The 71,916-nt window shown below is 43.6% G+C and overlaps 3 protein-coding genes across 7 annotated transcripts; 2 read left to right on the forward strand and 1 right to left on the reverse strand.

Annotated features, from left to right (window-relative positions):
- Positions 1–7,495: 7,495 nt before the first annotated feature.
- ak6 (adenylate kinase 6) lies at positions 7,496–12,261 on the reverse strand. Its single transcript, XM_034541738.1, has 6 exons — positions 12,128–12,261; positions 11,975–12,047; positions 10,726–10,818; positions 10,531–10,589; positions 10,003–10,148; positions 7,496–7,986 (listed from the first exon to the last, which is right to left on the reverse strand). Exons 2-6 carry the CDS (start codon positions 12,009–12,011, stop codon positions 7,797–7,799), a joined length of 525 nt encoding a protein of 174 aa, XP_034397629.1. The 5' UTR covers positions 12,012–12,047; positions 12,128–12,261; the 3' UTR covers positions 7,496–7,796.
- On the forward strand, positions 12,213–23,666 carry rad17 (RAD17 checkpoint clamp loader component). 2 transcript variants are annotated; one of them, XM_034541737.1, is made up of 17 exons: positions 12,213–12,322; positions 12,726–12,847; positions 13,449–13,679; positions 14,378–14,452; positions 14,569–14,707; positions 14,915–15,051; positions 15,555–15,607; positions 16,114–16,239; positions 16,602–16,671; positions 16,767–16,878; positions 16,998–17,195; positions 19,449–19,552; positions 19,653–19,799; positions 19,909–20,037; positions 20,541–20,661; positions 22,385–22,442; positions 22,834–23,666. In XM_034541737.1, exons 2-17 carry the CDS (start codon positions 12,806–12,808, stop codon positions 23,012–23,014), a joined length of 1,923 nt encoding a protein of 640 aa, XP_034397628.1. In that variant the 5' UTR covers positions 12,213–12,322; positions 12,726–12,805; the 3' UTR covers positions 23,015–23,666. The 2 variants fall into 2 exon arrangements, with proteins under 2 accessions (XP_034397628.1, XP_034397627.1); XM_034541736.1 differs by having other exon boundaries at positions 12,282–12,445.
- Positions 23,667–24,023: 357 nt separating this feature from the next.
- On the forward strand, positions 24,024–42,219 carry ccdc125 (coiled-coil domain containing 125). Of its 4 annotated transcripts, none has more exons than XM_034541969.1 (13): positions 24,024–24,207; positions 24,350–24,370; positions 24,510–25,912; positions 30,192–30,250; positions 30,334–30,420; positions 31,004–31,081; positions 34,671–34,756; positions 34,837–34,919; positions 35,143–35,255; positions 35,934–36,083; positions 36,208–36,358; positions 39,642–39,748; positions 40,931–42,219. In XM_034541969.1, the coding sequence occupies exons 3-13, from the start codon at positions 25,648–25,650 to the stop codon at positions 41,276–41,278; spliced, it is 1,527 nt and encodes a 508-aa protein (XP_034397860.1). In that variant the 5' UTR covers positions 24,024–24,207; positions 24,350–24,370; positions 24,510–25,647; the 3' UTR covers positions 41,279–42,219. The 4 variants fall into 4 exon arrangements, with proteins under 4 accessions (XP_034397860.1, XP_034397862.1, XP_034397863.1 ...); XM_034541971.1 differs by having other exon boundaries at positions 24,353–24,370; XM_034541972.1 differs by having other exon boundaries at positions 24,350–25,912; positions 35,979–36,083.
- The last annotated feature ends 29,697 nt before the right edge of the window (positions 42,220–71,916 follow it).

Below are 71,916 nucleotides of genomic sequence, written 5' to 3' on the forward strand. Positions count from 1 at the left end.
ACACCCCGCAGTGCTGTACATCTGTACTGATAACACCACCAACCCGTGTAATGGTTTATATGCTAAACATATGCTCCGGTTGAATTATCTCTTTCAAATACGAATGCGTTTCATAACATAACCCCCCCGCCCCCTTTGGTACTCCCATTATAATAAAGCACACACGTTACATTGGCTCTATATGATGCCATTGACCGACACATCAATTAAATGAAGTGTTTGCGTGTTGATTTTTAACGTTCTAAAAAAACAAGAAACAATTTGAGTGAATACTGTACATTAAATTAATTTTAGAACTTTTATTTCGAAACAAGAAACCCCGGAACGGAAGCCGTTTTTCGGTCCACGTAGGGCACGTCGTCCTCTTTGTACAGAAATGTGGAAGTTCGTAAGTAAAACTAGTAAAACAAGTGACTCTCTGCCAAGTAACGTGAATGTGTCTGTCTGTAGTTAACGAGTGTTACCTGTTTACATTCAGGTTTACCTGTAAGTCCAGGTAGTTACAGAATGTGTCTGTCTGTAGTTAACGAGTGTTACCTGATTACATTCAGGTTTACCTGTAAGTCCAGGTAGTTACAGAATGTGTCTGTCTGTAGTTAACGAGTGTTACCTGCTTACATTCAGGTTTACCTGTAAGTCCAGGTAGTTACAGAATGTGTCTGTCTGTAGTTAACGAGTGTTACCTGTTTACATTCAGGTTTACCTGTAAGTCCAGGTAGTTACAGAATGTGTCTGTCTGTAGTTAACGAGTGTTACCTGTTTACATTCAGGTTTACCTGTAAGTCCAGGTAGTTACAGAATGTGTCTGTCTGTAGTTAACGAGTGTTACCTGTTTACATTCAGGTTTACCTGTAAGTCCAGGTAGTTACAGAATGTGTCTGTCTGTAGTTGTTAACGAGTGTTACCTGTTTACATTCAGGTTTACCTGTAAGTCCAGGTAGTTACAGAATGTGTCTGTCGGTAGTTAACGAGTGTTACCTGTTTACATTCAGGTTTACCTGTAAGTCCAGGTAGTTACAGAATGTGTCTGTCTGTAGTTGTTAACGAGTGTTACCTGTTTACATTCAGGTTTACCTGTAAGTCCAGGTAGTTACAGAATGTGTCTGTCTGTAGTTAACGAGTGTTACCTGTTTACATTCAGGTTTACCTGTAAGTCCAGGTAGTTACAGAATGTGTCTGTTGGTAGTTAACGAGTGTTACCTGCTTACATTCAGGTTTACCTGTAAGTCCAGGTAGTTACAGAATGTGTCTGTCGGTAGTTAACGAGTGTTACCTGTTTACATTCAGGTTTACCTGTAAGTCCAGGTAGTTACAGAATGTGTCTGTCGGTAGTTAACGAGTGTTACCTGTTTACATTCAGGTTTACCTGTAAGTCCAGGTAGTTACAGAATGTGTCTGTCTGTAGATGTTAACAAGTGTTACCTGTTTACATTCAGGTTTACCTGTAAGTCCAGGTAGTTACAGAATGTGTCTGTCTGTAGTTAACGAGTGTTACCTGTTTACATTCAGGTTTACCTGTAAGTCCAGGTAGTTACAGAATGTGTCTGTCTGTAGTTGTTAACGAGTGTTACCTGTTTACATTCAGGTTTACCTGTAAGTCCAGGTAGTTACAGAATGTGTCTGTCTGTAGTTGTTGACAAGTGTTACCTGTTTACATTCAGGTTTACCTGTAAGTCCAGGTAGTTACAGAATGTGTCTGTCTGTAGTTAACGAGTGTTACCTGTTTACATTCAGGTTTACCTGTAAGTCCAGGTAGTTACAGAATGTGTCTGTCTGTAGTTGTTAACGAGTGTTACCTGTTTACATTCAGGTTTACCTGTAAGTCCAGGTAGTTACAGAATGTGTCTGTCTGTAGTTAACAAGTGTTACCTGCTTACATTCAGGTTTACCTGTAAGTCCAGGTAGTTACAGAATGTGTCTGTCTGTAGATGTTAACAAGTGTTACCTGTTTACATTCAGGTTTACCTGTAAGTCCAGGTAGTTACAGAATGTGTCTGTCGGTAGTTGTTAACAAGTGTTACCTGGTTACATTCAGGTTTACCTGTAAGTCCAGGTAGTTACAGAATGTGTCTGTCTGTAGATGTTAACAAGTGTTACCTGTTTACATTCAGGTTTACCTGTAAGTCCAGGTAGTTACAGAATGTGTGTGTCTGTAGTTAACGAGTGTTACCTGCTTACATTCAGGTTTACCTGTATGTCCAGGTAGTTACAGAATGTGTCTGTCGGTAGTTGTTAACAAGTGTTACCTGTTTACATTCAGGTTTACCTGTAAGTCCAGGTAGTTACATAATGTGTCTGTCTGTAGTTAACGAGTGTTACCTGTTTACATTCAGGTTCACCTGTAAGTCCAGGTAGTTACAGAATGTGTCTGTCTGTAGTTAACGAGTGTTACCTGTTTACATTCAGGTTTACCTGTAAGTCCAGGTAGTTACAGAATGTGTCTGTCTGTAGTTGTTGACGAGTGTTACCTGTTTACATTCAGGTTTACCTGTAAGTCCAGGTAGTTACAGAATGTGTCCGTCTGTAGTTGTTAACGAGTGTTACCTGTTTACATTCAGGTTTACCTGTAAGTCCAGGTAGTTACAGAATGTGTCTGTCTGTAGTTGTTAACGAGTGTTACCTGTTTACATTCAGGTTTACCTGTAAGTCCAGGTAGTTACAGAATGTGTCTGTCTGTAGTTGTTAACGAGTGTTACCTGTTTACATTCAGGTTTACCTGTAAGTCCAGGTAGTTACAGAATGTGTCTGTCTGTAGTTGTTAACGAGTGTTACCTGTTTACATTCAGGTTTACCTGTAAGTCCAGGTAGTTACATAATGTGTCTGTCTGTAGTTGTTGACGAGTGTTACCTGCTTACATTCAGGTTTACCTGTAAGTCCAGGTAGTTACATAATGTGTCTGTCTGTAGTTGTTGACGAGTGTTACCTGTTTACATTCAGGTTTACCTGTAAGTCCAGGTAGTTACAGAATGTGTGTGTCTGTAGTTAACGAGTGTTACCTGGTTACATTCAGGTTTACCTGTAAGTCCAGGTAGTTACAGAATGTGTCTGTCTGTAGTTGTTAACGAGTGTTACCTGTTTACATTCAGGTTTACCTGTAAGTCCAGGTAGTTACAGAATGTGTCTGTCTGTTGTTGTTAACGAGTGTTACCTGTTTACATTCAGGTTTACCTGTAAGTCCAGGTAGTTACAGAATGTGTCTGTCTGTAGTTAACAAGTGTTACCTGTTTACATTCAGGTTTACCTGTAAGTCCAGGTAGTTACAGAATGTGTCTGTCTGTAGTAGTTAACGAGTGTTACCTGTTTACATTCAGGTTTACCTGTAAGTCCAGGTAGTTACAGAATGTGTCTGTCTGTAGTTGTTAACAAGTGTTACCTGTTTACATTCAGGTTTACCTGTAAGTCCAGGTAGTTACAGAATGTGTCTGTCTGTATTTGTTAACAAGTGTTACCTGTTTACATTCAGGTTTACCTGTAAGTCCAGGTAGTTACAGAATGTGTCTGTCTGTAGTTGTTAACGAGTGTTACCTGTTTACATTCAGGTTTACCTGTAAGTCCAGGTAGTTACAGAATGTGTCTGTCTGTAGTTGTTGACAAGTGTTACCTGCTTACATTCAGGTTTACCTGTAAGTCCAGGTAGTTACAGAATGTGTCTGTCTGTAGTTGTTGACGAGTGTTACCTGTTTACATTCAGGTTTACCTGTAAGTCCAGGTAGTTACAGAATGTGTCTGTCTGTAGTTAACGAGTGTTACCTGGTTACATTCAGGTTTACCTGTAAGTCCAGGTAGTTACAGAATGTGTCTGTCTGTAGTTGTTGACGAGTGTTACCTGTTTACATTCAGGTTTACCTGTAAGTCCAGGTAGTTACAGAATGTGTCTGTCTGTAGTTAACGAGTGTTACCTGTTTACATTCAGGTTTACCTGTAAGTCCAGGTAGTTACAGAATGTGTATGTCTGTAGTTGTTAACGAGTGTTACCTGTTTACATTCAGGTTTACCTGTAAGTCCAGGTAGTTACAGAATGTGTCTGTCTGTAGTTGTTGACGAGTGTTACCTGTTTACATTCAGGTTTACCTGTAAGTCCAGGTAGTTACAGAATGTGTCTGTCTGTAGTTAACGAGTGTTACCTGTTTACATTCAGGTTTACCTGTAAGTCCAGGTAGTTACAGAATGTGTCTGTCTGTAGTTGTTAACGAGTGTTACCTGTTTACATTCAGGTTTACCTGTAAGTCCAGGTAGTTACAGAATGTGTCTGTCTGTAGTTAACGAGTGTTACCTGCTTACATTCAGGTTTACCTGTAAGTCCAGGTAGTTACAGAATGTGTCTGTCTGTAGTTGTTAACAAGTGTTACCTGTTTACATTCAGGTTTACCTGTAAGTCCAGGTAGTTACAGAATGTGTCTGTCTGTAGTTAACGAGTGTTACCTGTTTACATTCAGGTTTACCTGTAAGTCCAGGTAGTTACAGAATGTGTCTGTAGTAGTTAACGAGTGTTACCTGTTTACATTCAGGTTTACCTGTAAGTCCAGGTAGTTACAGAATGTGTCTGTCGGTAGTTAACGAGTGTTACCTGTTTACATTCAGGTTTACCTGTAAGTCCAGGTAGTTACAGAATGTGTCTGTCTGTAGTTAACGAGTGTTACCTGCTTACATTCAGGTTTACCTGTAAGTCCAGGTAGTTACAGAATGTGTCTGTCTGTAGTTAACGAGTGTTACCTGCTTACATTCAGGTTTACCTGTAAGTCCAGGTAGTTACAGAATGTGTCTGTCTGTAGTTAACGAGTGTTACCTGCTTACATTCAGGTTTACCTGTAAGTCCAGGTAGTTACAGAATGTGTCTGTCTGTAGTTAACGAGTGTTACCTGCTTACATTCAGGTTTACCTTTAACTCCAGGTAGTTACAGAATGTGTCTGTCTGTAGTAGTTAACGAGTGTTACCTGGTTACATTCAGGTTTACCTGTAAGTCCAGGTAGTTACAGAATGTGTCTGTCTGTAGTTAACGAGTGTTACCTGTTTACATTCAGGTTTACCTGTAAGTCCAGGTAGTTACAGAATGTGTCTGTCTGTAGTTGTTAACGAGTGTTACCTGTTTACATTCAGGTTTACTTGAGGCAAAGTAAAGGTAAGTTTTAAACTGTCTCCATTGAGCACTCGCTCAATGGAGACAGTTTAAAACTTACCTGAACAAGCGAATTCAAAATTCAAGAAATAACTATCGACATCTCTCTATTCTTTGCATTAATATAGATTATTATTATATTGTTCCATTGAATGGTATATTTGACACTGAACTAGTTCATCTTCATCTCAGTGATAGTGTCCAAATGAGCATAAAATAAGACCCTTACATTCTGTCTCTTGTGTTATCATATACTGAATGAAGCATAACCACATCAAACCCACCGCCCTGCACCGCCCCGGACCAACAACACTTCCACTGTAACGGCTTCTTTACTTTTTAGTTATTGGCTTTCACTTGTAATTCATCTTGGTTCACACAAACACTCCATCCATCTGATACCGGCCCGGCTGTCAAATTGTAAAAGTCATTGTGGCCCGGAGCCAAGAGGTTTGCCCACCTCTGTCCTAGATGTTCAGCTAACGCAGCGTGCTTATTCGTGGGTGCAATGATAATTATGTAAATCTTTTATTCTTATTGTTGGTGTACATGGTTTCTCCAACAGTTAACTAGCTAACGGTGCAGTGACATGGGAGCCAAGAAGGGACCTCGTCGGGGACGAGTCAAAATTAGAAACGAGTTTTTCCCTTTACTAATTTAAAAGTAACGTACATCTCTCTTCTCTTAACAGATACTGTTATTAAAGAATGTCCACAGACGAGGGCCTCGGACGTGTCATCAGGCCAAAGTGTAACAACGAGCAGCTCACCCACAAAAAAAAACGCATTTGCGGATCTATCCACCAGGGGAGTCTCATAAATCCACACACACGTGAAGAATCCACAAACAAATGCAGTGCGATTGACAAATAAATAAACACAGACACGTCGTTCTGGGTGCATTTGAGAGTCTAATTTATTTGTAAATCCTTCTGTGTGCATTTGTAAATTAAACATATTTGTAAATTGTTCTGTGTGCATTTGCAATTATTGAGACTGATCTGACTCCATACTAAAAGAGTGAATATCGGACAAATGAATGAAAATGTCTCCTAAACACTCAGGCTGGAGTGACCCAATGTTGTTATCAGTGCCTTCAGAAACCCACAGAGAACAACAAGAGATACCTCTACCTCGAAACCTGTTGAATCTTCAACCAACTCGTACCCGTCTGAACTTGTGATATACACACATTGATGTCCAACATTCGGCAGAGAAAACCCAACAGAACCCAAAACATCCCAGTGACGACATCGGCCTCCATTGTCAAGCAGGTACGTTCTACTGCAGTTCTTAATTAATAAGCATATTGATCGACTGCTGGAATAATACATGCAGACATCAAGTTAGAAAACATTATGTTGGCGAGCCATGCACGGGAGCCTTACAGAGTTAAAGTCATCGACTTCGGCCTGGCCCGTGAGGTGTCCGCTGCATCCCGGGCGCCTACAGTCAGACCCGTCCGTACAGGTGAGTGACTGACACCATGTTGGATCAGTCGTATGAGAGGTCCCATGCTTCAAGGTGTAAATAATACAGGTGATCATAAGAGAAAGAGGGTTAGAAAAAGATCTGCAGCTCCACCCACCGTATCGGAGCAGCGTCCCCTCTGAGCATCACCTCCACCGTGCACACTTCAAACAGCACTAAGACTGAGAGCCGGTCACATGCAGGACTCAGGTCTGTGATAGAGGAGGATAGGAGGGGAAGAAGCATGGAGTCTAATCCAGGCCAGTCGTTTTGTTCTTTTGAAAAAAGTCAACAATGTATTCAAAAGAAAAATAAGTGTATGAAAGGTTTTGTTGGGTTAAATATAATCTTGATTCAGTTCTTTTTTTTACATTTTTATAAAATATATTTTTTCATTTTTCAGTAGCAGATCTTTTAATCTTTATTTTTTACAGTTTTGAATCTTATTTTTTACACTTCCAGATCATTTTTTTCAGGTTCAGACTTTTGGCCGGGACGTCTGGCGTGGTATCAACTACAGGGACGTGGTGTCATGAGCGACAGCGTAACAGAGAAGGCTGATGACCTGCCTCAACTACGTTGCCTTCAGGAACCATGAGAATTATGACTCAATACTTTGTATACGCCAGATTCACGGGATTGGCACTAAACAAACTTGACGCTAGTGACAAAGTTATGTTTAGTGAGCTCGTTTAGACTTTACTGCTATGAATCACAGTATAATGCCACGTTCACACGACCGGGTGAGTTTACTCGCCCGTCTATTTGTGCTTCATTCATGCCGCTCCATTTGCGCCTCAAACCGTCAATCCACAAACCAACGGAGACCATCGAGGACTACGTCGCCTCCTTATATACAGTGTGTGCTTTAAACCCCAACGGCTGGAGTTATCACAAGAACACGACAATGCTGTTTCCAAGTGGTTATTTATTTAAAAAAGTGATGAATGACACTAGTTTGCAATGGTTCATGATCATGTGGGGGTGAGCAGACAACTGGCTGTCAGAAAGCGTTGCTGGTGGACTCCCTGCTGAACTAGAGACCGGCGGGAGGGGCCACTGAAAAGAGAGATAACGTCACCACGACGGCAACAATATATGAAAATAAATGCAGATTGGAAAATAACTTCAATTAAATGTTCTTTTCTCATCCAAATATTTTTAGTGGACAGTCCTGCAAGCGGGGCCGAGCCTGGCGAGGGTTTCATTCTAGTTGTTGTCCTTCATCCACTGCTCGGTCCACTGAACCAGCTGCTCCAGGTTGCGCTCCAGGTCCTCGGGGGTGTCGCTGGGCAGCTGGTGGACAATCTCCTCGCTGTAGGCCTCCATGGCCTCCTCGTAAATAGTCTGGAAGATCTCACACTGCACGTTGTCCTGCAGCTTCTTCCCCATGTAGCCCCTGCCGGATCACACAAGAGGGGACAGAGTCCACATCAGACAGGGAGGGGGGTGGGGGGAGACATGGTAAAGAGAATCAATCACAAACCAAAGCTAGTCGGTGGGTTAGACGAGTGGTGCTTAGGCAGGATGTAGCAAGCAGGGTTCCTTCAGTAGGATATTTACAATCAATTTGAATTATTGCTTTAGAAAACCTGAACACAGCTAAATTTGATAAGACTCGATTGCAGAAAAGGTTTACACTTGTTTCAGTTTCTTTTCAATTCTGACTTTAAACTTGTAATCACGTGACTGATCAGCTGCTGTCGGCATCTATCTGTCGCCGTGCAGCACCAGCTGACATGACAGCACTAAGAAAACGGATTCCTGAGGACCTCTCCAGTTGTTCTCCTTGACGGGTCTCCAACCTCTACTTCTGTTCACTGGCAGCCTGTAGCCAACTTCTGAACACACTAAGCTGGAGCCAAGTTCATGTGCTCCAAACCAATCGATGGAAACCTTGTGGCACATCCAGCAGAACGATGGACGTGACCACTGAGAATAATAACTCTAAGATATTACATACCAGCATATAGCATATCATCAACGCATGGCAGTGGTCATTTTAGGTGGAGAAAAAGGTTTAAAAGTGTCACACAGCAATGGCACGAGTCAGAAAGACAGTACAGTCGGACAAAAGTCTCTTAAATCCCTCCAGTTGATCCAGAATGCTGCAGCTTGTGTACTCACAAAAACTAAGAAAAGAGATCACATGACTCCTGTATTAGCTGCTCTGCACTGGCTCCCTGTAAAATCAAGAATCACATTTAGAATTCTTCTCCTCACCTACAAAGCCTTAATTGGTGATGCACCATCATATCTTAAGGAGCTTGTAGTACCATATTGCCCCATAAATGCAGGGCTACTCGTGGTTCCTAGAGTCCTAAAAAGTAGGATGGGAGCAAGAGCCTTCAGTTATCAAGCTCCTCTTTTATGGAACCAGCTTCCACTTTCAGTCCTGGAGGCAGACACAGTCACCTCATTCAAGAATAGACTTAAGACTTTCCTCTTTAATAGTGCTTATAGTTAGGGCTGAATCAGGTTTGCCCTGGTCCAGCCCCTTGATATGCTGCTATAGGCTTATAGGCTGCTGGGGGATGTTTTAGGATACACTGAGCACCTATCTCCTCTTCTCTCTCTCCTTATGGATGAATTTACATCTCTCCATTGCACCTTATTAACTCTGCTTCCTCCCCGGAGTCGTTGTGACTTCACGTCTCATAGGGTCCATTGGACCTGGAGGTGTCTGATGCCTGGTGAGCTGGCCTCCCATTGGCCCTGCTGATGCCCCGCCCCCCCTCCTCTCTACCTCCTTCTGTTTCATGGATTGGAGTTCCATTCATACATTGTCATATTCATGTAATGTGTTTATGTAACTCTGTAACTCTGTTCATCTGGTCACATGACATCTATTCATCTGTCCATCCGGGGAGAGGGATCCTCCTCTGTTGCTCTCCTGAAGGGTTCTTCCCTTTTTTCCCTGTCAAAGGTTATTTTTGGGGAGTTTTTCCTGATCCGATGTGAGGTCAAAGGTCAGGGATGTCGTATGTGTACAGATTGTAAAGCCCTCTGAGGATAATTTGTAATTTGTGATATTGGGCTATACAAAATAAACTGAATTGAACAGCAGTAGTTGTAGTAAACAATGAAACCGTGGGTACTTGTTTTGTGCATCTGTAACTTATTCAAATTCTCAAACCACCGTTGGCAATTGTTGGAACAATGGAAAGACAAAACGAGTTTGAATGACACGTGTTTTACAGCGAGGTCAAATTCCTGTTTGTCAATAGGTGGATTTGGGGAGAGCATTTTTTTTACACTACAAAATTCAAATAAGTGTCAAAATTCTCTCTTTTTAGCCATCGTATAACCACATCAACATGCGTCACATGCGCGCCCACCCCCCGACTATGAAGCTGCTACCCTCCGGTGGTCCAGTCATGCGTTCATTGCGGTGGCTGCGTGAAGCGGGAGGTACCTGCTCTCCAGCCGCGTGTAGAGCTGGGTGTTGTCTGTGCGGAGCACGAAGACGATGTGGAACCAGCGTTCAGGGAACAGGTCGCAGCCGTGATAGTCCACGATCACCCCGCCTTCTATCATCTTTTCATCCAGCTCGTCCACCACCTGCAGGACCACAGTGGGTCACAATGTATTCACGTGTCACATCCACCCAGCACCAGAGAGAGCTAGTTAACGTTAGCAGCCAGTTGGCGGTGCAGTCCTGTCTGGCAAATATAACGGAGCCAACAGCGCAACTAACTTAATGTAAATGTTGAAACTAATACATCTGAAAGGATAGTGGCTTAAAAAGCTAAGCCCTGTTAGCTACATGATGTCATCATGGGCCATGAAGGTTGCTGGTGGACCCGACCAGTTTGTGGGATTTTAACCAAGACGTAGGGCGGTGCAGTGGTTACCAAATCCCATCCAAGGGAACGATTAGTTGTTCTGTGCAGTGCATAGCGCATCATCAAGGTTGAAAGCTTGCATGTGGAATTTAACTCACCCCGTCCTCATCCAGAATCGGGCACTGGTACTCTTCGTCATAGCCATCATAAAGTTGACCTGGGGGGAGAAATCGGGAGCATTCATTAGCACGGCCTCAGGACGTCTGCCATGCATCTGATTTATAGTCTCAAAGCAAGGAGGAATGAAGGAGGCTCCATGCAGTCCATTTCTGAAAGTGAGGTCAGGTGTTTACCTTCCTTGGCCAGGTCTCCTATGTTGACATAGGTCAGCCCCGTCCGCTGGGCCAGCTCCTTCCCTAAAGTGGTCTTTCCAACACCAGGCGTTCCTGGATCAGAAGCAGATTCATTACCAACTAGATTTTCACAATCAAAACATGAATTTGCTCTGGCATAAACATAGTAAGAGCCATTCTGATTGTGTAAATAAAAGGACGTTTTTAAAATATGAAAAGGCAGCTATTGTTAAAAGGAAAGCAAATACATCACTAATAAAGAAGACAAAAACAGAAAATATGAATAATTATAGATGAAAAACACCTGTCATATGTAACCGTGGTAACTCCTCCATGTTAAACACCTGGCATATGTAACCGTGGTAACTCCTCCATGTTAAACACCTGGCATATGTAACCGTGGTAACTCCTCCATGTTAGACACCTGGCATATGTAACCGTGGTAACTCCTCCATGTTAGACACCTGGCATATGTAACCGTGGTAACTCCTCCATGTTAGACACCTGGCATATGTAACCGTGGTAACTCCTCCATGTTAGACACCTGGCATATGTAACCGTGGTAACTCCTCCATGTTAGACACCTGGCATATGTAACCGTGGTAACTCCTCCATGTTAAACACCTGGCATATGTAACCGTGGTAACTCCTCCATGTTAGACACCTGGCATATGTAACCGTGGTAACTCCTCCATGTTAAACACCTGGCATATGTAACCGTGGTAACTCCTCCATGTTAAACACCTGGCATATGTAACCGTGGTAACTCCTCCATGTTAGACACCTGGCATATGTAACCGTGGTAACTCCTCCATGTTAGACACCTGGCATATGTAACCGTGGTAACTCCTCCATGTTAGACACCTGGCATATGTAACCGTGGTAACTCCTCCATGTTAGACACCTGGCATATGTAACCGTGGTAACTCCTCCATGTTAGACACCTGGCATATGTAACCGTGGTAACTCCTCCATGTTAGACACCTGGCATATGTAACCGTGGTAACTCCTCCATGTTAGACACCTGGCATATGTAACCGTGGTAACTCCTCCATGTTAGACACCTGGCATATGTAACCGTGGTAACTCCTCCATGTTAGACACCTGGCATATGTAACCGTGGTAACTCCTCCATGTTAGACACCTGGCATATGTAACCGTGGTAACTCCTCCATGTTAGACACCTGGGTGAGTGAACACACCGCGGGTGTCTCACGTTAGCTGGGAGACGTGCAGCATGAGTCTTCACCTGTTAGCAGGATGTTTGGTCGCTTCCTCATCTTCATCGCTGAGCAGCCGACACGTGTCTCGACGACGTCCGCCTGAAAGACAGAACAGTCCCATATTATCTCTTCGTGGTGTGATAACCTCGAGTCTCTCCGCTAAATGTCAAAGAACAAACCTGAACGAGGGTGCTGTGACAAAACGGAGGGCTCGTGCAGCTAGCTCGCGCTGAACGGTATGCTATTAGCTCTCACGCCAGCCGAGGAGGCAGACTTTTCACAAAACAACTGCCGCGAGTGAACTGCTTTCACGTCGGCTTTACGTCAACGAGCGGCCGGTTTACGGCACACCGACTCCACGGAGTTTAAATATGGTAAGCTTCACTTTTGCCTCACAGCTCCTGGAAGGTCGCATGGCCATTAACGGAACTTCCTAATTAACTAGTAGCTACAGCCGAGAAGTAGTTAGAAGTGACGGAAACACCGGGTGTGCTGAGGTAAGTTAAGAAATATATGGCGTATTAGCTTAATATTGACTCACAAGTTAGTAAATGTTAGCTAACCCCTCCCCTCATTCTGCAGTCGACATGTCAATGTATCCGCATATTAACTAAAAAGCAGGTTTAATAGGTGTTTGCCCCTTAACGGCTACCGTAGTGTGTTCCCATGCATGTTGCAGCACAATAACAAGGGACACAGCTAAGCTAAATGTAAAGCGAGAGGAAGCCCCGTTCTTAATGCCTTGTGCCATGCCCTGTCTGTGCTGCCCTGTGTTAGCTCGATCTCAAAGCAGCAGCATCAACAACAACAACAACAACAGCCGAACTGCTCCCGTCAATGTGAGGCACCACTGAAGGATGGACAAGCCTTCTGTGGGAGAGAAAGCTGCTTTAAGCAGAGTAAGTTCTTTAAACGCTCCATGACGTTTACATGAAGTATTTGTGTACATCATTATATATATATATATATATATATATATATATATATGTCATGTTACGTTTGGTTACGTTTTATATGTATAGTTTTATACATAGGTATGTAGTTTTTATATATATATATATATATATATATATATATATATATGTATGTGTGTGTGTGTGTGTGTGTATATATATGTATATAGCTTTTTTTATGTATAGTTATATGTATATAGCTTTTTTATATATAGTTATGTGTAGTTTTTTAAAAGATTTTTTTATAGTAGTATATGGTTTAACACCTTACCATATATATATATATATATATATATAATTTTATAGTCTAATCTTCATACATTTATTTATATATAAAATATGTCAGCTTAATAATTCAAATGCATACATGCCATTTGCAGTATCATTTGTCCATCATCTTCCCCATTGAAAACAAGGACCCCCCCTCTTCCTGTAAATTATATTTGACATCAGGTTCTGACTAATAATCGTCTCTATTTGTAAACTTTGACCTATTGTAGAGACCCTCCTTCCTCATACATCTCCAATGAATTCTGTTTCACGATAGCCGAACCGCTGGGTGGATCCGTCCTTCGCCGACTTGCCGGGGGAAAGCTTCGCTCTGTCCAGACGGAGAAAAGGCAGCCAGGCTTCGTGCTCCAAGGCGGAGCCCAAGAGGCCCAGGAGGAGTGCGGGGGAGTCCGGCAGCTCAGACCCTCGCACGTCCTACCTGCCGAAAGACTCAGCCCCAGGGGACCAGGATGAGCCGTGGGTGGACAGATACTCGCCGCGTTCGCAGGTCAGCGCCTTCACTTTCGGACGTTTCCTTGCTCTGGTACCCATGGAGACATCTGGATGCAACGGCCGATGTGTCTGCAGTGCTTGTTATCACATTCAAAGCAGCGGGAGGGAGGGGGGGGGGAGAAATCAATTACGACTTCTCATTAGATGTGATTTTAAACTATTATATTAATAAATGTCTTGAAAACCAATTCATGGATACAATAGACAGCGACATGTTTCTGTTGGATTTTGGATTATCGCAGAAAATGAGCTCTAGCAAACAAACGCTGATGATACTTACACGTTTTTATTCAGCAAGATGATCTTCACAAACCGCGGTCACGTGACTTCACGTCACCGCCACAGAGCTAAAGGAGGACGACTAAACGTCGTCACTGGAACGACGTTTAGTCGTCTCATTTAAAGTAAAGGGTTTTTACTGATGTGTTTTATGTCGTAGAGCAACACTTTAAAAGCTCTTTCAGGCATCTAATCAAACACCCGTTAAATACAAAACCCATTGACGAAATTGCTGACTCATTTCTGTGTTTTAGGACCGCATCACTTTTATCATTTGCACCATTGCATGCAATGGCTTTTGATTTAATTTGGATTACTTACTCTTTCAAAGTACAATTGTTTTTTCCTGTAGCCAGCTCAAGGTGTTTGTTTAGACCTGGAGCTTGTAATGGTTACTTTGTGTGTTTTGTGCAGGCCGAGCTTGCTGTCCACAAGAAGAAGATCGAGGAAGTGGAGAACTGGTTGAGAGTGCACTCGAGCGCATCGAAGGTAAAAGAAGTTTCACCATTTCAGTGACTGATGTTTGTGAGGCCAGTTCTAAACACACAAAAAATGAATTCCAGTGAGGATAAAAGGTTTAGGTTGTCGGCCGTTGTCGTCCACAGGGTGGCGTCCTGCTGCTGACGGGACCGTCGGGCTGCGGGAAGACCGCCACGGTGCAGGTTTTGTCTCTGGAGCTGGGCCTCAGGGTTCAGGAGTGGACCAACCCCTCCAACCTGGAGCCGTACAGCAGCGGTCAGCAAGGTGAGGAGGCGCCCTCTCCGCCCTACTATATATATATATATATATATATATACTCTCAAAATCTACCAACCAGTGACAACAATAATAAAGTGTACAATGTTAAAATAGGACTCCATATTTGCAGCATGCTCATATACATCAGCAGAGTGCATTAAATCGATCAGCCCCGTGTCCGCATGTCGTCTCTGACGCTCCGTCTTTTGCCAGACTGGAGGACGAACGGCTTCCCCTGCACCTCCCAGTTAGCCCAGTTCCAGGACTTCCTCCTTCGAGCAAACAAGTACAACTGCCTGAAGATGGTGGGTGACGGAGCGGCCACGGACGGGAAGCTCATACTGGTGGAGGTACGCGGCGCGCCTTCGCGAAAGGGGTGGTATTGTATCCATGCATGGACGGAGGCATCTGCCTTTTAATTTTGTAAACCATTAACGTTGCAAACACACATGTGCTTTTCCAGTCCACTACATGGTACTGAATGTTTTCTGGTGCGGTCATGAACCCACTGGGATAAACTGATGAAAATGTTCTCTTATTAGATAAAACAGGTTGATGAACAGTAAATTTGCACTTGTAATATATGTTAAAACGATGTAAAGAATGGTTGGTTAATTCATGAAATAACAGTCCCTTTTTAAACTGCCGATGGGCCAGGACGTTGGACATGATGTGGTCTTTTGTTCTTCAAAGTATAATCTTGCTCTGCTTCAAACTGAGACGATGGGAACAGTTGAGCTCCCACCCTCTGCTGAGAGCAGATTGTCTGACCGTCTGGTCCCGATCACATCGGTCTGAAGCCGCCATGTTTAGCTTCGTAGTCAACACTCGCTCACCACTTGTCCCTCCTCAGGATTTCCCGAACCAGTTCTACAGGCAGCCCAGCAGCCTGCACGACATCCTGAGGTGAGATCAGAGCCTTTTTCATTTTATTCACACTTTACACAGAAAAAAACCCAGATGATGCTGATGCAATAGATGTATACAGAGTTGCATTTGTGCATTAAAAAAATAATTTAGCTCAAAGGAAAAGGAAAAAAGAACAATACACGTGTGCAGATCCATGTACATGTACTGCAACATTCAAGTAAAAATAGTGAGAATAACCCCAATCACCTGGGACGAGTATTACCAAGGGGCTGTAATATATATATATATATATATATATATATATATATATATTTAATGTCATCAATATTATTATAATATCTATAATACCCACAAGGACCTCTGGCTCCGGTGCAAATGGCTCTTGATGCTGTGCAGTGAGACCAGCCCCCCGCCCCAAAAGGCCTTTTAATCTAAGGCCGTCCTACAGGACGTAGCATAAAGTACTGAGAACATGAATCTGGTGCCACCCTGTGTTATTCCCCTGCTCCGTGTGACATCGTGCCCCGCCGCGTGTCTCTCAGGCGCTTTGTGAAGACCAGCCGATGTCCCCTGGTGTTCATCGTGTCGGACAGTCTGAGTGGAGACAGCAGCTCGCGCTTCCTGTTTCCCAGAGAGGTCCAGGAGGAGCTGGACATCAGCGGCATCAGGTAGGTTTGACGGGGGCGGGGTTTGGCCTTTTTACGCAAAATAACTACCGGAGACCTCACAAAACCCGTGTTTGGTCATTCCTCAAGAAGCCATAATATTTTGGACAGACGTGGACCGCAAAATAAACACGTCCAGCATGAATTCTGAATAATGTTTTCGCAGCACTAATTTCATTGGTGTCCTCCCATAGTCCAAAGACAGGTGGAGATAAGCCATAATATGTGACACTTTGCACTTCCTGCACAGACTTTTCACATTAAAAGCCGTTCAGTGGCTCAAAGGGGTCTAAGCTCTCACATGTCTAAAAGGGACTTTTGATGCAAAACATCTGTCCACTGAACATGGTCTTGTGTGCTTTCAGCTTTAACCCGGTGGCTCCGACCACAATGATGAAGGTCCTGACTCGAATTTCAGCGGCGCAGGCCGGAAAGGTGAAAGGAACCCGTGCAGTTCGTCACACATGTCGGTGCGGTTTGTTTTGACGTGATTTCTGCAGCGTATTACTTTTCCCCGTCATTCTGAGCAGAGCTGTGGGAGGATGTGCGTCACAGACCAGGCGGTGTTGGAGACGCTGTGTTCAGGGAGCTCGGGAGACGTTCGCAGCGCCATCAACAGCCTCCAGTTCTCCTCCCTCCCAGGTTAGGCCACAGAGGGGAAGTCAAACGCATTAATAGCCTTTTGATTTGAGTGACCATGAATGGTCTCATCGACTGACGTCTAAGAAAATTAACCGTCTATCATCACTGTAACTTTCCAGACACGTCGCTGGAGAAGGGTCTGTGGGGGATGAAGAAGGACGGACGTGCGACGTCGCTGGGCAAAGCCGGTTCCAGAAGGAACCCGAGGGGGAAGAAGTCCAAACTGACAAAGGAGCTTGAGGGGGAGCAGGCCATTGGAGGGAAAGATGCGTCCCTGTTCCTGTTCAGAGCTCTGGGGAAGATCCTGCACTGCAAACGTGAGTCCTACGTCTTCGGTTTCCATACAAGGACCTACCTACAAGTGTTGTGTGTGAATCAATGCCTGATGGATCTACTTCCTGTTTGTCATAGAGTTCCATTGTTGTCCAAAAACTATTAAAAACACATCAGTGAGCCACTCCTTTTGAACGGGGCGACATGTTTCTTCGTCACCGGGACAACACACTGTAGTTTGTTTTTCACATAGACCTCCCGGCTGCCACAAATACTCAACGGAGCACCACATTTGTGTTAATCCGCTACTGAAAATAGTCCCCAATAAATGCACCATTTCCCCCTATCTTCTAATAAGGGATTTGGAAAAAATTGACTGAATAAGATGTGGACGTGGTCGTCGTGACGTCACCCGTTGGTTACTGGACTACCGTTTGTGAGCCTTGAGTTTGGCATTTTGTTCATCGTCATCATGTTTTTGGAACCAGAAGTGACCCTATTAGGACTACGGGGTGGACTGAGGCCCGTCAGGTTCCAAGTAAATCTAGCACTATAACCTAATTGGAATGCTAATTTTGGCTTGTGAAAAACAGGCTTAATATAACATGTGTCCCAGTGTCTTTTAGTACAACTGAATGCTAAACAACGCTGTGGTAACAACATGTCAATCACCTTGTAGCCCCGCCCTAAAGCATCCCCTGCTTTATGGTCTGTTTGACTCTAAATGACCATAATTTACTAAATGAACATCACGCTGTATTGAAGAAGACTTGAAACTAGAGATTGAGACCAAAAACTAATGTTTACAATGTTTACTGAGGGAATAAATCAAGAGAAGTAGAGTCATTTATATAGACTTCTATACAACCAGAGGAGTCGCCCCCTGGTGGTCAGGAGAGAGAATGCAGCTTTAACACATGAAGCATAGACTTCTATACAACCAGAGGAGTCGCCCCCTGGTGGTCAGGAGAGAGAATGCAGCTTTAACACATGAAGCATAGACTTCTATACAACCAGAGGAGTCGCCCCCTGGTGGTCAGGAGAGAGAATGCAGCTTTAACACATGAAGCATAGACTTCTATACAACCAGAGGAGTCGCCCCCTGGTGGTCAGGTGAGAGAATGCAGCTTTAACACATGAAGCATAGACTTCTATACAACCAGAGGAGTCCCCCCTGGTGGTCAGGAGAGAGAATGCAGCTTTAACACATGAAGCATAGACTTCTATACAACCAGAGGAGTCGCCCCCTGGTGGTCAGGAGAGAGAATGCAGCTTTAACACATGAAGCATAGACTTCTATACAACCAGAGGAGTCGCCCCCTGGTGGTCAGGAGAGAGAATGCAGCTTTAACACATGAAGCATAGACTTCTATACAACCAGAGGAGTCGCCCCCTGGTTGTCAGGAGAGAGAATGCAGCTTTAACACATGAAGCATAGACTTCTATACAACCAGAGGAGTCGCCCCCTGGTGGTCAGGAGAGAGAATGCAGCTTTAACACATGAAGCATAGACTTCTATACAACCAGAGGAGTCGCCCCCTGGTGGTCAGGAGAGAGAATGCAGCTTTAACACATGAAGCATAGACTTCTATACAACTAGAGGAATCGCCCCCTGGTGGTCAGGAGAGAGAATGCAGCTTTAACACATCAAGCATAGACTTCTATACAACCAGAGGAGTCACCCCCTGGTGGTCAGGAGAGAGAATGCAGCTTTAACACATGAAGCATAGACTTCTATACAACCAGAGGAGTCACCCCCTGGTGGTCAATAGAGATCATGCAGCTTTAACACATGAAGCATAGACTTCTATACAACCAGAGGAGTCGCCCCCTGGTGGTCAGGAGAGAGAATGCTTTTTTTTAACACATGAAGCATAGACTTCTATACAACCAGAGGAGTCACCCCCTGGTGGTCAGGAGAGAGAATGCAGCTTTAACACATGAAGCATAGACTTCTATACAGCCAGAGGAGTCGCCCCCTGGTGGTCAGTAGAGAGAATGCAGCTTTAACACATGAAGCATAGACTTCTATACAGCCAGAGGAGTCGCCCCCTGGTGGTCAGTAGAGAGAATGCAGCTTTAACACATGAAGCATAGACTTCTATACAGCCAGAGGAGTCGCCCCCTGGTGGTCAGTAGAGAGAATGCAGCTTTAACACATGAAGCATAGACTTCTATACAGCCAGAGGAGTCGCCCCCTGGTGGTCAGTAGAGAGAATGAAAGTTTGACGACTTCAGCAATGGAAAGGGACACCGAGGCAAATCATTTGGATCTTTGGTCTTTTTGTCACCAACAGGAGGGAAGCATGAAGATGCCGAAGCAGCTGAATGTGCCCCTGGACTTAGTCTACCATCTCACCTGTCTCATCATCACAGAGAACCATTGCTTGTAGAACCTGAGGTGTCTTTCTTTCTAGTATTATTAACAGGTAACAAACCTTATATGTCAGTTTAGTCTTTGAGAACACGGCGAACTCTGCTCTCCATGCCTCTTTGTTCAGCTGGCCGTTGAGCGCTCGCACATGTCGGGAGACTTCTTCAACCTGTACCTGCACCAGAACTACCTGGACTTCTTCTCCGAGGTGGAAGACGTGGAGCGCGCTAGCGAGTATCTGTCCGACGCCGACCTCCTCGCCTCTGATTGGACGGTCAGTCTCTCCATCGGCATCAAAACTGGAACACAAAAGGCTTTTTTTCTCTTCCAGAGGTCTGCAAGAGTTAATATTCAGAATACCACCCGTTCTTTGCTGTTTTCAGAGTCGCAGCACCATGGGGCAGTACGGGTCTTCAGTGGCCACCAGGGGGCTCCTTCACTCCAACTCCCAACAAGTGTCGGTTGGCTTCCGACCGCTTCACAAACCCAACTGGCTGCTGGTCAACAAGAAGGTGAGACGCATTGGACTCACACAGTTAGTCGGTGCTTTCTGGTGGACAAACTCTGTAACTAAAGAACTACACAACGTCAATTCAAACACATTTTTGACATTTCAAGTATTGTTTATTGTTATACAATACAGGATTTCAACATTAACAATGCAGTCGAAGCCCCCTCCACGCTACGCTCAAAGAAAATATCTTAGATATTGAAATAAGAATAGAATATAAACAATAAAATAAAACAAGCTCTATAAAAGTTGCACTCGAAGAAGACATTAAAGGGAAAACTGAATAATATTTAAGAGTAATATATACAGTTATACAATTATATGTTGCATCAGTGTTTTAATGGAGAAAGTGGAATTGAGGAGTTTGGGGGGGCTCAGCACACAGCCCTGTGGGGCTCTGGTGTTCAACAGTTGAGTGGAGGAGGAAGTGTCAGCTGTTCTGTGAGCAGGCCCACTGACCTGTGACGTGTACGACCGTAATGAGACCAATGTTGTTCCCCTCAGCACAGAGAGAACTGCCTGGCGGCCCAGTCCCTGTTCAGGGGCTTCTGTCTGACACCAGTCAGCCTGCAGACGGAGCTGCTGCCCTACCTGGCCAAACTCAGCAACCCTATGAGGAACCCAGGTAGGAAGCACATGCAGGCACACACACAGGCAGGCAGGCAGGCACACACACACACACGCAGGCAGGCACACACACACGCAGGCAGGCAGGCACACACGCAGGCAGGCACACACACACACACAGGCAGGCACACACACAGGCAGGCAGGCAGGCAGGCACACACACAGGCAGGCAGGCAGGCATACACACACAGGCAGGCAGGCACACACACACACACACAGGCAGGCACACACACGCAGGCAGGCAGGCAGGCACACACACACACACAGGCAGGCACACACACACACAGGCAGGCAGGCACACACGCAGGCAGGCACACACACACACACACAGGCAGGCACACACACACACACACAGGCAGGCACACACACGCAGGCAGGCTCACACACACACACAGGCAGGCACACACACACACACACAGGCAGGCACACACACGCAGGCAGGCAGGCAGGCAGGCACACACACACACAGGCAGGCACACACACAGGCAGGCACACACACACAGGCAGGCACACACACACACGCAGGCAGGCACACACACACACAGGCAGGCACACACACACACATGCAGGCAGGCACACACGCAGGCAGGCACACACACACACACGCAGGCAGGCACACACACACACACAGGCAGGCACACACACAGGCAGGCAGGCACACACGCAGGCAGGCAGGCAGGCACACACACACACACACAGGCAGGCACACACACACACACGCAGGCAGGCACACACACACACAGGCAGGCACACACACACACACGCAGGCAGGCACACACGCAGGCAGGCACACACACACGCAGGCAGGCACACACACACACACAGGCAGGCAGGCACACACGCAGGCAGGCACACACGCAGACAGGCACACACACACACACACAGGCAGGCAGGCAGGCACACACGCAGGCTGGCACACACACACACACGCAGGCAGGCACACACGCAGACAGGCACACACACACACACACACGCAGGCAGGCAGGCACACACGCAGGCAGGCACACACACACACACGCAGGCAGGCACACACACACACTCAGGCAGGCACACACGCAGGCAGGCACACACACAGGCAGGCACACACACAGGCAGGCACACACACGCAGGCAGGCAGGCACGTAGGCAGGCACACACACAGGCAGGCACACACACGCAGGCAGGCACACACACAGGCAGGCAGGCAGGCACACAGGCAGGCAGGCAGGCACGCAGGCAGGCAGACACACACGCAGGCAGGCACACACACGCAGGCAGGCAGGCACGCACGCAGGCAGGCAGACACACACGCAGGCAGGCACACACGCAGGCAGGCACACACACGCAGGCAGGCAGGCACGCAGGCAGGCAGGCACGCAGGCAGGCAGACACACACGCAGGCAGGCACACACACAGGCAGGCAGGCAGGCAGGCAGGCAGGCAGGCAGGCACACAGGCAGGCAGGCAGGCAGGCACACACACATACAGGCAGGCACACACACATGCAGGCACGCAGGCAGGCAGGCACTCACGCATGCACGCAGGCACACACACACACACACACACACACACACGCAGGCAGGCACACACGCAGGCATTCACACACACACAGGCACGCACACATGCAGGCAGGCTACTATTGTTGTACTTTTATTTTTGAGGTGACATTTCCATCATATTGGTCATTTTGCTCTGTGGTGACCTTTATGAACTCATTAACGGTGAAGTGTTCTGTCTCCCAGCTCAGATCGCTTTCATCCAGGACGTGGGTCAGATGTCCCTGAGGAGGTTCCCCGGCAGGTACGGCAGGCGTCTCCTCTTCCAGTGTGTCTGAGGGTCGATGCGACTACAGAGTCCGCAATCCAGAAAAGGATTTTATTTCAACGGCCAAAAATGGCACAGGATGTTGTTGTTTTTTCTTTGTCAAAATAATCTTTAACAGAGGGATTACCTACTCGGCTTCACCTGGTGGTGAAACTCTGTGGCACAGCAGTATCCATGCATACTACATGCGATCAGGGGGCTGCAAACAGCTGCCTGATCGCTACAATGTGTCACAGTGTGAAGGTTCATGTTTGTCAAACCGATCAGGCTCGTCTAGGTAGCTGAGATGAGTCAAGTCCTGGTGTGTTTTTATAAAATAAAAAATAAAGAAAAGTACGAGACCTGTCTCTGTTTCTGCCTTTGGCAGATTAAAACTGGAGGCTCTGGTGGACAAGGAGCCGGCCCAGCTGGACAAAGACAGCGAGGAGGAAGAGGAGAGTCCGGGCGGGTTTGAGGAGGGTCTGCCAGCCAGTCAGCCCCAGCCTACCACAAGCCGGGTCCTTTTGGAGGAGGAGGACCTGATCATAGAGGACTACAACAGTGACTAATGCACTCGGCTCTGCCGTACTGGGACACAATTACAGCTTAAATTGTTCCCCACGTGGCCGTAACTGTAGTGCATAACTGAGATGATAGCTCGGCCTTGAGTGAGCCTCATGGGGGCGTCATATGAACAAGACATTTTCCCAACGAGATTGTCTCGAAGAACCTGAATTAAATGTGATTCCGTAGCTCCATACGGGCTCGTAATAATAATATGAAAGCACAGGGATTCATTTTAATAATCCCCCAAAAGTGATCCTTAAAGAAATACTTCAACCCCCAAAATGATCATTTGTATATCAATTACTAACCACGTGTTACCTTGAATTGTTGAAGAAAACGTTCTGCAAGGTAACAACGGGTGAGTGACTGGTGCATGAATAATCACTGCGGAGTCAAAGGATTCCAGCTCAGCTGAAATGTTGCCTGTATTTATTTGTGTTACGTGCACGTTGAGCACTTGTTGTTTTTTGTACCTCACAGATTATTTTTCTTGCATAGTGACTGATAGATTTGTCCAGGAGCCTTTTAAATGTAATTTTGTTCTGTTTTCCATGGATGGGTAACGTATACATATTACCAAGAGATGCCTATTGAGAGATGAGTTTCTCAAATCTAAACAAGCATGTGAATAAAACAAACTGTGTGAAAAGTGGATCGTTAGACTCCATACTCAAGCAATATCTTGTTGTCACACTCTCCTTTCACACACACCTTCATCCAATATTTGCTCAAGTTTCAGGTGAGGCACTTTAATGACTCCCTCTGGCTGTGGACACTGAACTACTTTCAGCTCCTCACATCATTCCAGCTTTTTAATACTCGACTCATAGTTTCGCTGTCTCATTGTTGGGTCGTTTTATATGTCACTCATTTTTAGTTACTTTTATTATTTTGCTGGTTTTAATGCTTCGCGAGGAAGCTAGCGTCGCGCGTTGTATATTTAACTAGTACGTTGAGTTTATTTTGAAGGCAATGGCCGGAAGTAGTTTGGTGTTTCCGCTCTGTAGCTTGACGCTGCGGGTGGCGTTCAGACCTTCGCGACAGGTGGAGTACCGGGTTGGAAGCCGCTGTGTCCGGCCTACGTTGAACCGGCTCGCGCTCTCACTTCGTCGTTAAACCGGGATAAAAGTCGACCGGACTTCCGTCTGCGTGTCGCTGGAGGCTGCACGGCTCCAAGAGGAATATCACGCTTCAGGTAAGAGGAACTCATTCATAAAAAACGAACTGCGTTAACACGCACGGTTTAGTTCCGGTTTAATGATCACGTTTCATAAAGTCTTTACACAAATGAAACGGACAAACGCGGTGACGTCATCTCCGTGATCTATTGTCTACAGCAGAGCTGACCTCCAAAGAAGGTATTGGTCGATTAAGAACCCAATACGATCAACAGTTAATCACTTTAAATGTTTAAATGTTGGGTTTACTGGAAATAAATCACACAGCATAAAAACAACTATATATTAAATATAGTAAATAAATATTATTCGACTTCAGACCAAAACGGCCGATTAAGACTGAAGAGGAGGCAGAACTACCCAATAGGCTGCCTGAACACCGCTGGATGGGAGGCTTTAACTGACAGTGTTATGCCCTAAACCAGTGCCCTAAACCAGCGCCCTAAACCAGTGTCCTAAAGCAGTGCCCTAAACCAGCGCCCTAAACCAGCGCCCTAAACCAGCGTCCTAAAGCAGCGCCCTAAAGCAGTGCCCTAAACCAGCGCCCTAAACCAGCGTCCTAAAGCAGTGCCCTAAACCAGCGCCCTAAACCAGCGCCCTAAACCAGCACCCTAAACCAGCGTCCTAAAGCAGCGCCCTAAACCAGCGCCCTAAAGCAGCGCCCTAAAGCAGTGCCCTAAACCAGCGCCCTAAAGCAGCGCCCTAAAGCAGTGCCCTAAACCAGCACCCTAAACCAGCGCCCTAAAGCAGCGCCCTAAAGCAGTGCCCTAAACCAGCGCCCTAAACAAGCGTCCTAAAGCAGCGCCCTAAACCAGCGTCCTAAACCAGCGCCCTAAACCAGCGTCCTAAAGCAGTGCCCTAAACCAGCGTCCTAAAGCAGCGCCCTAAACCAGTGCCCTAAACCAGCGCCCTAAACCAGCGCCCTAAACCAGCGTCCTAAAGCAGTGCCCTAAACCAGCGCCCTAAACCAGCGCCCTAAAGCAGCGTCCTAAACCAGCGCCCTAAACCAGCGCCCTAAAGCAGCGCCCTAAACCAGCGCCCTAAAGCAGCGCCCTAAAGCAGTGCCCTAAACCAGCGCCCTAAACAAGCGTCCTAAAGCAGCGCCCTAAACCAGCGTCCTAAACCAGCGCCCTAAACCAGCGTCCTAAAGCAGTGCCCTAAACCAGCGTCCTAAAGCAGCGCCCTAAACCAGTGCCCTAAACCAGCGCCCTAAACCAGCGCCCTAAACCAGCGTCCTAAAGCAGTGCCCTAAACCAGCGCCCTAAACCAGCGCCCTAAAGCAGCGTCCTAAACCAGCGCCCTAAACCAGCGTCCTAAAGCAGCGCCCTAAACCAGCACCCTAAACCAGCGCCCTAAACCAGCGTCCTAAAGCAGTGCCCTAAACCAGCGCCCTAAAGCAGCGCCCTAAACCAGCGCCCTAAACCAGCACCCCATCGTGAGGGTTCGGCCTGGGACAGATGCAGGAGGCCGGTGAGGCCTGCAGCCGGGACGATGACATGGCGGACGATGACATGGCGGACGATGACATGGTGGACGGGGACCTGGGTGACGGGATGGAGGTCAGAGCGGCACCGAGCTCCCCGAGGAACAAGAGCCAGAGCTGTGCCGGCCTCCTGGAGCTGCTGTCCAGAACGAAGCCAATCGAACGGGCGGCCTGGATCCCCGGACTGAAGAGCACAGGAGCCCAGCAGCAGAGGCCCTGCTGGAAGCCGCCATGCTACAGTAAGAACCTCTGAGAAATGACCTCCACAAGTCCAATGAATCCCAACAGCGCAGGTTGTGGACACGTGTGTGTGTGTGTGTGTGTGTGTATGTATATATGTAGATAGATGTATAGATATATACTTTATTAATCCCCAAGGGGAAATTTGTTAAAATATATGTATGTGTGTGTGTGTATGTATGTGTGTGTGTATATACACACACAGTATGTACATGTATACTGTATGTACGTGTATACGTCTAACCATCACCTTACATAATGCATTATGAATCATGAATTTGGTTCCAACTGTAAGTATGAGTCAAAATTGTCTACCTGGTAGGTCACCAACCCTAAAAATGTCATCATGCCCCTTACTGTTACTGGCTTTGCATGCTCTAAAATTGATGATTTCTGTTCCCCAGTCATAGCCTGCCCTGTTCTGGCCACTATTCTTCCCAGAAAAGTCACTCTGTCTCCCAATCTGCAATTTAGGTTGAACACCTTGAACCCACTTTTCTGTAGCCAACCCAAAACTACTCTTGTGGCCTGGTTCCTGCTAGTAAAATGTCATCCACATACTGCAATAACACCACTCCAGCTGGTAACTCTGGCTTCGTCAGAATGTTCTTTAGCACATGGTTGAAAATGGAAGGAGAGTCTAAATAGCCCTGTGGCAGGTGTGTGTAGGTGTACTGATTTCCCTGATATGTAAATGAAAACATCTGACTTGAACCTTCAGCCAATGGAACACAGAAAAACGCATTTGCCAAGTCAATGCAGGAGAACCATGTCTTGTCTGGACCCACAGCGTTTAGCATCGAGTGTCATAGTGAGTCGGCACTACAACCTTATTTATTGGCCTCGGATCATGGACCATTCTGTAGTCTGGTTTTCCAGGTTTAGGGACCCGATTAATAGGGGTATTCCAGGGGGACCTCATCCTCTCCAGTACACCTGCTTTCAACAGCCCTACTATTGTCTTAGAAAGCCCTACAGTCTGTTCCATCCTTAAGGGATACTGGTGACGATAAATTGGAATCGTCCCTGGTTTATGCTCTATCTCAACAGGAGCCATCAGAATCAGACCCATCAGCTCCCCCTTCTGTCCAAAAGGTGTCTGTAAATAAGCCTAGCATGTTTTCAGTGTCCCCATGACCAGTGTTTTCTCTACCATGTGTGCGGCTAAGCATGTGTGTCTCCGGGACTAACTGGACCTCCGATGTGTGTGCAATTCTGTACATGTTCTCAGCTGGGGAGTAATGCAAGTTTTTATTCTGTGTGGACACCCAGTCCGTAGCCTCAATCCCTGCTATCACCATTGGACCCATGTTCTTTTCTTCGCCCCCACTCTGGACCAACACTGTGATGTGTGGGGCTGAGGTGTCACTGAGTGCATACAAAACCTGCAACTCCGGTGTCAACTCTCCAGCTGCCGCTACTCCTTGCTTCCCTGCATAGACTTCCCGAGCCTTCATAGTTGGGTTTCCATGAACCTCACTCTCATGTTCCAGGCCTTCCCACCGGAAGGTACAATGTTGTGAGTCCCCTGGTGGTGAGTACGGCTGCAGGACCTTGAACCAAGGTCCCCATTGTCATAATCATCCACTCTGCCCCACCAGAGTTCCGCTTCTTTTTCTAGTGTCTCTTTAGTCTCCAGTTGAATCATTTGGGGATTATTGTAGCCTTGTGTGGCACTTTTTTGCTGGGTCCCATCAGGGAACGTCACTATAATACAGTTTCTTGTCATTTGCATGGTTACATTCTGCGCACACAAAATGTCTCTTCCTACCAAGTTCACCGGGCAGGCAGTGGACACCAAAAATGATTGGTCAAAACAGAGTGATTTCCATTTACATGGAACTTGTATTGAAAGTGGCCACTCCTCCGATTGACCCGCAAATCCGATCACTGTTACGGTATTCCTTGATGGTGGTAGTGGCGTATTTATCGTGGAATACCTGGCTCCTGAGTCCAGCATTGCACATATAGTCTCTTCCATTTATTGTGAGAGTGACCATAAAATAAATGACAGGCATTAGCCCAATGTCCAGCCTGACCACAGTTGAAACAGTTATTATTTCTCTGTTTAAAGCCTCTGTTGCCCCCTACCTCCCCTCCCCACCGTCTTATCGGTTGGCTAACCCCTCCGTACGGTGGAGGCCCAGTTCTGGGCTGCTGACCCGCCTGCTGCGGGACATAAGGTTGAGGGAACTGGGCTTGAGGTGGTGCAAACGCGGCTTGCTGTGGCTGTTGATAGATCGGTGCATATGGATCTGCCAGAGGTGCTGGATAAGGACCATACAGGACGTAAGGTCTTCTGTTTTGGCCACGTTCACCCTTTCCCTGCTATCTTTTAGCTGTGTTTTAATTAATTGCAACTGTAGATTACCTACGTCTGTTCTATCCTTATCCCAACTGTCTTTGTTTTTATCTACATGGTGTTTCACCTGAGCTTTCCAGTGATCAAAGTTCATGTCTGTTAGCCCTACTGTCCCTTTTAGCTCAGTCTTTACGGTCTCAGGCACCGATGCTTCTATTGATCCTCTGAACAACAGTTCAGTCCTGTGATCCTCTCTTCCCCCAGTTTGTTGTTCCACAACTCTCTGATCCTACCTAAATAGGTGGTGGCACCACCGTAAGCTCCGTGGTTGCTACCTTCATTGGGTACTTATGTCTGAGCTGAGGCCACACATCACACACCCAGTGTGCTAATGGCTCTCCATCTGGCACATGTACTGTATCCGCCAACCCTTCTACTTGCTGCAGCTCCGCTAACGAGGCACAGGCTACAACAATTCTCCTAAAGTCTCCTAGCCCTGGTACACTTTCTGCACATTGCTCCAAACAACCGCACCTCCTTTTTCAATTTTAGGCAGTTTCTCTTTCAACATTGACACATCTGACAGGGCAAGGGGCGAGTGTTTTCTTTTCGCCATTATTTCTGTTTCGCCTTAAACCCCCCGGCACTGCAGGTGGCTCTACCGGAGTGCACTTCTCCTCTCTCTCCTGTTTACTCTGCTCTGTGACCTCCTGTCCCCATTCTGCTTCCTCCTCATCGTCTACCTCATCTCCTACCTCGTCATCTAACCCCATAGCTGCCCTTCGCTGGGTTAATATTGTAATCAGCTCGGAGGGACCTTCCTCTGCTGTTCTCCCTATACCTAAATTGGAGAAAATCGGCGTGGATCCTGTTATGGTTCTTCCTCTCACTACATCTTCCTTTCTCCTTACAGTTGTGTCTGGCCATCCTTGGGCTAGGATAGGTGATTCTGTTGGAAGGAGGGTGGCGCCTTTCTCCATATGACTCACCGTGTCTGTTAGGTAGTCTTTGATTAGTGACTCACCCTCTTTTACGTGGGCTGTGACTTGTAACAATCCCTTCTGAATAACCAACACCTGTGTCTCTCCTGGTTCTGTTGCTTTCCCTGGCATTAATAGCATCTGATGTGTGGGTGTGGCTGCCAGCATTCGCGCTACCTCTTCATACGCACTTGGAGTATGTGGGTGGCGATGTGGGGTGGACCTTACTGGTCCCTAGGTCTTTCGGGCAACATTCGTTGCCTGTTCCGATTTCCGTTTTTTCATTGTTTGCGGCATCTGCTTACCCATTATTGCTACATTCATTTCTCCCAGGAAAGTTCTACAATCTGTCAGAAATACCTCTGTCTTTTGCATTCTCTTCTTCTCTTTTCCACAAAATCTTCCGGCCACTGACAGCACCGCATGTGCTTGCTCTCTTCCTCTCTTAGCCATCTGAAGATGGCTCATTAAGTCTCTGCATGTTGGTGAGGGAGTTTTCTCCCCTCCAAACATGCCTCCCTCCAGTCCGTATACCTTTTTGCTGCACCTTTCTTATCTCCTTCTGGGGTTGTATCCATAAACTTCTGATATGTTCTCAGTAGGGTGTGCCTACTGGGCACTCTTTCCACACCTCTACCATGTTCTTAGTTTTCCCTCATCTGAACTGCTTAGGGAGGTTTTTTTTTCTCTTATTTTACTCATCTGTCTTTGATGAAGTCTGCACAAAGTTAGAACATTTTTACGAACATATTAGTAATTAAGACCCAAACTTCATTTTTTTTTACTGTTATATTTCAGCCGGTTCCCTTCCTATTGTACACTTCAACCACATACAGTGCCAACTGCGTCATTTAAAATCTGTGTCAAGAGGGAAATAAGAAAAATTGTGTCACAGTTCAAATACGTATGGACTGTATATGTTAACCATACCATTTTCATATTCTTTGGCCGGCATGACATTCTAATGCATGAGCGCACTGTTTTGTGCATCAACAGGCTCACTGGGGGACCTGTCCAAAGACGAGCTGAAAGACCGACTACAGGAAGCAAGTGAGGTAGGAGGAGTGAAGAAGGAAAAAAGAAAAAAGGCAAACTGTATTTTAAACTTTTGTAAGTGACGGTTCTGCGTTGTTGACAGGTGATAGACGTGTTATACTGTGAGCTAGAGGTGGCACAGCGTTACGTTGAAGGCAAATATGAAGCTCTGAAGATCTTGCAGGGGAAGGTAGAGCAGCACACACACACACACACACTGAAGCATCTTACGCCTCACTGTTCTGTCGTTCAGTGGGAATCCCAAGCAGGCGGCGGCCAGTATCCATCACGCTGTCCAGAATACAAATTATGCCCCTCCAATCGTTTCAAATGAGTCGTCACAGGCTTTTAAAGAGACTGAAGGAGTAGATTTAACAAAAGATGTAACCACTGTTGCGGTTCCTTCTGTCAATTTGAAAAAATAATATGATAGTAGGGTCCATGTTAAACATAAAAGATGACTATTGACTTTTCCCCAGTTCTGGTCTTCTTCTGGCCTCCAAGGATAACGCTGGTTATATTTGATGTGTTTCTTACTGCCAACAAGTCCCATGAAAAGACCAAAGACATGTTAGTCCTTCTTCCAATACTCTGTGTTTGTCCCACCGGTTCCTACTGAAGGTGCACATCTTTAAAAAAAGGCAAACGTTCAAATATATGTATTTTTTTCTGAGCACTAAAGTCAAAGAGAAGGAAGTAATACATGGAGATAAAAACCCACAAGGTCTGGACTTGGTTCAGCTGCTAAATGGGAACTGCGCTTCTTCACGCAGGCCATTCTTGACAAAGCCACGAGTCACACTAAAAGTCTGCTGCAGAAGACGGAGGCGGAAGCCACGGCTCTGGAGAAGGTAAGTAGAGGCTGCTCAAACAAGGGCTTGGTCTGTTTGCTTTCACCTTCAACAGCAGTGAGGAGCTCTTCCTGTTAACAACAACATGAAACATACGTGTAATGGAGCAGGACATGGTGGTACTCGAGTCACATGACTAGGAGTCACAAGTTGATGCATTTAGAGTCGACTTGGATGTAACACCAATGACTCGAGGCATCATTTGGACTTAGACGAGGGGCGACTGTGGCTCAGTGTTCTTCAATCAAAGGATCGGCGGTTTGATCCCCAGCTCCCCTAGTCCATCTGTCCTTGGGCAAGACATTTAACCCCCCAAAAACATTGCTCCTGTATGTGAATGTTGTATGCATGTTAAATAGTCCTGATGGGCAAATGGCACCTCCCATCATGGTAGCTCCTCCCATCAGCATGTGAATGGGTGACATGATGTGACATGATGACATGACTGCAGGGTCGTCCTTCAATCAGAGGATCAGTGGTTCTATGCCCGGCTCATGTTAATGTTTCCTTAGGCAAGACACTAAACCCTAAATGTCTCCCGTAGCTGTGCCTACAGTGTGTGAATGTTAATTAGTCCTGATTGGCAGATGGAACCTTAGCTCCTCCCATCAGTGTGTGAATGTGTGTGAATGTTAGTTACTCCTGATGGACAGGTGGAACCTTAGCCCCTCCCATCAGTGTATGAACGTGTGTGAATGTTAGTTACTCCTGATGGACAGGTGGGACCTTAGCCCCTCCCATCAGTGTGTGAACGTGTGTGAATGTTAGTTACTCCTGATGGACAGGTGGAACCTTAGCCCCTCCCATCAGTGTGTGAACATGTGTGAATGTTAGTCACTCCTGATGAACAGGTGGAACCTTAGCTCCTCCCATCAGTGTGTGAATGTGTGTGAATGTTAGTTACTGCTGATGAACAGGTGGAACCTTAGCTCCTCCCATCAGTGTATGAATGTTAGTTACTCCTGATGGACAGGTGGAACCTTAGCCCCTCCCATCAGTGTGTGAATGTGTATGAATGTTAGTTACTCCTGATGGACAGGTGGAACCTTAGCCCCTCCCATCAGTGTGTGAATGTGTGTGAATGTTAGTTACTGCTGATGAACAGGTGGAACCTTAGCCCCTCCCATCAGTGTGTGAACATGTGTGAATGTTAGTTACTCCTGATGGACAGGTGGAACCTTAGCCCCTCCCATCAGTGTGTGAACATGTGTGAATGTTAGTTACTGCTGATGGACAGGTGGAACCTTAGCCCCTCCCATCAGTGTGTGAACATGTGTGAATGTTAGTCACTCCTGATGAACAGGTGGAACCTTAGCTCCTCCCATCAGTGTGTGAATGTGTGTGAATGTTAGTTACTGCTGATGAACAGGTGGAACCTTAGCTCCTCCTATCAGTGTATGAACGTGTGTGAATGTTAGTTACTCCAGATGGACAGGTGGAACCTTAGCCCCTCCCATCAGTGTGTGAACATGTGTGAATGTTAGTTACTGCTGATGGACAGGTGGAACCTTAGCCCCTCCCATCAGTGTGTGAACATGTGTGAATGTTAGTTACTGCTGATGGACAGGTGGAACCTTAGCTCCTCCCATCAGTGTGTGAACATGTGTGAATGTTAGTTACTCCTGATGGACAGGTGGAACCTTAGCTCCTCCCATCAGTGTGTGAACATGTGTGAATGTTAGTTACTGCTGATGGACAGGTGGAACCTTAGCCCCTCCCATCAGTGTCTGAATGTGTGTGAATGTTAGTTACTGCTGATGAACAGGTGGAACCTTAGCTCCTCCCATCAGTGTATGAATGTGTGTGAATGTTAGTTACTGCTGATGAACAGGTGGAACCTTAGCTCCTCCCATCAGTGTATGAACGTGTGTGAATGTTAGTTACTCCTGATGGACAGGTGGAACCTTAGCCCCTCCCATCAGTGTCTGAATGTGTGTGAATGTTAGTTACTGCTGATGAACAGGTGGAACCTTAGCTCCTCCCATCAGTGTATGAACGTGTGTGAATGTTAGTTACTCCTGATGGACAGGTGGAACCTTAGCTCCTCCCATCAGTGTGTGAATGTTAGTTACTGCTGATGAACAGGTGGAACCTTAGCTCCTCCCATCAGTGTGTGAATGTGTGTGAATGTTAGTTACTCCTGATGGACAGGTGGAACCTTAGCCCCTCCCATCAGTGTCTGAATGTGTGTGAATGTTAGTTACTGCTGATGGACAGGTGGAACCTTAGCTCCTCCCATCAGTGTATGAACGTGTGTGAATGTTAGTTACTCCTGATGGACAGGTGGAACCTTAGCTCCTCCCATCAGTGTGTGAATGTTAGTTACTGCTGATGAACAGGTGGAACCTTAGCTCCTCCCATCAGTGTATGAATGTTAGTTACTCCTGATGGGCAGGTGGAACCTTAGCCCCTCCCATCAGTGTGTGAATGTGTGTGAATGTTAGTTACTGCTGATGGACAGGTGGAACCTTAGCCCCTCCCATCAGTGTCTGAATGTGTGTGAATGTTAGTTACTGCTGATGAACAGGTGGAACCTTAGCTCCTCCCATCAGTGTATGAACGTGTGTGAATGTTAGTTACTCCTGATGGACAGGTGGAACCTTAGCTCCTCCCATCAGTGTGTGAATGTTAGTTACTGCTGATGAACAGGTGGAACCTTAGCTCCTCCCATCAGTGTGTGAATGTGTGTGAATGTTAGTTACTCCTGATGGACAGGTGGAACCTTAGCCCCTCCCATCAGTGTCTGAATGTGTGTGAATGTTAGTTACTGCTGATGGACAGGTGGAACCTTAGCTCCTCCCATCAGTGTATGAACGTGTGTGAATGTTAGTTACTCCTGATGGACAGGTGGAACCTTAGCTCCTCCCATCAGTGTGTGAATGTTAGTTACTGCTGATGAACAGGTGGAACCTTAGCTCCTCCCATCAGTGTATGAATGTTAGTTACTCCTGATGGGCAGGTGGAACCTTAGCCCCTCCCATCAGTGTGTGAATGTGTGTGAATGTTAGTTACTGCTGATGGACAGGTGGAACCTTAGCCCCTCCCATCAGTGTGTGAATGTTAGTTACTGCTGATTGACAGGTGGAACCTTAGCCCCTCCCATCAGTGTGTGAATGTGTGTGAATGTTAGTTACTGCTGATTGACAGGTGGAACCTTAGCTCCTCCCATCAGTGTGTACTGGGTGAATGATGACAAGTAGTGTTAAAGTGCTTTGAGTGGTCGACGATTGTAATAAAGTTAAGTTTAAGTCTTGACTCCATCCAAGAGTGACTTGAATATCCATATTGAGCAGCTTTCTTGCTAGTAGCTTAGTGGGCTAACTGGCTAATGGCTTCACCTAAGCTGGTTTGGAACAGCAGTGCACGATTAGGTATCATCACCCACGTAGTTTCTGTAACTGGACTGAAAAAGCAATCTAATTTCCCTCATATTCAATGTGGTCACAGTGCGTCCCGGACCACTTCTGGAGGTGGTTTGGCCGACCGGATCACAATCTGTCCTCGATGCTTTTGAGGGTTTTTCACGTGGTTGAGTACTATATCCCAACGCCTTTTGATCTGTTTCATCTGGTGCCTCCGTCTCTCGCAGGAGGTGAACAGACTGCAGTGGGAACTCAGCTTCAACCAGGTCCAGATGAAGAAGTCTCAGCAATCCTGGGAAGAGAAACACAACGGGTTGGATTGACTCCACATTCACCCATGTCTGTGATATTCTCATTGGTTTATGACTTAAATAATGTTGTTGTTGTTTTCAGAATGTTGAGTGAGAACAAGACTCTGACCACCAACCTAGAGGAAAGAGAGAGCGAGATCCAGCAGCTCCGGGCCAAGAATTCCGGTAAATACGTAATAATGTAGAATAATGTTCAGGTCACCAAACCTCATGCAGCTCCCAACCCTCGATGGCCGACTCCTCCTACCTTCCCCCTGTCAGAATGGGCTTCTAAATAACTGACTGAATAATCTCAACGCCAGGTTAAAACCGTACCTCGTGGCCTTCATCACAAATGGAATTGATTTGTCCGTCTTCACGGACATCACGTGTGTTTGTGTGTTTGCAGCTTGTAGTCGGCAGTGCTCAGAGCTTCTCTCCATGCTGAGTGTGAAGGAGCGGAGAGTTTACCAAGGAATCAAGTCTCAATACAGCCCAGAGAGAGACGCCGGTGTGCTGGAGGTGAGAGAGCCCCAAGCAACATCACAGAGGGAGAGAGCAAGCTCAAAGTCGGGTCTGGAATCCAGACCGAGGCTTTGCATTCAGTCCAGTTACTGTGTTGTGTCCGAACCACTGAGCACGTCTTCCTCTCAAAGCCAGCAGCACGTTAAGCTGGATGATTTTACGTGATGAAAACTCAATGCTCTTCAGTGTCCTTCAGTGTAAAGGTCTTGTGTGCGTTAAAAAAGAATCCGTCAGATTTAAAACCGTTGCACATATTGTTCACAATACGAGGCAGAACTGAATGACTCAGTGGGTTCAGTGGATCTGCTCCTCCCGAACCCAGCGACTTACACTCTTTGTTCTGCGGCCATCCCCCGACTCACTGCTGTTCCACAATCACCTGCCACAAGCCGTCTCTCAATGGAGTTCTGAATCCAAGTAGAAAAGTATTTTCTAAACCGTTGGATTATTATTTTAATTTTAATATTTCTTACCTGTTTGGAATCCTCTCAATAAAAACCATGAGAGAAGTGTGGAGGGGAAATGTCTCATAAACATAACTACACACTGTTGCTAATAATAATTCACTGTTTTAGAAGCAACTCAAATGTTTCTTATTGTTAAAAGAAAAGTGGACTTTTAAAGAGGTTACATCCATAGTGTTTTACTTAGTAAATACCATGTTCTTGCCCTCAGGAGCTGAGTGAGCGCTGGTCTTCATCTGCTCTGTGTTGTTTCCAGCTGGCGGCTTTGGGGGCCTGTCGGTGTCTCGGTGTGGCTGAAGCTTGTCCGTGCAGCCGGACCGCTGCCGCCAGCAGGAAGCAGCTCGTCCAGCTGCAACAGGAGGTGAACGATGACGTGGAACCGCGACAAGCTCCGCCCTGTTCCTCCTGTTTAAAAAGAAAAAAACTAATGTTAATACTAATGTTAATTGGTCATTTTATTTACCATGTGTGTGTGTGTGTTCCAGCTGGATGCTCAGTGTTTGAGGAGGGAGGAGGCGTCGATGGTTGCGGATGCTTTCCGCATTGCCTTCGAACAGCAGCTGAGTAAACGAAGTGAGCACTTCCTGCTGCTGGCCGACAGCAACATCCTGAAAGCCCATCACTGCAAGGCTGAAGGCAAGTGTGTGTGTGTGTGTGTGTGTGTGTGTGTGTGTGTGTGTGTGTGTGTGTGTGTGGTTACACGGTACGTAGTGATCGGCTGTTTTACTTCTATATTATGTCTTGTGGAAGGAAAACTTTTATTTTACTACTTTTGTCTATTTGCATCTGTAGATTTCTCCTAAATTCAACAAAAATGACCATTAGATAACGTCTCATTTGTATATTTAAACATTACATTTTGGGAAACTTGTAATACAAAAATGTATTATCTTAGACGTAAGTAATCAACTGGGGACATTTCAAAGTGATATTTATTAGTTCATATTTGTACCCTATCCACCTGTAGAGTCTTCAAAATGTTTGTAATTTTAAAAACCTTGCTTTTAAAAATGTGTGTGGCTGTTGGCAGTATTTTCAGATTCATGGAGTGATCCAAAGAAATATCTAAAAATCCTTTGCCTCTAATATGGTTCAAGAATCTTGAACCTGGCTTTATATACTCTATATCTTCAGATTTCTGATAAAGGATTGCTTCATTTGAATATTAAAACATGACCTTTCATAAATCATGCTCTTGATGTGGGGCAGCTTCGTGGTGACCTGTGAGTTAAACGTACCCTGCTCACCTGTCAACATGACACACACTCGGAGCTCAAGTCGTTCAAATTGAATGTCATTTAAGAGTTAAATCTCTTCCCCCCCAAATGTGAACAGATCCCAGAAATATGTGACCAAAGAAAATGACCACAGGAAGAGTCCAGATCGAGTTAAAGCCGACGGTTTACGTTGTCCCTGGTTACCTCACGACGCACGAGCCCCCTTGACTCCACTGCCTCTACCTTACATGAATGAATGAACCATTTACATGAATGAATGAACCATTTACATGAATGAATGAACCTTTTACATGAATGAATGAACCTTTTACATGAATGAATGAATGAACCATTTACATGAATGAATGAACCATTTACATGAATGAATGAATGAACCATTTACATGAATGAATGAACCATTTACATGAATGAATGAATTAACCTTTTACATGAATGAATGAACCATTTACATGAATGAATGAATGAACCATTTACATGAATGAATGAATGAACCATTTACATGAATGAATGAATGAACCATTTACATGAATGAATGAACCATTTACATGAATGAATGAATTAACCTTTTACATGAATGAATGAACCATTTACATGAATGAATGAACATTTTACATGAATGAATGAATGAACCTTTTACATGAATGAACCTTTTACATGAATGAATGAATGAACCATTTACATGAATGAACCTTTTACATGAATGAATGAACCTTTTACATGAATGAATGAATGAACCTTTTACATGAATGAATGAACCTTTTACATGAATGAATGAATGAACCATTTACATGAATGAACCTTTTACATGAATGAACCTTTTACATGAATGAATGAATGAACCATTTACATGAATGAATGAATGAACCTTTTACATGAATGAATGAACCTTTTACATGAATGAATGAATGAACCTTTTACATGAATGAATGAATGAACCTTTTACATGAATGAACCTTTTACATGAATGAATGAATGAACCATTTAAATGAATGAACCTTTTACATGAATGAATGAACCTTTTACATGAATGAATGAATGAACCTTTTACATGAATGAATGAACCTTTTACATGAATGAATGAATGAACCATTTACATGAATGAACCTTTTACATGAATTAACCTTTTACATGAATGAATGAATGAACCATTTACATGAATGAATGAATGAATGAACCTTTTACATGAATGAACCTTTTACATGAATGAATGAACCATTTACATGAATGAATGAATGAACCATTTACATGAATGAATGAATTAACCTTTTACATGAATGAATGAATGAACCATTTACATGAATGAATGAACATTTTACATGAATGAATGAATTAACCTTTTACATGAATGAACCTTTTACATGAATGAATGAATGAACCATTTACATGAATGAACCTTTTACATGAATGAATGAACCTTTTACATGAATGAATGAATGAACATTTTACATGAATGAATGAATGAACCATTTACATGAATGAACCTTTTACATGAATGAATGAATGAACCATTTACATGAATGAACCTTTTACATGAATGAATGAACCTTTTACATGAATGAATGAATGAACCTTTTACATGAATGAATGAACCTTTTACATGAATGAATGAATGAACATTTTACATGAATGAATGAATGAACCATTTACATGAATGAACCTTTTACATGAATGAATGAATGAACCATTTACATGAATGAATGAATGAACCTTTTACATGAATGAATGAACCTTTTACATGAATGAACCTTTTACATGAATGAATGAATGAACCTTTTACATGAATGAATGAACCTTTTACATGAATGAATGAATGAACCTTTTACATGAATGAATGAATGAACCTTTTACATGAATAAACCTTTTACATGAATGAATGAATGAACCATTTACATGAATGAATGAATGAACCATTTACATGAATGAATGAATGAACGTTTTACATGAATGAATGAATGAACCTTTTACATGAATGAACCTTTTACATGAATGAATGAATGAACCTTTTACATGAATGAATGAACCTTTTACATGAATGAATGAACCTTTTACATGAATGAATGAATGAACCTTTTACATGAATGAATGAATGAACCTTTTACATGAATGAACCTTTTACATGAATGAACCTTTTACATGAATGAATGAATGAACCTTTTACATGAATGAACCTTTTACATGAATGAACCTTTTACATGAATGAATGAATGAACCTTTTACATGAATGAACCTTTTACATTATTTTACATGAATGAACCTTTTACATTATATTACATGAATGAATGAACCTTTTACATTACATGAATGAACCTTTTACATTACATGAATGAACCTTTTACATTACATGAATGAATGAACCTTTTACATGAATGAACCTTTTACATGAATGAACCTTTTACATGAATGAACCTTTTACATGAATGAACCTTTTACATGAATGAATGAATGAACCTTTTACATGAATGAACCTTTTACATGAATGAACCTTTTACATGAATGAATGAATGAACCTTTTACATGAATGAACCTTTTACATTATTTTACATGAATGAACCTTTTACATTATATTACATGAATGAATGAACCTTTTACATTACATGAATGAACCTTTTACATTGCATGAATGAACCTTTTACATTGCATGAATGGAACCGTCAGAGGAAGCATCTGTCTTGTCCCTCCAGGTGCCAACAGGAGTTCTTTGATCAGTGTGAGCCAGAGGCTGAGAGGGCTGCTGTCCTCCAAGATGCCCGATGATCTCCCAGAGACTCTCTCCAGACTGCTGGACTTGGTTAGTGTCTCTGAACATCTGCAGGCCGGTTCCCTAGAGATCACGTGATAGAGAGGCGAGGGCTGAACGGGACACTCTACTTCCTCTTCAGCTTCCTTTTAGTATAAACAGGAAGCTAATCCGTGCACTCCGAAATCTTACACCAACGAGGAAGGAAATATTTAAATGCCTTTTATTATAGTGGCTCAATCTTCTCGATCTAGATACCTGAATTCTCTTGGTTGGGATCAGCGACTTCCTCAATGCGATCCGCCATTTATTAAATATCTTTTTTCGATTTCAGTGGAAAAACAGATTCTTCAATTTGAGCATCGTTGAACAACTGCAAAAAAGCCAGAGAAATTATGTTCAAATAAAACCTGAGATACTTGTTTTTCCTTCCCGATACTGGTTCCAACACCTGAACTTGCGTATTGTCTGATACAAAGAACCGAGGTGATACCAGCGAGTTTTACTTGCCGAAGAGTAAGCCATCGTACTTCTTTCTCATCTCTGCCGAGTTGTTGTTGTTTTTAATAATAATAATAATACATTTTATTTATATAGCGCTTTTCAAAATGCTCAAAGTCGCTTGTCGTCGGTTGTTCCTGTGTAGCGTAAATGAGCTAATAAATGATAAGAGAACGTGATATTGGACCGGTGAGTAGACTCGCTGTTTCAGGCTGCATCGGAGGCACTTCTGATTCTGGTATCGCAACATCTCTTCAAAACTCCAAGCTTTCAGTTTAAAGTTGGGGAGTGGGAGTCGGCCATTAGGATTAAGGCTGTGTTACAGTGTGGAAGCTTTCATAGGAGTCTTCTTCTTGTCAGCTTCTTCTTAATATCTTTTTTGCTCACAGTCAAAAGAAGTAATAAGGAAGAACATTACATTAGAAAAAAAACTAAATAAAGTGCTGGAGAAATATACAAAAGTTTTAAAGTTGGCCTTTGGTTGTTAGTTCAACAGTGATCAGCACGCACGCTCATCTTTAAGTGGACTTACAGGAAGTCCTCTGGCAGAGCTTCCTGTGTTCTTGAACGCGTCGGTAACTTGTTCTTCATCCATCTGTTTGCGATCCAAACCATCGTTGACCTTCCAGCATGAAGTGTAGACCACCTCTCAGGTCTCTGGTTTGAGAGTCTGAGCTGAAGCTCGTAGAAGGTTGTTATCGTTACTCACTGCCGCTGTGTTTCCTGTCGCAGCTGAACGACAAGGACGAGGCGCTGGCCCACCAGAGGAAGGTGAGCATCATGTTAGCCCACAGCGCAGAGGAGCTGCAGAGACGCTTGAGTCTAGGTTCACACTGCGGGCCACCGGACCCATCGGAGGACCGGAGCCGGTCTCGGCAAACCTCCGACGTACAGGAGTCCGAGACGCAACCACAAGTCCCGCCAGAGGCCAACGTCCAAGCCCGGCATCGGCTGGAGCTGCTTAAGTCCAGGACTGAACCGCGGGAGCCGTCGGCCACGTCGCAGTCCGTAACCCTGCCACCGCCCAACCACAAGAGCCACGGGTCTGAAATCCAACAATCAGACCATCCAGAGTCCTGATCCACCTGCAGGATCTACCTGGTTTCCATGGCTCGCTGCCGTCACCGTTTGGTTCTAAAGAACCGGGGCAGACGTGGACATCCGTGATGTCACACAGGTGCTGTACCTGAAGGAACGCTATGAAGAGCACGCGACTCGCCGCTGCAGCAACACCCAAATCCTCAGAGAGGAAGGGTATATTCTTTTTATTTTTACTGACTACTAGATTTATATCTGGTAAAACACAACATTAAGATATAAAATGTTCATTATCAATTTCCCAAGCATTGTTGAACTGTTATTGATAAGAAGAAATGAAGGCCGGTTTCTGTCCAGTGGTTTGGGTTTGGGTCAGGAGCAGGAAGGGTCCTGGTCTCCGTTAAGGAGCGACTTGCTTCCTGCAAAACGCTCGACCAGAACAGGAAGACGTACGGAGAGTGAGAAAAGAATCATAACTCTGGTCTAAGGTTTCTCTTCTGTGTTTATGACTTCAGAACTAGTGGAAACCATTTTTGCCAGGATAGTGTTTTGTATAAAATATTGTGGCAGGTGTTTTGTTGTTGTTGTTGTTGTTGTTGTTGTTGTTGTTGTTGTTGTCAGAGTAGTTATTATTCCAGGTTAGATTTTTTATTTTTGTTGCTGATACTGTACTGGAACCATAAATCTTTCAGAAGATATCTGTTCTTGTATCTTTTTCTTTCTTTGTATCTTTGGATATAGAACATGTTGGTGGTGTTAATTATTCCCTTAGTTTATGTAGTGAATTTACACAAAGGGACCAGGGACCCCGAACAGAGGAGAACGCTTTCCAAGAACACTGATGAAGCACATACTTAATACCTTTGTTCTCTTAATGGCATATTAACTATAGACGATAAACAGAAACACATTTCAATGTGAATCATGACATCACCACTGTAAGAGCCCAATTCAATTTGCAGTAAAATATTTATTTGCATTTACATGTTGATGTCGTTATCATTTGTTATTGTAAGAAATCCATGTGAGTGACAGACCGCCGTCACACTAATCACACTTTGCGACAGTTTCACAACACGGGCTTCTGTGGAATGTGGATTATGTAATGGAACACATTGTGCATGAACCCTGTGGACCTTTGAGTGTGTCGAGAACAATGCTGATACTTTTAGGAAGAAGCAAAGTTGTTTTCACCAACTTTAAAATATAGCATCAATAAAACCTAAAAATAAAAACCTAGGATTGTTGTTCGAAAGTAAAAGGTGCAAGTGTTGAGGCGGTCCGAAAGATGAAGGGTACCGGAGTGTAAGTCAATGAGAACATGACGAAGACAAATGGTGACGTAGCCTGGAATGGGCGTATCCTAAGAAGGCAAAACCAAATTCAAGCAACATGGACAAGGAATGGAAAAGTCTTCTTAAAGTGAAACGGACCACCAGAGCAAGCCAAGGTGGATCAATATAAGTGATCATTTCTATAACCAGGCTATAGTGTATACATGTATCAAGGCAAGGAACGACACCAGTAGAAGACTAAGACATTACAACATTCTGAAATCTTTTTTATTTTATTTTAGTCATGTCATAAAAACTGAATGTAGCTTGAAGAGAGAATTTCTGCACGTCTTATTTCTAAATAGATTCTTGTTTTTCCTAAAATGACATAACTATTTATCAGCAGAAACTGAGTATAATGTTCTTTCAGAAAATGAACATGTCCTAGTGATCTCATTCCTATTGTTGTGATCCTACATCATTTAAAGGTTTGGCGTATGTGAGCCTTCCTGTAAATTAGTAAGATTAAGCACATAAACTAGGAGATAACTGAGGCTTTAACTTAAAAACAACAGCTGGGATGAGGTGCACGCTGATGATCCCACTCATTAAGTTATACAATAAGCACGGTCCTATTAGACGCTGCAGGTAAAGGAGAACACAGAATGAGGAATACTATAATAAAATATTTAAAATAATAATCAAAGGACATGGAAAGTAATAAATCATATCTGAAATAAATGCTACAAATCTCTGATGCCACTGTGGACGATTTCAAAAGCATTGTTGATTATTTTAATGACTATTTTGTGGGTTGATAACGTTATTAAGGATAATATAAATTCCATGTTTTGTGGGGTAAATGAAGTTGATATAATTGAAACTGTAAACAAACTGTTGTTAAATTATTAAAATGTGTCATTTTTGTTGATGATAAACACTTTTTGAAGGAACTTTTGTTTGCTATTGAAAGTGAGCTAGAAATGGTCAAAACTGGGTTTGATTACATTATCTCCTAATATAAAGAAAACAAAAATGATGGTTTTAGGAAATCAAAAACAATTAGATTGTCATGGCCTCTGCTGTGTCCCCCCACCTCCGTGTGTCCTTACTAGTATTCCCTTACTTGTGTCTCTTTTTTGTGTGTGTGTGTGTGTGTGTGTGTGTGTGTGTGTGTGTGTGTGTGTGTGTGTGTGTGTGTGTGTGTGTGTGTGTGTGTGTGTGTGTGTGTGTGTGTGTTTTTTGCTGGGGCGTGGCTCTTTCCCTCCTGTTGCCAATTGACCTGCACACCTGCAACTCATCCACCAGTTGATCTTCCCCAGCTCTTTAGTTCTCACATGTGGTCCTCTGGGGGAGGGGGGGACTTTATTTAAATGATCCAAACAGTGTATTAAAGATTGTGATAGGGCATAATCCAGATTGTATAATGAAATATATACAATACCTGCTGTATCATATTTGAAAACGATTTTACTATAAAATAGGAACAAAACATTAAATAATCATAGGTTGCTTCAATACACTAACTATTCATATTGAAATATTAGTAACAATATAAATGGTATTCTTACCGTAACTTTTTAAAAATTGGCAGATTTCCCTCGAAAAAACGAATGAGTAACTCTGGCTGCTGCTATTTTGGAAACATGCCTGCTACTGCCTACAGTGCATGGAAAGTCCACCAGATTCTCAGGAAAGTATTGCTACATAAACTTTTCTTGTTTCACAACAATGGCGGTTCCATCACCATCTAAATAACGAACCAAAAGGCTTGAACGGCCTTAGCCCGGCCACCTGATTCTTCTTTAACATGGTTGTCATCTCCTCACATTCTGCTATGTTTCATCTACAGTACGCCATCAGAGATGATGGCGTCTCCAGACAGGACCTGTACATGTGTCTGAACACGTCATGAGGCTACAACCCGTATAGCCAAGCTGACCCAACAAAACAAAATGTGCCATCAGTCAACCCCAGAAGTAAACGTGTTGAATACACGGCGTAACGCGCACGACGCAGCTTTTAAACTGAAGGCTATCGACGTGGCCGTACTCTGACCTTTGACCTTTTTAGACATTCTATAATCTGACCTTTGACCTTTTTAGACATTCTATACTGTGACCTTTTACCTTTTTAGACATTCTATAATCTGACCTTTGACCTTTTTAGACATTCTATACTTTGACCTTTTACCTTTTTAGACATTCTATACTGTGACCTTTTACCTTTTTAGACATTCTATAATCTGACCTTTGACCTTTTTAGACATTCTATACTGTGACCTTTTACCTTTTTAGACATTCTATACTATGACCTTTGACCTTTTTAGACATTCTATACTCTGACCTTTTACCTTTTTAGACATTCTATACTTTGACCTTTTTAGACATTCTATACTTTGACCTTTTTAGACATTCTATACTTTGACCTTTTTAGACATTCTTTAATCTGACCTTTGACCTTTTTAGACATTCTATAATCTGACCTTTTACCTTTTTAGACATTCTATACTATGATGTTTTTGTACACCCTACACTAAGACATAGTTTATTATTGTTCTCAAACACACTACTTTGATGACTTTTCTGACACATTATAGTATAAAAAGTCAAACTGAGAATAATAAGACCAAAGTCATTCAACAAACTTTGATATGACTTTTAGAATACCTTTTTTTCTTATCTTATACATTTTAATGACCTTTTTCGGAATACTATTTTATGACTTCTTTCACTTTTATGACTTCAAAATTGGATCACACAGCAGATGTAAAAGGAGATCAGCAGCAGAAGCAAAACAACTGACTTGGACAGTTTTGCCAGTCAGTTTGAACAGACCGTAACATTTTTAACAAAAGGCCCTGAGCAGAAGCCCCTCGGTGACCCAGCCATGACTAAAGGTCAATAAGTGAATGTGTGTGTTTTTAAAATGTTTAATAATGTTGGTGGACAGAGAATGGCTCGCATTAGTTTCCTTTAATGACAGCGTGATTAAAGGAAGTGACCAGCTGAGGGCAGTGTTTGTCTACACATCCCTCAGGACGGCTGGTTTAATCCATCATGGTGCATCTGACTGATCCATTCATGTAACTGTGTTTTCAGCTTCCAGCAACAACACAACAACAACTCTTGGAGTTCATGTCAGGCTCAGATTAACACTAATTCAGCTACTGCGTACAGATGGAACAAACTTCTTGACCATCTCAAATATACCACAACCCTAGCCACGAAAATAAAAGCCCTTTCTCTTGATTGGTTTCTATACTGCACGGTTTGTTAATGTAATATAATGTAATTATTAATTAGTTCCATGTTTTATTGGTTATTGTTTTTATATGTCTTTCTAATGCTTTTAAATACCCTTGCAATGCCTGTGTTTAAAATATGCTATATCATTTTAGATGTCTTACCTTCCTTTTAGGGGAGGAAGCAGATTGTTATGGTTAGAGTTTGGGGAATTCTTTATTTTTTTTATGGAGGATGAGTTTTAAGACCATCCTTCCAATTGGAAACGGTTGTGTGGGCCAGTTCAACAGTCACACGGTCTGTCATCTTGTTTCTCTTGACCTCTTCGGGTGTGTTGGGCACTCTGGTCCCACAGTGGCCAGCGGTGCCCTGAAGAAAAGCGAGCTAAAATCAATCCGGGTCAGCTGCTCAGACTTCAGTTGGTCAATAGCTCAACAGGAAAGGCCCCCCAAAAATAGGTGTCTTTGTTTGTCTACTGCAAATAGATGGAGCAACAATACAGCTGACACAAAGCCTAAAGGTGCAATGGGCGTAAAGACTAGTCTTGAGGAAGGGCTTTAACTACAGTGTGTAATAACACCGATATGCCCTATAGATGGAGTTTGCTAACCTCAGACATTATTTTTAAATGTTGGTGCAGTTTAATGAAACATTTTAGTCCAGTTTATGTTATGCTGGTGTAAACACTGACTTTACATTTAGTGTGGACTGAACATCTGTCCTAGCCTGCTTATGTAACTGTCTGAATTCTTTACTCAATGCTAACTCTAAGCTGGTAAATCCGAATGTCTGGACCTTTACATTTGCATGCTCGTGGACCGTATGGACATGTTCTCAGAAGGTCTACAGAAGGTTGTCCAAATAAAGCCTGCAAGGGTCCTTATGCAGACTTCCTGAGACTTAATATAATGTGTTAATATTTAGATAATCAAATTAAGGGGATAGCTTGACAGTGCATATCAACCTGTAGCTAAATTGTATTCATTCATTCATTGATTTATCCTTTGATATCTGTTACAGTATGTACAGCAGCACCCTTCGCATCTTGCATCAATTACCAACGTCAATGCATTCAGAAGGAGACTTTGAGATGGGTTAGGGGCTCAGGAACTTGAGTCTGTATCCATGGAAGGGATTGAGGGGATTACCCTCTCGTGGCCTATTTAATCCCCTCGGTCCAGTGCCCTTTCAGACAGGAAACACGTCACGGTATATGTGACTGTTTGTGAGGGCTCAATTCAGCCATTGATACTCGGGCTGTTTTCATACATTATTTGCACTTATAGCCATGAAAATGAATGCAGTATAATTTGTATCATACATCCACATAATAATGAGCTAGGAAGTTCAAGTGACATCGCTATGAGCAAGTGAAGCAAATAAGACAGTCAGTCATCACAAGTCTGGTGTCATGACAGCAATGGCTGGATTCCTTTCATCAGCTTATGGCTGCTTCCCTAATTGATACCCAGGAATTGAACTGCATTACCAGAGCCACTGTATCATTTTCATTGCCCACATCTGCCCCATTAGCTTTAGATAATGGCAAAGCTTTTCACACTTGGGGTGGCCCACGAGCCATTTGACCCATTTGCATCTGTAGGTCCTTGAAGCGCTGAGCATCAGTGATTGCAGGCATTTTGGGAATTGGACTGACAGCGAGCAAATAGACAGAATAAGAACTGAATGGTGATAGCAGCTTATTCCAATGACCAAACACATTATACAATGGCAATTCATGCTCAGTAAAAGTAATATCAAGTCCAATGAGAAAAGAGATGAACTTCTTTTATACTTATTGTAGAAGTGACTGATGTGGAACCACTGGACCATAGCTGTCAGCCTCTTTCCGTCTGACTTTCTGAACCTTCTTTTCTTTAGATTTCTCTTCGACGCAACACATTTACAGCATTGTTCTGGATCAGCTTGTTCCAACCACACACTGAAGCATGACCATGACACATGGCACACACCAGATGTAGTGTTTTCTTTATGTGGCAAGATGTTCAGATGTGGAGGTTGTGCATCTGACTATTGTGCAGAAGACTGGAGTCTGCATCCCAACACAGGGCCTGCAATTAATAGTTGCCCTTTTATTAACCATGAACATGAATTTCATGGTTAATAAAAAGGCATGTTGTAGTTTCCTTGCCTTTAGCCATACTAATTATGGTTAAATAACTGACATTTCAGTTGAAACATTGGCTTTGTAACTGTAAAGATCAGCGTCAATAATAATTGTTCTTGTTATTTTCAGTATAGCAAAGTATGAACTTTATATTCATCGCATTGCTGAATCATTGATGTTCAAGCTGCATTTTAATGTTGCTGCTGGTTGAGGGGGGAGATGATTTAAACTCATTTAAAACACTTGAGCCATCCTCATGACGACAGAGCAGACTTCGAGATGCTGGTCAAAGCCCGGATAAAGCTTGGAAGTGGACTCTGGGTAAAGATTATTATTATCAAAGTAATGAGGCATACGATTCAAAATGCACTTAATGACAAGTACCTCAACATTGCACTGTACTACAGTAGAGTACAACTAATTAAAATAATGCCATGGGACAGTGTCAAAAATGTGACAAAATATCTTGAGACCTCTTTTGAAAATAACTGTTGTGATTTGCATAATGTTGTCGAGATGTTCTTATTTATTTTCGCAGTCCCCTGGGACTCTTAATCCAGTGAATAACAGCTTTTTCTTCTGTCGCGTCCTTTGTGTGGAATGAAATGTGCCGCGCTGAATGGCCGGCCACAGGCAGACCTGACCCGGCTCTGGGTCTCGGCCCCGCTCCTCCTCTGCACCGAGCAGCAGGAACAAAAGAGGAGCCCAGGCTGCCGGCGGAGGCTTTTTGGGCCGCCTGCGTCCTCGGGGCGCTTTATGTGGGGCAGCGTTGCCTCCGAGACTTTCATTTCTTTTTTTTGTGGCACTGTAGAAAATATTGACATTCCCTAAGCTTTTGACCCTGCGCCATATTGATTGGAGCTTAAGCTACACGACTGGACCCTGATCAGAGCTGCTCCATGGTATTGGCGTGATTAATTAAAAAGAAAATGTTTTTTAGTATGGCTGGCTGCATGGAGAGTGGCAGCAGCAGTGAGAGCACGAGAGAGAGGGGGGAGGGGGCGGTACACACACACACACACACAGACACACACACGCTGATTGGCACACTGCAGTGACTGCTGGGTGAAGGGAGGTGTATGAAAAACATTAACCCACAAAGCACTGCTGGGTTTTGACAGATTCCTGCTCCAGGGCGGCTGAATTTATGAGCCATTACTCCTGCCGGCCCGGGATCTAGTTGGTGCATTATGTTCCATGTCATCCGCCATTAGTGGAGTAGTGACTGACATCCATTGAGAAAGCCAATGCTCTCTCACACTGGCCTGGCTGATGGAGACTAGGATGTAGCCACATTGTTGTTTTGTTTTCCACCCCCCTTCTCTTTTACTTGTGCATCCAGTTGAGTTCATGCCTGCAGTAATCAGGGGACAATACTGCAACCTCCAAGCCCTCACAGCAGCCATTGTGCTCTACAGTAGGCTCCAGCTGGCCTGGTTCCACTCAGCTTTTTTGGGACACTCTGGACTTGAGTTACATGAGAAGGATTTCCTTATATTCATACTATAAAAAAGGTGTTGCACAAGCTCAACTGAAGCATAACTGGGGAAATGCAAATTCAATGAAATGATTGAGGTGTAATTGTTCCCTGAAGAAATCTCCTGGACAAAATGATGGAATTTGAAACTAACCATGTAAAAACAGAAACACCGTTCGGAGTTGGTAGTAATTTCCAAAGGAAAATGCATGAAGGAGAATTTCTACATAATATGACTGTTAATATACAATATTGATATTATGGAAAAAACTTGAGGGAGGTCTATTTATATCTATATATATATATATATGTATATACGTATATCTAACTAGATATAGTGGAAACCTACGCAATGGCCCCAATACAGAGCTTCAGGGTACAATCCGAGAATAAATCATTGTAAAAAAATCTAAATTAGAGGGATTAGAAATAGGACCTATAAAAAAAAAAAAGTAAACAGTTAATGTTCATGGTCTCACCATCAAAACAAACAAGTCTTCCATGGCAGTGCACGTTTGCTCAAGCCACAGCAGAGCAGTGGAGCCCCTCCCAGCCCGTCTGTCCTCATTAGCCTACACTCTAAATAGCTCCTAAATGTGAGGACAGAGGTTAATAATGGCATTCAGTCCCGTCTGTTGTTGTTTACACAGTGCTTGGGGAAGGTCAATGTATTGACCTATCTGGATATGGGAGCATGCATGACAAAACGCTGACAAATAATCTGTGTGGCCTTGATGTTCCATTAAATGATCGATTCAGAGCTGGTTTGGGAGGATGGGGGGATGGGGGGGACTGCTAAGGGACTATGAAAAGGTCAGTATCCGTTAGTTCATTGGTGGAGTGATTAATAAATCAATGGGAGCTGGAGAGGGGCCCAGTGAATCAAACAGTTCCACAGTCCCTACTCATCGCTCCACTGGAAACACTCAACCACAGTCTCTCTTATCAGGCTCAACGGGATCATCCTCATCTGATCAACGGGAGGGTCTCAGGGTTAAAGAGTCCAACCCAGACCGTAAGAGTTGTAATGGACGAGGGCTAGCCTATCAACAATACTCAAAGTGAGATCTAGATTGAGCCTGACGCAGTATTCAGGATTACTCTACAACAGACGAAGGACATGTTTGAGTTGACTCGGATTGGAAGGAGGTTCGACTTCTTTCACGTGTCTTAAGCAACTTTGTATACAAAAATAAAGAAAAAGAACTTGGGAACAGGATGGGGCGGGACAGGTGCTGCACAGGGAGACCACAAAGACAGGAAGTTAAACAAACATCCCAAGAGGCTGGGAACTTCAAAATAAAACCAAAAGATCATGATCATGACGTTTCATTTTGATTGAAAGGCCTAAATACAGGGACTAATAGACAAAACACACCTTAGAAACAAAGATTGCTTGTTTTTGTGTATAATTCCAATTGTTACAGTACACAACAGTATTTGGTTATGACCACGGATTCATCAGCAGGGTACGCTCTAGGGCGTGGCTACATTGTGATTGACAGATTGGCATGGCATTGTTTGGCAGCTCGAAAGTGGAGAATATTGGGAGTTGAGCGCGAGCGTGCGCCCAAATTACGCCACATGTGAACGTCCATAATGGGCCGTGGATAGTATGAAAAACAAACACAAAGAAAATCAAAGCTGCGAGCAGCATTGATCGGGCCCTCGACAATTCACGCACGTCGAGGGTACTTGCTGGACGCCGGTTCGCGCGGCCGAGTGTCTGCGAGCGTCGGACCAAGCGTCCACGTGTTAGAGTATTTTTTGTGTGATGGAAAAGCATCTTCAATTCATAAATGTTAATCACCAAGGATTTTAGACCACTGAGCACATTTTAAGCCTATCCGATGATTTGCCTCGGAGGAATGGGCTAAATTATGAAAAGAATCACACATAAATCAAAATGGCCGACTTCCGGTACAGTTTGGAGCATGGTCCCAAGAGACTTTCTTTTTCGTCTTCATGTGTTACATATGCCTACCAAGTTTTAGACATGTAGGCCAAACGTAGCACTGGGGCTGCTTAAATTAATATTTGTAGGGGGCGCTATGACTAGAATTCGAATTAACATATGGATGTCTTCAGTATGTCATGACCTGTGAGAAATATGAGGCAGATTACATAATGTATGGCATAGTTAAAACAATTTCCATTTTCATGGCGAATGGTGTTCTTTGCCGTTGTGGCCTACGCACAAAGTTTTATATTTTTTAAATCCGTTGATTAGTTTTCACTACTAAGGTGTCAAGATCACACTGCCCGACTATGGAATGAATCGGGTTTAAGCTCTAGGAGGAGTTTGCAGTTTTGCGACGTCCAAAAATGTGAACATATGCTAGCAATTTGGTGAGGACAGACCAAGTCATTTGGATATGGTTATGGTTCTTTAAATATTAGGCCACACCCCTTTGATGTTAATTGGTCCATATCTTCTGAACGCAATGAGATATCAACACTATTTTCATAAATTCTGATGACATTGAACCAATAATTAACCAAATAACTTTTCGGCAAAATCAAACCAAGGGTTTAGGATAAAATGGAAAAAAACGTGTTTTTTACAAAATTCAAAATGGCAGAAAAATCTAATATTCCGAATTTTATGGTCCCCTTGAACATATTTGTAGAGCAGTGTGTACAAAAATTATCAAATTTCAAGTCAATCGGTCATTGCTGAAAAAAAGTATTAGCTTTTCCAACACAAGGGGGCGCCACCGAGCTAATTTTTTCGACTTTTTATCGACACCCCAATCAGATAAGTGTTTTCACCGATTCTGATGTGTGGAAATGTTGAAGTATGCAACTTTAGGCCATGACCCTCTTTTCCCCATGCAAAATGCCAGCATAATAATAATAATAATAATAAACATTCGAAAAACAATAACCTTTAAAACAATTCATGATTGTTTCAACAACTCAAACACATTTCATCCCCAACAGGGCCGAGCACGTAGCCATACTCATCTACAGGTCACTCTAAACACACGCACACGCACGCACGCGCACACACGCGCACACACGCACGCACACACACACACACACACACACCTGCATGTATACATGTGTCCCTCATTAGCGAGCTCCAATGGTTATTGATTTAAATGGAGCTGGTGTCTCGTGATTGGCCGGGCCATCCTCCACGTGTCCTGCTGTTGATGAAGCGTTCAGAGGAGCTGACGCGAGGACACTAATAACCAGGGTCATTAGAGAACACCAAGCGGAGGCTGGAGTTAGTGACCACGGCGTCTCGTTCATCAGCAAACTGCTCACCTTTTGCAGGAAGCGCTGCTGGGCCACCCGTGGCCAGGAGGGGGCAGTAGCACCCCACGTCTCGGACGGGGCTCCCGCACAGCGGTGTACTGAGGTGAGGGAACAGAGATGGTTGCCACATGTTTATCGCCTAATGCATCGCAGTGTGTTTGAGTGGATTTCAAACATATCCCTTGGAGGCATCTCTCTTTTGAATGTCCTCCTCCATGTTGGGAAAGGATGAGATGATTCCTCCCTGCAGCAGCTTCTGGGGTAATGAAGGGGAATTGTCCACACGCAGTACAGTACACGCACATGCTCACGTTCATGCACACAGGTTTCTTTGTGGGTAAAAGAAGAGGTACTGGAGAAAAAGTAGGCAAGGATAAAAATGGTGACTTCACCAACTACAGTGTGACACCTGACCACTGATGTCCAACCACACATTTATTAAACGGACAACATCTTGATCCCAGTTGGCTCTTCGCCAGGTCAAAATGTTTAAATGCCTTACGCTTATGACACATGTGTAACAATAGGGTGCTAGACATCAAGAAACAAGTCATTTACAATCAAATGCTTTTTTGGATGCTGTAAATATTCGAATACTTTCTTTTGAGGTAGTTTACACAAATGTTTTTGACATACTTCATCATTTTAGGGTAATATTGTCTTTGAATTTAGTTTAGTTCTTTTCCCTCCCGATATACTATTTCATATACTTGTTTAGATATGTTATCACAGTGGGCAGAGAAGACAGTCACACACACCTGTCATCATAGAGACAGGCTATTGGTATATATCCTGTATATGGGTATGCAAACAATTTTGTTATACTTTATTTTTAATTGACAAAGATTATTATTATGTATATATATATATATATATATCTATCTAATATGTATGTATGTATATAAATACACATATACAGTATATATATATATATATATAATCTTTGTCAATTAAAAAAAAAAAATATATATATATAATATGTATATAAATACACATATACAGTATATATATATATATACACATTATAATCTTTGTCAATTAAAAAAAAAATATATATATATGTATGTATGTATATTATATAATTAAAATATATATATATATACACGTATATACATTTGTTTAAATATGGAGAAATGCATATTAAACACTAATTTGTAAGCTTTCATTTTTCTCACATCAATAAGCGGGGCTGGTTGGACAGCTTCCAGAAGCTTTCAGCATTGTCTCCAGAACAGCCCTCTAAAAGTCTCAGTACTGACTGTTTCAATAATGGCATCAATCAAGACTTCACTCCTTGGACTATAGCACCTTGCTAAAAGCTTCAGCTAAAACACAGTTAAACATAAAGGTCAACAATGATTTACTGGATGTCACTTTGACAGCACACATCAAGGTTCTTCCCACTATCATCACTCCTAAACACAACTAGCTGGTGGTACAGGGAGATGGAAAGGTGGTCAAATTGAAAGCAATTTATTTCTGTAGATCCACTGGATTGATGTTAATAATTAACGTGGAGTAACATTTGAAAGCTGGATGAGGATAACAATGAAGATGCAAATACACAGAGACCTTAGTACAGTAAAAAGAACATGTAAGACATTTTAAAGGCACCCGTGTGTAACATTTAGGGGAATTAATTAGCAGAAAGGGAATATAATAGTAATATGGTTTTAATCAGTGTATAATCCCCTGAAACTAAGAACTTTGATGTTTTCGATTGCTTTGACAGAGCTCCATCGGAGTCCATCATGTGGCACCGCCATGTTTCGACAGCAGCCCAGGACGGACCCAACGCCGGCCCCAGCGAATGCCTTTCACGTACTGTATTCACGTTATCTGAAAGAGGTATGCGGCCCGAAACCCGGTATTAAACGGGCCCGGATAATTAAAGATGGAAGATGGATTAATAAACCCCGACGTAACTGGTGTCACTAACTTTACAGTTAGTGCAATAAAACATTCGCGAGTAAGAAGACAATACTTGATCAATACTTCTGTTCAACAAGCACGAACACATAAACGAATGTGAAACGTAATGCAATCGGCTCTGTGTTCGTTGTGTTCACACAAGCTTGGCCAAAAGCAAAAGTTGTGTGCATTCTGTTTATCTTATTTTCTTGGTATAACATTCTCAGGTGGAATGACTGAGACTGACGGGTGTCTGTGTTCTTTTTTCTTTAAAAACTTAACTCAGAAATGTTATTTATTTTATAATTATTTGACATTTATTTTCAGTGAGACAATGACTCTGTATAGTGACTCGGCTGGTGTGAACATTAATGGGCGGAGGGATATTTAATTGGTTGCAATCTGCAACTAACCACTAGAAGCCATTCATTTTACACAATGTCCCTTTAAATGATAAAAAAGGCAGCACTGACAGGTGCAACATGAATATCAGTGCCCCCAGGTGTGATTATCTAAGCACCGGCAACACCATTGCTCCAACAATACAGACTCTTATTGCAACAAACAGAAGCACACGGCTAATAATTATGAAAATTGAGTCATTGGACAAGGCAGATTTCTTTCCACATATAGGAAGAGTTAGCCTTCAGGGCTCTGGCAGAAATCTCCTTAGGTCTAGGCAACACAACTACTTCAGGTTTAGTAAAATATTGTGGTTTAGGGTTAAAATAGACCCTTTTTGTCAGAACGCCAGAAACTTCTTTGCATGTGCCTAGACTATTGCGGCCGTGAAGGTACAATGTCGTTATGCTGCCATGTGCCTCTATTTGCTGCAGGAAGTGTATCTTTGGAGAAACGGCCATTTGCAACAATGGGCGCTTGTTTTTGTGATAACGGGCTGTCCGACATTTGGGCTTGTGGTCCAATGGGACTTAGTTTTTTACTATTGGGGTTTCGGAAAAAATAGTCCATCGGAAAAATGACATGACATTGCAATTGGCCCTGCGGTACTGCACAAGTAGTCCAAAATGGACAAGGATGTGAAAAGTGGACACACGTGTGGTTCTGTTCATACTAGACTGGTCCCATGCGACCATAAACATAATTATCATGTACTTGCTTAATTTCTGATGAGGTACAACACTTTGAATGGAAGCAAGAGGCGAGGCAGCACCATGCGCACGCGTGGTTAAAAGCAGTTAAGTTAGCTAACGTTAGCCAACTAGTGCTGCAATTATTATAGATAAGATGACTCAAATTAACAAAATCTCACAACTGTCAACACTTCCTCAGTTCACTAACTCGCTAGCGATCTGTCTCCTACACTAATGTCTTATTTGATTTATGATAGCCAGCGAACGTTAGCCTAACATACACAATGTATAGTAGCTTTGGGTAAGCATAAGAGGCATTCAGCCGGTACAAAGAATCTGTCACTCCAATATAAGAAAACATTTCTCGCAAATATGGCCACGGGTGTTGGTCTTCGTCACCACCGGCCTTTGTGATGGAAGCAGGTGCTTCAATTTCTGCTTCCATCATGAAAGCAGTCAACTAGTCATGTAATCACTCGCTAGCTAAGTTAGCATCCTGGGCATCACTGGGAATCAAAAGAACGCGGCTTTGAGAGCACTTCTGAAAAAAAAAAAAAAATTTTGATTTTTTTTTTTCTAAAGATAGACTTGATTTTGTAGCGAGTAACGAAGGTTTCAGGGGAAATGTATCGGAGTCAAAGTATCAGTTTTCTTTGAAAATGTAGTCAACAGAAATATAAATAGTAAAGTACAGATATCCAAGAAAACGACTACTTTGTTACTATACACCACTGGTTCAAAGCAAGTTTATCTCCGGTTTAAAATGTTCACAGGGTAGCGTGATATGCCATTTGAGAGTCTTTCTTTTCATTTGTCACTTTTGTTTGCGTTTTTTAATGTTTAATTTGGCTCTCCTGACCATGACCTTTTACTGTGGTTGTTTTACAGTGTTTCAAATATCTTAATCAATGCTGTTGCTTTGCTGGAAAGGACATGTCAACTGTTGGCCAAACCCACATTCACAGAGAGCAGATACAGAAGCATAACTAAACTATATTATATGGGACTAAAGTTCACCAATCACCATGTGGATAATTGTGCAGTAGCCAGCGTCTGTGAATTTCAGATTAAGATTAACTTGAAATGACAAGTTAGTCAAGGCAGTCTGGAGCCCTGTCTGAATATGACATGAGTGCATTTTCCAGCTGGGTGGATGTGATTATTGATCCGACCAGCAGACGCTGCAGCACTGTGCTGATATAGAAGTTGGGGCTGGCCAATCAAGTTTTTCATTGTGACGAGGTGCTCACCATATTGCATGTATAATGAATGCATTTCACAATTTATTCATTTTCTGTAAGTAATAATTCACGAGTGTTTTAGATCACCAGTCTTTCTGACTGATATTTTGGTTGCGAGATACATTCACAACTAGCAGTCATGAACTCGGTACAGATATTCAAAGTGCTAAGAGGATGAAGTTGACCTTTTACCTTTCTGCTAGCGCCACGGTCAGCTATGAACTTCCCCTTAACCCGTGCATTGGCCTATGATCATTTATCTGATCAAATGATGCCCTGGTTTGCCTGGACATTGACTGTGTTCATTGGCCGAGTGGATGAATCCTGATGACGTGCAGATCCCCTGGACCTTTCCTGTAGAATCACTTATATATGAAAATAACATTTTCACCCAGGATACTTCATAATGAAATTCACAGAGCACATTCAAGCTTCCCAGAGGATAACCCCTTTGGTTTGTCATTCAGTCCAATGTTGGGATCAGACTGTGTACAAGACGTGGACGTAGTCACCGTCATCCATTGGTTTGTGGACAGCCCTTATGAAGCCTCACGTTTGGTATTTTGGCCATTATGTTTTTTTGGCGTTGCCATCTTTTTGCAACCCGAGGTGAAACAAGTTGTTAGGTACAACCGAGAGGGCACCGAGACATTTTCAGGAACCCAAAATGTTACAAATAATACACGCGGACCTAATGTTTTGACATCCTTTACGAATCACAATAGCAATAGTGTTCATTCAGACATTGGGGTTTAAGAATGGACCGATATCTGAAAACAGACAATTCTCCCATGATTCATTTGGTAGAATGGGTGAGGTACAGTGAAATGAAATCAAGCCTAATTTCTTTGTCACATGGTTTTTCTTCATCATATCCCGTGTCCTTCAGGTTGGGGGTAATATGGCATTTGGGAACTGTTCAGAGATCACCTCTTTCTGAGCATCTGCTTCCTCCGTTTAATGCTGATGGTGAAAAAACTAGGTAAAACAAATGGATAGGATCCCAAATAGATACTTCAAAGGAGCGATGCCAGTCTCCAATACATAGAGTGGTGACATATGGCCAACAGCGTTTTTAGATCCCACTATTATCGTTGGATTGATTTTCTTTCAGCTTGATAAATATTTGAAAATACATAATACCTTTTTATTAAATGACTACATGGAAGAAAGTAGTGATCATTTTAGTTTTTGTGAAAACTTAAGTCATAATTATTCATAAGAATCAGTCAATGTTAATTTTGTCATTCCAGTAAAATGAATATGAAGGCATGATATGTTCCCAGCCTTGTACCCCGAGGAATTACAAACATATTGAATTGTTCCGCACCTCATGATTCGTTCAGTGGCTTCACGCAGGAAGCTGGAGTTTGCATCCTGTCTCACTGCACACGTTATTATTATCTGTAAAAAAAGAAATCCATACCTCAGTCTTTCCTTAAGCGACAGAATTTGAAATATACAGTTTAAAATGTTGTCATTCAATGTAATCTATTTTTCTTTTGTGCTGAATTTGTTGTTCTGTGTGTCAACAGTGTTGGAGTTCCCAGCATACGCTATGAAAAAGAAATAATTATATCAAAGTTTCCTGTGAGGCTGCTCTGGCAGAAATATGTTTTTTGCCACAAAAATGATTGCATTTAACAGTAATGTAGATTGACAAAATATCCGCTACTTGACTATATATGTGAGATAACAATCTGAGCAGCAGCCCAGTGTCTCTAGAGGGGATGGTGTGTGCAGCTCTCATTATTGCAGATATAATCTGTATACAGTATCCTGCACAGAGACACACACACAGGGCCTGTCTGTCAGGCCATCCAGGCAGCAAACAGGCAGCAAACAGGCAGCAAACAGGCAGTGATTAATCGCAGGAGAAATCTGCCTGTCACAACTGAGGGAGCGGTGGGACGCATCGCCGTTGGTCGCTGGTCTTTGTCCAGGAACTAATCTCTGTGTAAGATCGACTTCAAAGTAATGGCAGCGATCCCAGCTCGCCGCTAGCCCCCTCAGGCTACGTCTCTACCTCCATCCCATAAATCCAGGATCTGGTCACACTGACAGGTTGTTATTAATCCGAGTAGCTTGTTTGATATCTCCATGGATGACATCAGGCTTACACTGGGTAAAACAGGGATCACCGCGTGTATCCCTGCAGTATTCGGTTACGAGTGTGTGCGAGGGGGCAAAGATGCCGCTCACACACAAAAAAGATTACATTATGGCAGTGAAGTGGCATCATGGCAGGAAGGAGCCAAATGTTTCCCCACCTCAGCGGTAATCATTGTAATGATAACGCTGCTAATGATAGACAATGCCAATGTCAATTTGACATGTGTCTTCAATTGTATTGCATTGTCTTAGGGATTCATGTCATTATGCTTGGGGGCTTCATGCAGCAAGCAGTATATAAATGTCCTCTTATTTCTGTTTGTGTTCAAGATTTGATCTTATTTTGTTCATACCCGTTGATTTCTTTCCTTATTTTTCTTCTCTCCTCGTAGGTGCACATTTTAAGAGTCGAGAGCACTCTAACCGACATAAGAAAAGAAACATCTTGTTTTCGCAATTTGAGGTTCAAATAACCAAAATCATACAATCAAATGTAGATAATGATATATTTTAGAGTACTGATTAGTAGTGATTACTATATTTGTGTGTTGAAGAAATAGTGTTTGTCCCATTCTTGGATGGTATTGTGTGTGTGTGTGTGTGTTCAGCTTTTGAATGGCTTACTGTACATACTGCTCTTCAATGCCAGAACTGATCCCTTCCATCCTCCATCCATCCACCCATCATACCTCATCCATCCATACCTCATCCATCCACCCATCCATACCTCATCCATCCATACCTCATCCATCCACCCATCCATACCTCATCCATCCATACCTCATCCATCCACCCATCATACCTCATCCATCCATACCTCATCCATCCACCCATCATACCTCATCCATCCATACCTCATCCATCCACCCATCCATACCTCATCCATACCTCATCCATACCTCATCCATACCTCATCCACCCACCCATCCATATCTCATCCATCCACCATCATACCTCATCCATACCTCATCCATCCACCCATCCATACCTCATCCATCCATACCTCATCCATACCTCATCCATCCACCCATCCATACCTCATCCATCCATACCTCATCCATACCTCATCCATCCACCCATCCATACCTCATCCATACCTCATCCATACCTCATCCATACCTCATCCACCCACCCATCCATATCTCATCCATCCACCATCATACCTCATCCATACCTCATCCATCCACCCATCCATACCTCATCCATCCACCCATCCATACCTCATCCATCCATACCTCATCCATACCTCATCCATCCACCCATCCATACCTCATCCATCCATACCTCATCCATCCATACCTCATCCATCCACCCATCCATACCTCATCCATCCACCCATCCATACCTCATCCATCCACCCATCCATACCTCATCCATACCTCATCCATCCACCCATCCATACCTCATCCATCCATACCTCATCCATACCTCATCCATCCACCCATCCATACACACACACAAAATGTCAAGTATTCCTGCCTATAATTTCCATACGCTCTCCACTGTTCAACAGTGTTACACGTCTACCTCTGAGCTGATTTTCAACCCTTGTAACTGAGTTCAACCGGCCACTGTGTTTCCATCCCTCATTTACACACTGACGAGCTGAAACATGTGTTTCACATACAACAACCTTGGTCATCGACTGTAAAGTACATACAAATCCTAGTGAAAATGTGCATTTCAAAATGCAACCATCACTAATGATCGTCCAACGTAGTTTTGTACTTTGGCCATCGATATTATATATGTTTTCCGAGATTGGATATTTTGTTAAAAAATATAGTAAAATGTTCAGTATTTCACAACAGGTTTTTAATTTTTTTTACAACTCAGACATTCATTAGTTTATCCGGTCAACATAAAATATTGTAAACGGGGTACGACAGATACCACAATCGACAGGTAAGGCAATCATAAAAGTGCTGTATGGCAATATCATATATTCATTATAGGATCTCTTTTACATTCATGTATTGAAGTAGTCTGATTTTACATCTTATTTGCTGGATTGGCCAAAAAAACTAGTTTTCAAGTAATCATTCAGATTATTTTATATATATATATATGTAGATATTATCCATATTCCATATTATCCACTTCTAATAGCAACAAACAATTGCTGCCTTTGTTTTATTCTGGATTTTCATTTTTAGTGACCTTCATAGAAAAATGTAATTCCTTTTTTTTCACCACGCACGACAGACAAAAACTGAGAAAAAAAACACACTCATACAAAAACATAAACAGTGTGATCTTAATCCTTTGGTGAGTGGACCCCTGAAAGCAGATCAGTCAGTACCCACTGTGACCCTAGCTGAGGTTTTGTCATCTGGCCCCCTTGCCATATGGGGGTGGTGTGTGTGTGTGTGTGAGGCTACATGTGTGTGTGCGGAGTCTTGTTCCATAAGCAGCTGTTCAACTATTAACCCCCCCCCCCCCCTGTTGCCTCGCAGCATGCTGCTCTTCAGGTTGAGAGGTCCTGTGCTGCTGCTAAATGGCTGAGCCGCTGGTGGATTAGCAGCCTGAGACGGAGAGAGAGAAAGTGTGGATGTATTTTATCCCCCAGCTCATAGCGAGCCACAAGGAAAAGCTCCTCAAAAGTAACCCCAATCCCTTTAGAGATCAGCGGAGCCAAAGATGAACGCGTCATCCAAAACATGCTGCTGGCTGCCTCCTAAGAAAGCAGAAATATCAGTTGCATTAGTCAGTGTAACTGCGGACTGTGTCGGCCTCAGCGCATGCTTTGATTGTTTTAATGTTTGACCGTACGGTGGGGTGTCATGTTACATATGGGCAGTGTGCAAGGAACCATTGTCCTTCGTTACTTCAGACAGCGTATGTGCAGGCGTCTCGAAGACATAATGATAATTGCCGTACTGCTTATTGTACAGTCAGTTTTATTTATAATGAATTGACACTATTACTATTTTCATTTCTTTGTAATGACCCAATGTGTCATAGAATATTCTGTGACATTTCTATTCAGCCACAGAGGTCCAACTGGGAGGAGACCCCGGGGAAGACCCAGGACACGCTGGAGGGGTTAAATCAGGCAAACCTGGGTCAGCCCGACCTCGGATAAGGCGGAGGTCCGATGGAGGTCCGATGGAGGTCCGTTCAGTCCCAGGTACGTAGGTGTGACACATAAAGAGCCCACCTCTCCATGAACTATTCCTTTCAACGGAGGTTTTGTCGAGTTTAGACTCCCCCTTTTCTCGATTGCTCAATATTTGGAGGCCAAGGCCAGCCTTTATTTTGTTGTCCAAGTGTGCTCTCATGCTTTATTTATTTTTGCATCCTCTTCATGATGCAATATTTTGTCATAATTCTCACTCAAAACGTTGTGGTCTACCTGTACGGAGGCGTTAATGATACCTTAACATTTTGCTATGTAAATCAATTTTAAATACATAAAAAACATATGAATTTGAGTTGCTACAGCAGGATTAGCTTTGAAAAATAGCGTTACGGAGCACTGCATTTTAATTAATTTACTGTTTACCAGCCACAGGTAGCTAGCGCCCGCTAGGGTCCCTCTGCTACCACCGCAGCTAGGAGACAACTAGCCGGGACCAGAGCAGACGGCAGCTGGTCCTTCAATTAGCAGCGGGAGCGCTAGCTAGCTAATCCAATGTTCATAGCTAGCTATAACGACATTCTAGCAAGCTAGCTATAGTTGTTTGAATTGGTGTGACATTAGGAAATAAAAGCCCCGTGAAATATTTTTGTATTACTATATTATATTATTAATAGTGAATCTTTTGTACGGTATCTCATTAATTCAGAAAATAATAACAAAGCAGCATTTCATGCCCATTAAAACTTTTCTTAGAATATAATCTTGTAAAAAAAAAAATTCTCAAGTCAATGCATTTAGCATATAATTTAGCAATGTTATTAGTAATTATCTTGAAATGGTCCCTGAATCTGGTTATATTTTTTGTGCTTATAATTCCCCCCATGTGTATTGTTAAAGTTCATCTGATTGTATATTGTGATTCAGCATGTAAGTGACTTTTCTGTCACCACTTAGTAGTGCATTTTTAAGGCTATAATAGCAGGGGTGGGGGTGGGTGCAGTGGGGGGGGGGCGGGGGGGGGGGGGGGCGGTGTCACAGTAGATCAGTGTAATTCCTACCCGGCAGATGCAGGCCAGATTGAGCTGGAAGGATAAAGATGTTACCCAAGAGCACCGGCTATACAGCCTAAACAACAAATGGCTGCCGTGTGTGCGTGCGTGCGTGTGCGTGCGTGCGTGCGTGCGTGTGTGTGTGCGTGTGTGTGTGTGTGATGGAGATGGACAGATTTTGTCCCAGTATACTGACTGCATTACCAGCAGGCCACTTTGACAGGGTCTTACTTAGAGCTGCCGGGGCCTCTTATAGCTGCTTAAGATCTGCTCTGTAATCTGCTGTTCAAATACCATGGTGCTATAAGAACACACACTCACACACACACAGACATATACACCACTTTATTAGGTACACTGAGCTAAAAGTAAGTGTTTCTCACACCCCATTTATACAAATGTGTTGGCTAACTAAAAGCAACACCTCGTCTGAACATAAATGAGGCTATTTAAAAAGAAAAACAAGTTTAGGGAAAATAACTAATAGCCACTATTATTTATTTTCCATGAACTTGTTTTTCTTTTTGTCCACAACAATTTTTCAGTTTTTACTGATAAAATGGACCAGGCAGATGTAGTGTTTGCCATCAGTCCTAATTTATTATATCACACACTATCAGGAGGGATGCAGCTGACACAGATGTCCTCATGGGCTCTGTCCCTTTTTGTTTCACATCATATGAAAATGTACTTTTACTTTCCATAATAATAACTAATAATGTTTTGAGACGAAATGTGTTAACATTTTACGAGGATGCTTGTATCTCACAATAAGTCATCCTCTTGTATGTTTAATATGTTGGTGGCCGTTTGTCTGCCACCAGGTGAAACCTCTCAGCTGACACATCACATAATACTCACATGGGCTCTGGGGTTGAGCCACACCAGAGGATGTAGACTCGACTGTGAACGGGCCCTCTGTGTAGCGTAGACGACTCTGAAAGTGAAACAATATGGACGAGACTCGGCGCTTAGCGCCTGGCTGGCGGCACGCTATTATTAGCCACTCTGTGTTTTAGGGGCGGGACTTAGCCAAGAGTCAATTAAATTGATAGAATCTCCGAGAACTATTGTTTTTTAATTTTTTTTAATACAGTTTTAACACTGCATTGTCATTGGTTAACTTTGACAAATATCTGATGATGGATCTGAAAAGGTTTAAAACCTGTTTATATGCTGGAAAAAGGCGATCTAACACTGCGTTGGTGTTGATGCCTCGTCTTATTTTGGAATCTTATCAATTTATTGCAACAATAGAGCATGTATTTTCATAATTTCAGATGTTTAACATGCTTATTAAATGTTAACTTTCTTCACTTTTTCGGGCGTGTATGCTTCTAAACAAAGTGGATCTTGTAGGTACTTGAAACAGAACATTACATTGTAGTCAGACACAATGCCCAACAATGCAGGCTGCTTTTCAGATGGAGGGCAAGGTAATTTCCTCAAAGCACTCAGTTTAATTTGCTCACGGCCGATGGAGCTGTGCTTGATATGAATCAGATTTCTCGCTGTGAAGAAGTAGAAATCAGCGTAAAAGCTGCCAGCTTCAGCCCATGGACCTGCACTGTGGGGGCCAAACATCCGGAAATGTTTGCTGTTTGACGCCCTAAGCTTTTCCCAATATGAATTTGCGCAATCCCCATGAAAAAGAAAAAAGGTACTCATAATAAAAAAAAAGGACCAAATCCAAAAAGAAGAGGATAACATAGAATAAGACAACTATACAAAGTGTATCTGGCATCTGCTGGGAGGCTTGATGCTCGCTGGGAGTGAAAGGAGATTATGTTAAAGCCTAAATGAGGCTTTTACATTTTCTCAAATCCCGCAGGCATAATCTAATCTTATCCGTCTCAATCCAATTTTTAATGCTGGCTACACATAGGATTAAAGTAGTGCAGTTTGCTTTGTAGGCCATTTGACAGTGGAGCAGCATCTGTTGCTGATGGCTGGAAGATGTGCAGGTTGCAGTGGGAGAGAGGGAAGGTCAAGCTGGGTTTGACGTGTGCAGAGCTGCAGGATTCACAAGCATGGAGCAACAATCACCATACTGGGTTTGTTAATGTAATAGGGACAGTAAGCTTGTCATTTCATTATGTACATTGGAGTCATTCACATATTTAACATGAAAAGGGCTGTTTCTATTCATTCATTCTCCTAAATTAATATGTTTTGATTTTATTGTCAAGGTCATATAGACATGCATGTCTAAAACAGTTGATTTAAAAGCAAAACAAATGTAAAAAAGTATCAAATCAATCTCACGACTAGCAACAGAAAAATGGTAGTGGATGAAACATACAACATGTATACAAACAATAACATAATTTCCATCCATAAAGAAGTCATTTTTATAAAGTATACAAAATAATAACAATGAATGGAATCGGTCCGAATGGAAGTGTGAGGGATGTACGGGATAATGCCCAATGAGATGTCCATTATCAGGAATTAACGGACGCACTGATGGCTGATAATGGAGACCTGGTCCGTCGGGCATTATCCCACTTAAATATGGCCACTTGAAGAAATCAAATGAAGACCATTCATTTTTTTCATTTTCATGCATTTTGCCATCGATACCAGCCGTAACGCTGTTTCCCCGTTGACCTCGGGGGTTTGCTAATACCTGGATCCATCATTACCATCCCATAAGGTTCTTATGCAATGGAGACGCTGTTCACTTCTCCAGTAAACAGGACGAACCTTTTATATGACAACAGAAGATATTTCTATAGTCCATTTCTATAGTACATAGAGCCCTTTGGCTTAACCATGTACCAGAGGGCTAACGGTATGCTAGAAAGATTCAATTACATTGTGTAGCGTTGACAATAATTATAGTTTGACAGTGAGATTATAAGCAAGACTAGCTGGCAATGAAACCATGTCACTGTCCCCCAAATACACTGATACACTTGTTATCCACATTAACCGAGGGGATGGAGAATGCATGTAAAAAGGAAACAATATTCATTTTTTTAAATAACAAAAAAAAAGCAGAAAACAATAGTGTCTATCTAACAAATAGATACGTATTATGAGGATAAATAAAATAAGAGCACTATCACAAATTGCTGTGGGAATATAGGATGAAAACAAAAGTACTGAAAAAGCAGAACATCCAAATAAATTGGAAAAGATAACAATAAGCAAAAACAAATGCCAATGGATTTAACAATTATTTGTAAATGTTGGATAAAATCCAGCACGTTAGGTTGTGGAGCAAGAAAAAAGACATTGTTCATAAAAAAAAAACATTATTAGGGGTGGTGATGAAAAGGCAGTAATTGGGATTGTTAAAAATGTAAGCATAAAAAGTCCAATGATTGCACTGGAATTCATACGTTGTTTGCATAAAAATATCATAGAATGTGCAGTGCATCACTGACGCATGTCTACAATAAATTCTTCCGAACAGGAATATTTCCCGGCATAATGGAAAAGAGCAAAAGGCATTCCTAGTCATCCAATTCAAACGTCACAGTTCTCAAAATCTTTTGAAAACGATATGTGCAAAGATTAGATAATTTGATAGAAAAACAGTTTAATGAGTGTGGCTTCAGAACTAATATGTATATCTCAATGACAACTGATGGAACTACTGCAAATGACAACAAGAAAAACACTGGGGAGGATTAAATATTACAGAATCCTTTTTTATACCTCGTGCCAATTAGAGACTGGGGTTCACATTTAGTAAGCAAGAAACACTTTATCTACAAGAGCAGAGTGTTTCACAAAAGAAATAAGGGCTACTATTATAAAAACATAGATTAAAACACTATTAAATGGGAATAGATCATCCTATTTCCACTTCCTACTGTGAATGAATTATAGCCCCAAGTTCATTCATGGTGTCATGGACCCGTGGGTAGAAGTCCTGGCCCCATTAAGCATGAGAGCCTGGAACAGCTCATTCTCAATGGCCCGGTCAGCACGTGGTCATGCTAAAGGTGTTTATACAAGCTGTTTGAATAATGATACGGGGAACATGATGGCAGATAGCGAGAGTGAACAAATATTTGACGGGACGGGCAGCTGTTTGTCAGGATGCCATTAGGAGGGCAGGTTGCATAGCGCCTTCCCACCAAATGCTTTAGTTCGCCCCCTTGTGACAACAGCCCTCAGCCCCGTGTTCCAACATGACGGGGATGTGAGCGACATTGTCATAAAGAGTCTCAGCAAACATGTTGAACCGCTGTGTGCTGGTGGGATGAAGCCTCGTGGACTCTGCTCCACAAAATAGGAAAGCAGTGTTTTCTATATTGTTTTGGGCGACAGTGGTCAGCAGGTCTGTCTTTCAATCAGGGGGTTGGCGGTTCAATCCCCGCCCTAGTCGATGTGTCCTTGAGCAAGACACTTAACCCTGAATTGCTCCCCGTAGCTGTGTCTACAGTGTATGAATGTAACATGTAAAGTGTCTTTGAGTGCCTTAAAAAGTGCTGTATAAATTAAATGCATTATTATTATAACCCAACCCCACGTGAAGACAATAACTGTGTTAAACACTGTTTTGCTTCTGCATAAAGACATGCATTATTTCCCACACGTTTGAGAATATAACATTATCTCATCAAATGGAAGTTATTGTAACTGTGCAAATTCAATTCTAATACACTATGTTAAGTGTACCAGGATATGAGTTAAGGACAGCACTCGTGAATGAGTAACGCTGAGTGAATGAAATAACTATCGCAGGATCTGGAGAGATGATTTCTTTACCAAAGTCTCACCGCTGACAAATGACGACAACGGTAAGCCTTTGAAAATGCTTTTCTTCTTCTTCTTTTTCTCACCAAGCTCTAAACTCACAAATGGCTGACCTTTGAAAATTGCCGTGTTTAAGCCTTTGCTTTTTAGCCTTCTGTAAATGTCACATAATGTTATTGGGCTCTGGCAGCACAGGATCATTAATCTTTCCTGTGCAGGCTGGCTGAGGGAAATACGCTGGGTAGAGCAGCTATATCACTAAGTAGGGACATCAGAGCAGAAGTGTAAACATCATTTGGACACTGCAGCTTTTCTGCTCAAATGGGTTTGATGTTGATGAAGAGAGACCTTCTTCTCAAAGTGCAGTGATGCACAGTGTTTGATCGATACTTCCAGGAAGGCTGGCAGTTATTGCGCCACTGGAAGGGGTGGAAAATATGGAACCCCCCTCCTCCAGAGATCGGGAACAAAGTTGTCTTCTTGTGCTCCACTTTTCCACTCCAGCGGATAATGATGCTGGTAATGAATATGCTGAAGCTGATTGCAGGGATGGAAATGTTTGACCAGCTTTGATTTGATCAAAGTAAATTATACGGCTGCAATTGTAGAACATGTTGAGATATCACTAAAATCAATCATTAGCGTTAGTTTTTCTCATTCATCTTTCTGTGCACACGCAGTTTCTACTTATTTATTTATAGATAATTTATCGGGACTTTCTGCTTTCTGTGTGCTTGAATTCTAAAAGCAATTAGACAATTAGACAATTATTATATATCAGCCATTTAATACAGAACTAATTCTATTAATTTAGCAACAAAAAAACTGTAAAAAAGCTTTCTACTGTATGTATGACAACATTTACAGCCGAGGTTGACGCTCGCTGTTGGGGTTAGAGGCTGAAAGGTGCCTGTCGTAGTGTCAGGATCCCTGTCTGACCCATTGTGTGTTTACCTCTGTTCTCCCAAGTCTCCTTACCTCATGTGTCTGTCATCCCCTGTTTGTGTTTTTGCCTTGTGCTCGTTGTGTGTGTGTGTGTGTGTACCTCCAGACGCTGCCCGTGGCCACTCCCCCGAGCGGTGCACAGCTGTGGCCTGTTGGATCATCACCGGCTCCATATCAACCCTGGTCGTGGAGGCCTGGGTTGTCAGTCTGTTACTTCTTCTGCCCCGGTAGTCTCCACTGCCGCTCCATGAGATTGTCCACTGGCTCGTTACGCTCGGTAACTTTCTCTCTCCTTGTTCGCAGAGTACCTGCTCCGTTCTGCCTGCCTCCGTCGTCGATCCTCGGGACTCACGTCGTGATTGCTCCTCATCTTTTTCGGAATAAAGTTCCTTATCCTTATCCTGTCTCCTGTGGTCTGCTCTTGGGTCCTAACCCTGTTCTCCCGTGACAGAACAGACTGACCAACATGGATCCAGCGACCACCGGAGCAGCTACGCTGGCTGGACACAGCACGCTGCTGGCTGAACATCGGTGGATGTTAATGGACATGGCTGAAGTGCAAAGGTCCATGTCCGCGGAGGTATCTCAGATCGGCCGGTTAGTGCAGGACCTGACCCGTCAAGCCCGTCATCCGCCTGCTCCAGCACCGGCACTCCTCTCTGCTGATCCCGCCCGGCAGATCCGGGAGTCCCCCGTGCCGTCTCCGGATTCCTATGACGGAACACTTGGGAGGTGTCGGGGATTTCTATTTCAATGCCGGCAGGTGTTCGACCGCCAGCCCCGGACATTTGCTTCGGACCAGTCCAAGATTTCTTACGTGGTGGGTTTACTACGGGGTAGAGTGCTGGACTGGGCCTTGAATACACTGGGCATTAACCAGCCTAGTTCTGTGGATTATGTGACTTTTATGGAGGATCTTCGATCATCCAGTGGATTCGGAGGACGCTGCCCAGCGCCTTCTCCGCTTACGACAGGGCAGGACGAGTGTAGCGGAACACTCCGTGGATTTTCCGCATTCTCACCGCCGAGTCCGGATGGGGAGAGACCACGCTTCAGGGCGTGTTTCTTTAACGGACTGTCGGAAGCCGTGAAGGACGAACTGCCCGATTCGTTGGAGGAGCTAATAAGACTAACGATCGGACTGGATAACCGAATGCGGGAAAGACAACGGGAGCGGAGCTACAAGTCTCAGAAAACGCCCGTGACGTCATCGTTCCCCAACTTCCGGTCGCGAGTCCCTGAGGCAGCCCATCAGGGCGAGCGTTCGGGTTCTCGGCCTCCATGGCCGCTCCCCTCTTCCACCTCGGAGGTGGAGCCTATGCAGCTCGGCCGTGCTCATCTCTCTTCTCAGGAGAAGGAGAGACGGCTAGGAGCAGGTGAGTGCCTGTATTGTGGTCACCTCGGACATTCAGTTTCCTCCTGTCCAGTTCGCCCAGTAGTGGTTGGAATACTGGCGAGCAAACCTGAGCCCTCTTCCAACTCCCTCTCAAGACTGTTGTTGCCTGCTTCCCTCTCCTTACACTCCCGTTCACTCGCTCTCTCTGCTCTGGTGGACTCCGGAGCAGAACAAAATTTCATGGACCCGGGGTTGGTAACCAGTGCCCAGATTCCAGTGGAGACTCTAGAAAGCCCGCTAGTGGTCAATGCCCTGGATGGTAGCTTCCTGGCCAGGGTCACACACCGAACTCTGCCGCTTCAGCTGATCCTGTCCGGGAACCACCGAGAGAGACTCCGGTTCTATGTTTCATCTCCCCAAAACCCTCTAGTTCTGGGCCACCTATGGCTCACCACCCATAACCCACAAATCGACTGGGCAGCAGGTAGAATTTCTTCCTGGAGCCCCTACTGTCATGCCAGCTGCCTGAGATCTGCACTACCCCCTGGGGAACGCCCACAGGGCAACCTCGTGCCTTCTTCCGATCTCACCTCCATTCCCTCCGCCTACCATGACATCGGGGAGGTTTTCAGCAAGTCGCAGTCTCTCTCCTTGCCGTCTCACGGTCCCTACGACTGCACTATTGACCTCCACCCTGGCGCGTCGTTCCCTTCCAGTCGGTTGTACAACCTGTCCAGACCAGAGAAGGTCTCCATGGAGGAGTACATCTCGCAGTCCTTGAAGGCTGGATTAATTTGCCCATCCTCGTCACCACTCTGAGCTGGGTTCTTCTTTGTCGCGAAGAAGGACAAGACTCTCCGGCCCTGCATTGACTATCGGGGGCTGAATAGCATCACCACCCGGAACAAATACCCCCTGCCACTGATCAACTCAGCATTTGAACCTCTGGCTGGAGCCACGATCATCACCAAGGTCGACCTCCGCAACGCAACCTTGATGACATTCTCATCTATTCCGCAGATCTTCTGGAGCACCAGCGTCATGTGCAGATGGTCCTCCAACGCCTACTGGAGAATAAGCTGTTTGTTAAGGTAGAGAAATGTGAGTTCCACGTAACCTCTGTTCGGTTCCTGGGGTTCATCATTGAGACGGGGCAGGTGAGGGCTGATCTGGAGAAGGTCAAGGCGGTAACGGAATGGCCAACCCCCGCCTCTAGGAAACAGCTCCAGCAGTTCTTGGGGTTTGCAAACTTCTATCGCCGTTTCATCAGTAACTACAGCAAGCTTGCAGCCCCCCACACTACGTCCACATAACTATGTTTTTGTTTTAAAAAACGCATAATTTTTGCTAAATTTATGCCTAGTGTTAACACTACTGCTTTTTAGATTGAACACTAAATATACACCAGATTTTAGTCTAGAAGGGCAGATATGGAGACCTTTTGAAAACTATGACGCAAACGCCAACGTTCGCTTCTTCATTGGGTCTTATCAGGCACCACGTGTCCTTCTCTGATTGGTCACGCCCCTATCACATGATCCTTTTCCAGGAGAAAACTAATGAAAAACGCCTACAACATGAATATTGCTGTAGGTATTATTTCAATTAAATTCAGTTTATTTTGTATATCACAAATTACAAATTTGAACTCAAACTGATCTTTACAATAGAAAAGGAATTTAGGTTGACCTCAAGGAAGTTCTGGAAAAAGCTGGCCTTGACCCAGGCTTCGTTCAGCAGAGAACTACTGACTCGGAAACAGAACTTTGACTCCTCAACACAACCAGCATGTCCTCCGTGGAGGAGGTA

The sequence above is a fragment of the Cyclopterus lumpus genome, chromosome 9 (assembly GCF_009769545.1).
Source record: "Cyclopterus lumpus isolate fCycLum1 chromosome 9, fCycLum1.pri, whole genome shotgun sequence".
NCBI classification, from domain to species: Eukaryota; Metazoa; Chordata; class Actinopteri; order Perciformes; family Cyclopteridae; genus Cyclopterus; species Cyclopterus lumpus.

Excerpts from the sequence above, each read along its gene's own strand:
- ak6 (XM_034541738.1), bottom strand. The coding sequence starts at position 12,011 with ATGAAGATGAGGAAGCGACCAAACATCCTGCTAACAG. Across the intron at positions 10,819-11,974 it reads ACCAAACATCCTGCTAACAG|GAACGCCTGGTGTTGGAAAG; the intron begins GTGAAGACTCAT and ends CTTCTGATCCAG. Across the intron at positions 10,590-10,725 it reads AGGAGACCTGGCCAAGGAAG|GTCAACTTTATGATGGCTAT; the intron begins GTAAACACCTGA and ends TTCTCCCCCCAG.
- rad17 (XM_034541737.1), top strand. The coding sequence starts at position 12,806 with ATGGACAAGCCTTCTGTGGGAGAGAAAGCTGCTTTAAGCAGA. Across the intron at positions 16,672-16,766 it reads CAGCGGCGCAGGCCGGAAAG|AGCTGTGGGAGGATGTGCGT; the intron begins GTGAAAGGAACC and ends CATTCTGAGCAG. Across the intron at positions 20,662-22,384 it reads CAACCCTATGAGGAACCCAG|CTCAGATCGCTTTCATCCAG; the intron begins GTAGGAAGCACA and ends TCTGTCTCCCAG.
- ccdc125 (XM_034541969.1), top strand. The coding sequence starts at position 25,648 with ATGCAGGAGGCCGGTGAGGCCTGCAGCCGGGACGATGACATGGCGGAC. Across the intron at positions 31,082-34,670 it reads AAGCCACGGCTCTGGAGAAG|GAGGTGAACAGACTGCAGTG; the intron begins GTAAGTAGAGGC and ends CGTCTCTCGCAG. Across the intron at positions 34,757-34,836 it reads TGGGAAGAGAAACACAACGG|AATGTTGAGTGAGAACAAGA; the intron begins GTTGGATTGACT and ends TGTTGTTTTCAG.